Source organism: Phaseolus vulgaris, chromosome 7 (assembly GCF_000499845.2).
Source record: "Phaseolus vulgaris cultivar G19833 chromosome 7, P. vulgaris v2.0, whole genome shotgun sequence".
Classification (NCBI taxonomy): Eukaryota; Viridiplantae; Streptophyta; class Magnoliopsida; order Fabales; family Fabaceae; genus Phaseolus; species Phaseolus vulgaris.
Window position 1 is genome coordinate 11,773,876 of NC_023753.2, and position 72,089 is coordinate 11,845,964.

Sequence of the window (72,089 nt, forward strand, 5' to 3'; positions counted from 1 at the left end):
AATCCCAGTGTCAACATAGATGAGTGCATGAAAATTGTCGAAAAAGAAACCTGGATGACACCTATTAGAGAGTTTTTATAAAATGCTTAATGTGAAGCACAAAAAGAGAATACGATGAGGCAATAGACCGCTTAGTCTTTCCTCGTCGATTTCGACCTCTATCGACGAGGATACACTTGGCCATTATTGAAATGCATATTAACGGATCAAGCCGACTATGTCATGCATGAAATACATGAAGGCATATGCAGGAGTCATTCAGAAGCAAAAACGATAGCTGCTAAGGTACTAAGGGTAAGGGTATTACTGGCCAACCTTCCACGATGAGTGCATGGAGTTTGTGCGCAAATGCTTAAAGTGTCAGGAGTATGGCACTCTATCTTATCATAAATCTGAGAACCTACATTACATCCTGTCCCTATGGACTTTTACAAAATTGGGTATGGACATTATCGGACCCTTCAGCCCAGGTAAAGGATAGTGTAAATTCCTCTTAGTTGGAAATGACTATTTCACTAAATGGATAAAGACCCAACCCTAGGCAGCCATTAATGCACGAAACGTTCAAAATTTTGAATGGAAGAACATAATATGTAGTTTCGATATACCACATGTTATCATCATTGACAACGGTCGACAATTTATTGACCGTGAACTTGTTGAATTCTATGAGAAACTCAATATCAAGCACATCACCAGTTCAATGGAGCACCCTCAAACGAATGGACAGTCTGAAGCTGCGAACAAAATAATTCTCAATGAATTAAAAAGAGACTCGTTCCAACTAAAGGAAAGTGGACCGAGGAACTTCTTGAAGTCTTGTGGACTTATAGGTGCACGCCACAAACCACCATTCAATAAAATCCTTATAGTCTAACATACGATACTGAGGCAATAATCCTAGTAGAAGTCAGGGAACCTTCCCTACAATGTTAAATGTTTGACATCAACATCAATCAGGACAACTTATCAGTTGGACTTGACCTAATCAACGAATTTAGAGACAAGAGCAGGATAAGAGAAGAAGCTTGCAAGATTCAGGCGGCTAGAAGATACAATTCAAAGGTAGCACCTCGAAGCTTTCAAAAGGAAGATTTGGTCTGGCGAATGCACAACGATGCTAGGAAGACACGGCGATTGGTAATTGGAAAATTTTCAAGCAATTGGAAATGACCTCTCCGAGTTAAAGACACGGCGATTGGTAGAACCTATTATTTAGAATTTTTATCACGCAAATTTGTATTGAGAATATGGAATGTCATGCATCTCAAGTTTTATTATAGTTAATATAATAAATAGTGCACTCTTTCCTTGCTCGGTCGTTTTATCCCTAAGGAGGGTTTTCGACTGAGAAGGTTTTAACGAGACACTTTAAATTTATATTTGTTGTTATTTCAGTTGACACACACATTACATTAATCTTTTCAATGGGGCAAAACACCAACTTGAAGTTAGAAAGACCTAGTCGGATAAGGCAGTATTAGCAACCCCATACCGGACCCACACATACAGGATCAAAGAATTTGCCTTAAAAATGGCTATCGACTAAGGTAGTCTGCTTAACAATTAGCAGCCCTTACCAATTACATGCGTAAAAGCATTCCCACAATTAGAGAATTTGGCTTAAAAATGACTATCGACTAAGACAGTTGCTTAACAATAGGCAATCCTAGCCGAATGACTACATAACGAGATTAATATGGACATATGTTCGGTTCATTAAACGTTCTACCATGAAGCCTAACGCATAATTTTGTTGAAGCAAATCATTACAAGAAGTGCGTCAAAGTTTAAAGCCCGGACGACATAATAAAAATCTTAAATGATTATTTGACTACAAGTTATCTAAAGAAAACTCATGAAGATTATTTCAAGCATGCGTCACGTCAGTATTTATTTAATTTTATCTAAGCGATCGAATTCAATATCATTCGGTCGGTACTTCGAACTATGAACTTTATTATAACTTAAAACGTGATTTGGCGCATTTTATCTTCTAGTGACCCATAGCTTTAAGGGTCGTTTTCAACGAGTTGGAGGACTCGTTCAATTAAACTTTTAACTTCGCCACCGCTATGGCTAAATTTCTCTCCAACTCGCTTCCAAGGGTTTGGCTCACCACGAGCGACTGACTTAACATCTTGATAAGGCTCGAAACCAAGTCGTTTGTAGGAGTTGTTGCCATAATTCTCTCCTCCTTGGGGGTAAGTGCAACATGTACACCCATTTTGCTGTTTGGTCGCTTTCCTCCTAGACTGTTTTACCACATTGATGGAATCAGGGTTGACGTGTGACATTACCTTTGCAAATTCAGAAAAAATTAAGCATCCGATCAACATATTAAATAAAAGTACAAGTACATAAAATGAAACAGACCAAAAAGTTATGCCCATCGATAGGCTAACTCGTATACAGTTAAGATCTTATGAGTAGGAAGTCTATTGGGGAGTTGATCGAATACACAAAAAATCTTTTTATCTTGCAAAGTCCTAGATGAGCTCAACCAGTAAGCATAACGGGTAAGCGACCGAGTTTAATGAAATGGGAATTTCGATTTTCCCTTCAAGTCATAGAAATATGGCTCACCGTATAGTTTAATGAACATTTTAAAGTACCTCTCCTTGAAGTTTTTATAGGACGAGGTAAAGATAACCAACCCACAAGATGGGTCGCCCGAGAATTATAATAGAAAAGAAGCGATTGAGGGGACGACCTCAACTTAAAGGCATCATAAATCAACCTAAAGGCTTGGAGGGTCTCCCAGGAAGTGGGATGAAGTTGGGTCAAAGCAACATTAAGGATCCTAAGGAGCCCCATGGTAAACTCGTCGAACGATAGTGTTACATGCAAATAATTAAAAAGACAGGTATATGCAAAGAAAAAGTCTTGAGGATGGTTTTCTCAAGCGTGACAGACTTGGTCGGTATGATTACAACTATCGACTGCAACCACATCCGAGGGGGAGTCGGGTTTTAATATAGAAACATTAGATAGAAAGCCCAACCCCTAAAACAAGTAGGGATATCAATGGCACATGGATCAACTCACTCATATTCTGGATAACAAGGCGGTCGGCTAACAAGGTCGAGCACCTGGTTAGAGAATCCTACATCCCTTACCTCATTAGGTTCAAAATGTGCACACTCAGAAGAAAAAGAATATGAAAGAAGACTAGAAGACCCATAAGAGGAAGCCATCACTAACCTCTTGAAGCACAAACACAGAAAAGGAAGAAAGTTGAAAAGCACTCGACACTCGGACAACTCTATTTACTTAGAAGCAATGAAAGCAGAGGAAAATGTAGCACAGTTCAACCAACGCCTCTATTTATTGATTCGCAAAGGGGAAGAATGAAACGTCATCCCATTTGGCACCTTTAGATTCACCTCCATCCAAGGGTGCACAATGCTCGACATTTGAAATGGCGCGGCTTCCCAATCGTTAGATCTCTTTGGTCAAAAGTGAAAGCTCGAACAACGCGTTGAAAGAACGCACGTCGCATCTCTATCATAAACATTTAATAGATCCATGCCACTTCTCACCTCGGGATACCCAATAGTCACATCTCAGCTCTTCTGAAGTAAACGTTCCTCAAACCTAGGGGGCAAGTGTATTGGTCGGTACTGGACAAGCCATGTCACTCGACCTCAAAATGTGCGATTGACCGACCGAGTTAGAACACATTTAAAGTAGTTATAATAAATAGCAATTAAGGTAGTTGTAGAGGCTCCTTTAGAACATTCAACTAAATTCGGGTAACGTCCCAAGAAATCAAGGAACCTCCCTAAAAATAAGTTAATACTGATATTTCATAAATCTGGCTCATCACAACAAATGGCTTATGACCAAACACTATAAATAAACCCTTTACAAAGGAGTAAGATACGCTTTGAATCAATTCTTAATATACCCTCTGAATACTGACTACTTACTTCATCGTCAGATTACCTTTTGTAGGTCAATCCCAACCGAGCGTCAACAAATTAAGGAAAGAGTCTTAGAGTATTGAAGAGCAAGGAAGTGACCGAACAACCAACACCTCAACAATTGTACAACCAGTCTCAGATACTACCTATGCCTACTTTGTCTATACAAGTACATGTGATAGATACAATCTTTAGTGTAAAGATGAAGGTTTTCAAGCTTACAACTCCAGACAAAGTAAACATGATATAATATTTTAAACGATTGAGCATATATAACTGAGGACGAAGAAGGGGATGAAAATTCTAAAACTAAAAGATGTTGAGTTTGAAACTGATGATGAAAATGAATTAAATTCTAGTTTGGGAGGTTTTGAACATGCAAAACAAAATAAAATTGTAGTCAATCATTGTGGTCTTGCACATTTTATTACATTTCTAAATTATATAAGTTTTATTTAAGTTATTTTTAATTACAATAATTTACAAATATTGATTTAAATATCTTTAATAGATTTATATACTTATTTCGTTAAAATTGAATAAATAATATTTTAATAGTTTAAATGACTTGTTATGTTTTTATTTTACAATCTAAAAATAAATTGGTGGCTTAATGTATTAATAACTTTTTTAAAAATATTATAAATATCGTCTAAAAGAACAACTCACATTTCAAAATTATTACAAGGTAAATGTCGGTTAAAATACAACTTCAAAAAATACATTACATCTGTAAAAAATTGTTTAAAGACAATCGTAATAATTAACTACAAACAGTTATTGTTGCTTCATGACACGACTAAAATATGTTGTCTAAAATTATAAAATAAACAAAAGGTTATCTAAATGTTGGTGACATATTGTATTCATATAAGGTAACAGATTTAAAAATACTTGTGATTATAGAAAAAAGAAGTCGTTGTCTTTGAGTAATGACCACAACTATGATTAGAAAAATCATGATCAAATTGTTATAACTAATGTTAAAAATTGTTGACTAAAGTTAAAGACCACCATTTTTTTACTTAAAACAATATTTTTAAGTTGTTTGTAAAGTGAAAAAATTGTATAGTCCCTCGAAACGTCAAATAATTTGTCATAAGCTAAAACTTTAATTTCTATTTAAATTTGATGTTTCTCCAGTAATTCCATTGAATTATTTTAGGAAACGAAAATTTTAGTTTTTTCAATATCTTTTAATTTATTATTCTTAATACTTTTATTTTTAATATTTTAAAATATTAATAATTAAAAAACATTGTATCACAATCTATATATTATTCATCATAAATGAAAAATGTAATTATATAGAAATATTTACTTATCATGCATTTTAGTTATACAAATAAATATTTATTCCGTACCATACAGTTAAAATATTAATTACACTTGAAATAAATAAAAGAAATAATATAATGTGTATTTTTTTAGTTTTAAAGAAAGTTGGTTCAATTCTCGACAAAGGTGTGGTTATCTGGTGTTAAAAAACACTTTTGATAAAAATTAAAAAAAAAGAGGCTTCGGTGTTGTTGCACCTGTTTTAAAGGCAGCTTTGGGGTAAAATTATAAATCATTTTGTTTTACAATTTTTTTTTTCAAAATAATTTTTTTTTTAAAACATTAAGCCATTTTTTCAAAAAAAAAAATTGAATTTAAAATCTTGAAGTCAGTTTTTAAATTAAAGAGAAAGTAGGAAAATATAAATAGTACATTATTGTATCCTTAGAAATATGAACAGAAGAAGCAAGAAATAAAATAAAATTTTGGAATAATGCAGAAAATGAAGTATAAGTTGCATAGAATTGGATGGGTTGAGACAGCAATTGAGAGCTAAACCACTGACAGATAATTAATTAGATTGTTTGCATTATTTGATGAATGTAAGGTGCATATATTATTGGTAATAATTAATGATCCACCATGTCCATGTCCATGTCCATGCATGGATTATCCTTAAAATTTTCTTGGAGCTATAATTTAAAAGTTTAGGTGGGATTCTCTTAGTGTTATTATAGGAGGGTCCACCAAAACCAAAACCAGTGAAGAAGAACTCACTCATCAAAGAAAAACTAATTAAGTGGCCCACCCTCTTAGAGCCCTCAGGTTTTCATCAACTTGCTATGTGGACCATTCTTTCCCATGCCAAAGGACTCTTTCCGTACATCATGTATTTGCCCAATAATACGGAATTTTGTTCTACATGCTAACAACACAACACACCACACCACACCACAACACCAATTTCAATTCTCTTTTTTCTTTTTTATCCATAAAAAAACTATTACAGTCTCATCCTATCATTCAAACTGTTTCCCTGTTCATAGCATGTCTGGCTCTCATTTATTCCCACAACTCACACACAGCTATATCAATGATAATACTACTACTTCCACTACCAATAATAATGAAAGTATAAGGTTCTTTGTCACATGAATTATTAAGCTTGTTTTCAATAGATAGATAGAATTGTGAGTGATGTGATTGTAGTGCAAAATGTATTAGGAAGATGTAAGGACAGTAATGCAATATGTAAACTCCAAAAGGCTAAATTATGGTATGTATATTGTAGGTGAGGGTGACAATAATTGTCTGAATGACCCAATCCTAGTCATTCTAAGAAGTAGGATTGTGGATAAAGAAATCATGGGACAAACAATAGAAATGAATGAAGGATGAATATTGTGGTGAGCAAAAGGAGGATAGTGCAATGGATGTGCTTTTTCTTTATTCGTTTTCTATTTTTGTTAAAATTGTGGAATAATACTGAGGCGAACCTGGTCGAAAAGACAAACTGGAACTGGATGTTAAGTTAGGTGGGGACTGATGGATGGGGAAGAATTTGTTTTTGGTTGAGAGCATGCATCTTTTAGGTAAAAAAAAACACACACACAAACACTTAATTGGGAAAAATACACCATCATTTATTGTCACTAGCTATTATTGATGATGGTGATGATGATGATACTTATAAACACATGGTTAATATGATAATTGTAGATTTTGATGTTGCAAGAAAAGGTGATAAGGTGTTTTGGTTAAGATAAGGAAAGAAGATAAAAAGAGAAGAGTGGGTGTGTGTGGAGACTGGGGTAGCAGGAAAGCTTAGGGGGGATGAACTTGAGAGAATGAAGGTCCACCCTCCTCGTGAACCCCATCATGTTTCTTATATGAACTTCACCAACTCATGGTCCACACCCTCTCATGTGGGTCCTCCCTCACATACACAACCCACATCTCAAGCCCATATTCACCACAAAATATCCTATTCATCCATATGTATCTACTTCTATTTTCCCTTTTATCACCTTTTCTCTAATCTAAATTCTACTTTTTATTTCTATTTTTTTATCAACGATAAATTAATAAAATTAAAATAGAATTTTTAAGAGTGTCTCAACCCTTATACAATATTTTTACTCAAATACTTATATTTAAATACGTGCATACTCAAGCTCTTCATCAATAGCTATCAGTAATCTTATATAGACAATCTTAATACCATATAATTATAGGTATATCATTGCACATGACCCATACTAATTTGTGACCCGCTACATATTTCTATAATAAGCTAATGCTAATACCCTCCTCCTTCCAATATTGTCACAAAATGTTTTTATGTATCTTTGGGTGTAAGATTGATTTTTATTTGGATATAGACAAATTTGTTGTCATAAAGTGATCACTCAAGTAGCTCCAAATGGAAATCTCATTTAGGTTATTTTCCCTTCTCATATAAACTTTAGTTCATTAACATTGGGCAACTATAATTTGGCCCCATAAATTATTGGTCCATATTATTTGTTATCCCGTACGGGTACTGATTGGGAATAAGTCCTTTATTAGTATTTTCTTTATTTACTTCTAAATTAAAAATCGAATGATAGTTTTAATTAGTTTATTTAAGAAAATTGCAATTGAATGTATTTGATTTATGCTAAAATGTTTTTATTATTGTTTAAACATAAGCAAATATTAATAGTAAAAGGGCATCTAAAATGGAAAAGCTTAATAGTTACTATTACGAATAATAATCCTCCCACTTTACTTACATAGAGTATTGACCATGTTTTATATATTCAAGATATCAAAAAAGTATTTTTTTTATAAGGCAATAGGAGGATTTTTTTTACACAATATGATGTGATGATTTGTTCAAAGAAATAACATTACTTTGTAATTACACAAAACTGCTATCCAATTAGATAAACTAATTTGAAGTCGTTTTGGGTTTCTTGTATTTTTTTTTTTTTAATTTTGTGTAATCTTGATAATTGAGGTCATGACAATCTTTAAATTGTAAAGGTGGAGAGGTTGATGTAAATAAGGACTTTGAGATTACTTATAGGTTAGGTTTTGAAGTATACATAGTTGATGTATACAAGTTTTGATGGTTTTTCTTTTAGAGTTATCATATACACATTCTTCTGCTTCATTATAATAGGATTGAAATATTCCTAAAATATTTCCTATTTATTTCTATTCTTTATTTACTTATTAAAAAACTATTTTAAAAATAGAAGTGTTAATAGTCCATTGACACTTCCTTACGATTATTGTTTTACTAATAACTATAACAAATATAAAATTATGAGTCAAAGTCATTAAACAAAAAATAATATCCAACATTTTCAGTGATTTCTATCACCACTGTGTTAAAAATTACATGCATTGCAAGCATTTCTTTTTTAATTTTAATTTTTTATCCTACTCTTATGATTTCACAAAAACCTGTGAAAATCCACTTCGAAAGTTGAAGTAACTATAGAAAGAAAAATGACTGTAGATGACTCGGAAACCCACTTACCTAAGTGACTATGTATGAAGAGAGAATTATGCTAAGTCATAGGTGTAGATACGCAATCCAAATCTGTTTTTCTATTTCCTGGTATTGCGGGTTGCCAATGATTGGCGTTAGATTATTTGTTTAAATACTACCATGATGAAAGGAATGAAAAGGAATGAAAAGGAAAGAAAAACAAGAATTATTTCCTATCTTCTCTTTTATATGTTTTATGGAGGTTTTTTCCCTTGACCTCGAAACTTAGGGAGTGATCCTAGCTCTATCAATTGCTCTGACCTGCCCTCTCACCACCATGACCTAACACAATGCGTGCTCCAAAGTCACCACCGATCGCCTAGAAGAGGCCATTCTTCACCTCACCCAAAATCAAACCACCCTCACCTCTAACCAACATGAACTTTTCCTCAAAACTGATTCCATTCTCGAGCAACAGAACTCTCTCAGCACCACAACCCACACACCCACCACCCATCCCCACCCACCACCACCGCCACCGCCCTTTACGAACCGACCACTTATTAAGCTTGAGGTTCCACGTTTTGATGGTAATGAAGCCATGGGATGGATCTTCAAAATCTCACAATTCTTCGATTACCAAGGGACACCCGACGAGGACCGTATCACAGTGGCATCATTCTACATGGATGGCCCTGCTCTGAGTAGGTTTCAATGGATGTTTCGCAACGGCTTCATCACGTTGTGGCCTAGCTTGCTCCAAGCTCTCGAAACTAGATTTGCGTCGTCGTTCTATGATGACCCCAAAGGAGCCTTGTTCAAACTTACTCAACATGGTATTGTTAACGATTATTTGAATGAGTTTGAAAATTTGGCAAATCGCATTGTTGGCCTCGCTCCTTCATTCCTCCTTAGTTGCTTCATCTTCGGGCTCTCACCGGATATTCATAGAGAGGTTCAAGCATTACAACCTTTGTCTCTTCCTCAAGCCATGGCCCTGGCAAAACTCCACGAAGACAAGATTGAGGACCGCCATCGCGATTACAGGGGTAAACTCACTACATATGTGCCTTCCACAACCACCAACACTACCACAACCCCACTTCTCCCCACCCCACCCAAAATCCATTTTTGTAGGTTGAGCCCAGAGGAAAGAGTTGCCCGTAGAGAGAAGGGTCTTTGCTTTAATTGCGACAAAAAATTTGGCCCCAACCATAATTGTAAGGCTCGTTTCTTCCTATTAATCAGTCAGGATGATGATCAATATCCTGACCCCGACCCCTCACCTCCTCTCATCATTGAATACCTCCCTACATACCCTGACAACACGGACGCCCAAATCAGCTTCAACGCTCTTTTGGGTTCCTCTGCACTTGAAGCATTTCGTTTATATGGTCAAATTGGTCAATCTCGCGTTACTATCCTCATCGATGGTGGTAGCATGCAGAACTTTGTGCAAACTCGGGTAGCTAAATTCCTTGCACTACCCACAAAAGTTACGCACGGGCTAAAGGTCACGGTAGGCAATGGAACAGTACTAGACTGTTTGCACATGTGTCCTCACACTACTGTGTCTTTTCAAGGGTGCACTTTTGATGTCATGTACTCCCTATTAGTGGTGCAGATATTGTATTGGGGATTCAGTGGCTCAAACGTTTGGGTCCCATCATTACTGATTTTGACACAATGACAATGCAATTTATCAAACACGGGGAGCTCATCCAATTTTGTGCAGATGCTCCTACCAAGCCTGTGGACGCCTCTGCACAACAAGTCAAACGACTCCTTCAAATCAATCCCGCATCTGCATTTTTTCACACTTCAATCATTGAAACCAAATCCCCAAACACTGACCCTACCTCAAACCAACATATCCCAGAAATAACCTCCCTCTTAACTGCATACCACACCATTTTTCAGACACCTACTCAACTACCTCCTTCCTGCAATATTACCCACAAAATACACTTACTACCCAATTTTAACCCCGTAAATGTGCGACCATATCGCTACCCCCATTTCCAAAAGGGAGAAATAGAGAAACAGGCTGATGAAATGCTATCCTCGGGTATGATTCAACTCAGCCACAACCCATTTTCTTCCCCTGTTTTGCTGGTTAAGAAAAAGGATAAGAGTTGGTGTTTTTGCGTGGACTATTGGGCTTTAAACTTGATCATCATAAAGGATCGTTTTCCAATACCGATAATTGATGAACTTTTAGATGAATTGGCCAATGCCTCTTAATTTGAGGCAAGGTTTTCACCAGATCCTTATGGATGAACACGACATCCCTAAGACAGCTTTCTGCACCCACTAAGGCCACTATGAATATAGGGTCATGCCATTTGGACTTTGTAACGCCCCTTCCACTTTTCAGGCAACCATGAACGAGCTTCTCAAACCATTCCTTCGCATGTTTGCAATTGTGTTATTTGATCACATTCTTGTATATAGCAACTCATTCAAAGAACACATTTCCCACTTGGAGTGTGTTTTTCAGGCACTACGAGATAGGAAATTCTTTCTCAAAAATTCCAAGTACCTTTTTGGTAAACGTCAATTGCAGTATCTCGGCCACACAATGTCCTAAAAGGGTGTGGAACTTGATCCATAAAAAATACAGGCCATGTTGGATTGGCCCGTTCTCTCCACCATTAAGTCCTTGCGAGGATTTCTTGGACTCACAGGTTTTTACTGCAAATTTATTAAGGGATATGCAACTATTGCTTCACCTCTAACTGCTTTGTTGCATAGGGATTGTTTTCAGTGGAATCCGAATGCACAATTAGCATTTGAACGCCTCAAGAAAGCTATGACAGAGGCCCCGGTTCTTGCTCTTCCCGACTTCACTGTTCCCTTTGTTTTGGAAACCGATGCGTCAGGACTGGCCATGAGGGTTGTTCTCATGCAACATTCACATCCCATTACTTTCTTTAGCAAACCTTTTTGTCCTAGATTACCGCGCTTCTACATATGTTAGGAAGTTGCATGCGATCACAACGGCTGTGCGCAAGTGGCGCCAATATTTGTTGGGTCACCCATTTGTCATTCTCACAGATCATAAGAGCCTGAAGGAATTGATGTCTCAAGTAATCCAAACACATGAGCAACAAGTGTATCTCTCCAAACTACTGGGCTACGATTATTCCATCCAATATAAAGTGGGGAAAAGCAATATTGTCGCAGATGCCTTATCTCGCATCTCTGAGCACATTGAGGGTCAATTTTTTGTGCTTTCCATGCCCAATTTCACCTTATTGGAGGACCTGTGCAAGTCCTTAATTGATAGCCCCGATTTCCATAAATTAGTCACACAAATACAGCACAACCCCGCCTGTTTTACAAATTATAAAATTCAAAATGGTATCAATTTCTTTAAAGGAAAGATCTGGCTCGACCCTACTAATCACTTTAAACTGCTATTGATGGAGGAATACCACAAGAATCCTTTGGAAGACCATATGGGGGTAGCGAAGTCCTTACATAGGTTGTAAGAAAGTTTTTACTGGGCTGACATGCGCAAGGATGTTGAGCACTTCATTTCTCAGTGTAGCACTTTCCAACAAGTCAAGTATGAGACCAAGAAACCGACAGGCTTACTTCAGCCACTGCCAATCCCAACAGCCATTTGGGAAGACATTTCTTTGGATTTTGTCATTGGCCTACCACCATCCCAGGGCCATACTGCTATTATTGTTGTGGTGGATCGTTTTTCTAAGGGTGCTCACTTTGGCGCACTTCCTCCAAAATATGGGGCTTTCAAGGTGGCTTCTGTTTTTTTGGACTTGATGTGCAAACACCATGGCTTCCCTCGTAGCCTAGTCTCAAACCGTAACCCCATTTTCATCAGTCAATTTTGGCGCAAGTTGTTTAAAATATGTGGCACAAAACTACGCATGAGCACTTCATACCATCCCAAAACTAATGGTCAAACGGAGGTCCTTAATCAAGTACTTAAGCAGTATTTGTGTTCCTTTGTTTCTGATAAACCTTCCACCTGGTATAAATTTCTTTCTCTATCAGAATGGTCTTACAATACTGTTGTACATTCCTCTACTGGAGTCACACCTTTCGAGCTTATGTATGGCAAAAGTCCTCCATCCATACCTCACTATTTGCTTGGTTCATTTTCCATTGAAGTTGTAGACAATTTGTTGGCTTCTAGACAAGAATGTTGCTCAAATTAAGGAACTGTTTACTCAAGGTTCAAGTTGCCATGAAACTACAAGGTGATAGCAAAAGGAGAGATATATCCTATAATATAGGAGATTGTGTTTATGTCAAATTGCAGCCTCACCGCCATAGTTCTATTTCTAATTTGACATATCATAATTATCTAAAAGGTTTTATGGTCCTTTTCACATCACAGAACAGATTGGGGCAGTTGCTTATCATTTGAATTTACCCTCTGGTTCAAAGATACACCCTGTGTTTCATTGCTCTTTGCTGAAACTTCATAAAGGTCCACTCATTCACAATATTGATCCATTACCACCAGATACCCACGATAACCATCCATTTGTTCAACCTTTGGCTATTTTGGACCGCAAATGGGACACTTCTACTTCGCCACCTTCTCTCTTGGTATTGGTGCAATGGCTTGGTTTGGCTCCGGAAGACACAAGCAGGGAAAAATGGGATGATCTTCAACACAAGTTTCACCTTGAGGAAAAGGTGATTCTCCCAGAGGAGGGTGATGATAGGAATGCAAAGGCCCAATCATCTAGAACCATTAGGATGACCCAAAAACCCACTTACCTAAGTGACTATGTGTGAAGGGAGAATTATGCCGAGTCATATGCAATTTTGTTTTTCTGTTGAGTCATAGGTGTAGATACGCAATCCAATTCTGTTTTTCTGTTTCCTAGTATTGCGGGTTGCCAATAATTGGCGTTAGATAATTTGTTTAAATACAACCATGATGAAAGGGATGAAAAGGAAAGAAAAACAAGAATTATTTACTATCTTCTCTCTTATATGTTTTCTGGAGATTTTTTCCCTTGACCTCGAATCCAAGGGAGTGATCCTAGCTCTATCATCTTATGATTTCACAAAAACCTGTGAAAATCCACTTCGAAAGTTGAAGTAACTGTAGAAATAAAAAAGAAAAATGTATCTTCTTAAAAAAAAATTCAAATGAAAATCTTCTTTAATTTTTAAACAAAAATTATATATATATATATATATATATATATATAACACATATAAAGTATGAAGTAACGCATCTTTTATTTATTTCATAAGGTGGACACATTTTTTCCCCATGTTAGAGAGGAAAAAACTAATTATGTTTTATAATTTTAAATCAGGATGTTAACTTTGATCTAGATGATAAGTGTCATAATTTAGTAAAATTTCATGTAAAACTTTAGGTATTTGTAGATTTTAATTGTTAATTAATCTATGACTCAACCCTAATTTGAGAAGTTTAGACTTGAACGATATATTTTTTAATCATGATATTAAAGAAGCCATTTGATCCCAACTTTGTGTTAATTTCAGGAAATTAAGGAAAGATAGAGCAAAGGGCTAGAGGATGAATAAAGAGACTTTAGAAGATAGAAAACAAGGAGTTAGACATCCAAGAATCTCGCTCAGGCAAGCGAGTCTCGCCTAGGCGAGAGTGGTCTAGAGGCAAGCCTTATCTCATTTCCAAACTTGCTCAAGTTCGCCCAATCACTAAGATCTTGTGCACTCGCTCAAGGCTCATCCAAGCGATAATGCTCTAAGGACCATGCTTCCTTCTAGTGCCAAGCTCGCCCAAGCGCTCAAGCCTTGCCCAGAACTCGCCTAAGAAAAAATGCTCTAGAGATAAGGGGTTTTAAATTAGAGGTCTCTCTTAAGCGAGATATGGCTAGCTTGAGCGATAAGTCACTTACCAAAAGCTTGAAAATAGGCTAATACGAAGAATGATAGGAGAAGAGCAATCTTGAACAAACCCTAGTAGTTGTACATGAAGAAGAAAATATTTCAACTCTCTTCTTTTGATTACCATAATCTTTTGGAGTGTGTAATGGTAATCATTAGTGGCTAATTTCCTTCCTTTGGGATTTAATGTAATCCTTTCAAACTCCTATGTATTTTGATAATATTTATATATGTTTTTTTGTTCCTATTTGATATTCGTATTTTCATTTTATGCTTAAAGCTTGATTCTATTCTTGAATTAGATCTTTGGATGAATGGAAAGTATTTATGAGAATCTGACATAAATGAAAGTACTTTATATATATATGCTAGGAATAGGTTTCGATACATCAAATGCTTTATAACATATTTTCTTCATGCCAAGAAATCTACTAAATAATTTAGGAATCTGTGTTTAGGAGATGATCTTAATAATTTCATAATTGAGGAATCAATGTGAATGACTCTTTTTTGTTGCATCAATATCTAGTAGTTTAGAGTATTGTATATTTTTATGTATTCAAAATACAAATGAGTGAGAAATATTAACATCAATCCCAATCTTATTAACTGAATTCTTGTAATCATTTACTTTGTTTTTATTTAATTTACCAGTAAAAATTCTTCAAATAATGTCGATGTATCTTGAATCAAATTATTTTACATATTGTGATACTTAGTGAGTGTTACGAAGTAAAATTTTAAGAGAAAATGTTCCTTGTGGGTTCGACATTCGTCTTTTGAGACAAAATACTACATTTGACTTGGTACACTTACCGAAAGAATCAACACTAGCTTAATATTTTTTTTACGTGTTAGTCAGTAGATTGACCATGTGTCTAAAAGGGTGACCCTCGGGTATCTCTCTTATACATTGTAGTTGTTGATGGACTTGTTGAGACGGTTAGACAAGTGGTTAAAAACAATCTTCTTCAAAGTGTCTTGGTGGGGAAAGGGGATGTTAAGATTAACTTGTTAGAATACGTAAATGATACACTATTTTTATGCAAGACCACAACTGAAAATATTTTTGTGATTAAAATCATATTGAGATACTTTGAGTTAGTCTCCGGTTTAAAGATAAATTATCTTAAGAGCATAATAAGTGGGAAGTATGTTGATGTAGGGGCGATAAATATATTTGCAACTATATTGAACTATGATGTTATGTCTACCTCTTTACTTATTTGGGCATGCCTGTTGGGGAAACCACATGTTTATCTCTTTTTGGGATGGGGTTGCGGAGAAAATTAGGTGTAGATTATAAGGGTCAAAAGGGAAATACCTCTGCAGTAAGGATCTAACTACAAAAATCGGAGATTACATCTCTTCCTCTATTCTATATGTTTATCTTTAAATGTTACTTGTTGTTGTGTCCTCTATCGAGAAAATGTAAAGAAAGTTTCTTTGGGGTTGGGGAAAGACGAAAAGAAAATTAACTAGATTGCTTGGGATAGAATTTGTAATACAAAAGAAAATGGTGGTCTATGGGTTAGGGATTTAAGAATCTTTAACATTTCTCTACTCGAAAAGTTGATATGGAGGCTTGGTTCAGATAAGAAAGGGTTATGAATTTATATTTTGAATTCTAAATATAGGGATTTTGGAGAGATTTATAAAATTTATAGGAGGATACCTCTCAATCTCTTTATTAGAGAGATCTTAGGGATGTAGGAATGATGTAGGAATGGTGCTATAATCTAGAGGATAACATTGATTAGGAAATTGGGTATGGAAAAAACATAAGGTCTGGCAGAATAAATGGATTGGAAACGAGTTGTTAAAACATAAATTTGCTAGGTTATATAATTTTTCTAACTACAAAGATGAAAGGTTGTTTGAGGTTGGAAGATGGGAAAATAACAGTTGAATTTGATCACTCAAATGTAGAAGAGAACTGTTGGAACGAGAATCTGAGTTGAATGATAAGTTAATGAGTAAAATTTGAGGTATACAACTAACAATTGGAAAGCTAGATAGATGGATTTGGAGACACGATGCAAAGTCTTATAAGGTAAACTCTGCGTATAACTTACCGCATAATGAAATCAATGGGGAAGACGGTTCAATCTATGATAGTTTTTTGTTGGTTAATGCCCTATCTCGTGCTCAGTGTTTAGCTTGGAGAGTGATGCATAATAAAGTGGCTACTATTGATAATCTTTGTAAGAAGGGTCGAAGGCTTGCTAGTGCACTTTGTGTTTTTTTGTGGCTTATGTGATGAACTTGTTAATCATCTCTTTCAAATTTATCTTTTTTCTATTATTTTTTGACATCATTGTCTTAACTAGATTGGAGAGGGCACAGTAATGTATTGTGTACAAAAACTGTATTTTAGTCAATTTAGGTCATGTAGGCTAAAAACAGCTGGAAACAGAGTTTTGGGTTGAATGTGGGTAGCCATCATTGCTAAAATTTGGAATCAAAGGAATCACATTGTCTTTAGGAATGCTACATCTGATCCCATGGAGATTTTTACCTTGCTCAGCTCAAATCCTAGTCTTGGATAACTGGTAAGACAAAATCTGCAAATTTCTCTTATTTTGAATGGTGCCTAAATCCTTATGTTTGTCTAAGTTCTATAAAATAAGTCAGGATCTATGTTATAATTGATGTTGTGACACACTTTTACCTAGTTTTGATTTGTCTCCTGATCTATGTCAATTAGTTGTGATGGTGTTTTTTTGTGTTTATAGGGTCTGTAGATTCTGAAATGGAAATCAATGTTGCAGAAGGTGATTTTGTTGATTATAGCGGGCTGCAAATTTTTCAAACAAGGTTGCAGAAATCTTTCTTTGTGTTATGACATGTACACAAAATCTTTATTTATTGGTTTACAAGTTACCACTCTAATGACTTTTGGAATTTTGTTGTTCTTTGTGTAGGATAGACGATTTCATAGTTTCACCTGTAGGGATTCCAATTTTTCCCTGTTTTGTGTTTTGGAGGGGCGAATGAGTTATTGTAATTTTTGTTTTCATTTTGAGGCAGGGTCATGATGTACATATCGTGTACCATATTATATTTTGCTATAAGATTTTTTTTTTATATATGGGTTAGGTAGTCCTGGTACTCCCATTAATTTTATTTTTATTGCCAATAAAAAAATATTCAAGAGATTAATTTTGTAATATATTTAAGTTATTTAAAGTTTTACATAAGGAAAAATTTAAATGACACAAAAGTAATATTAGTAGACATTATCGGTCATTAAATTGTTCATATATATATATAAAATATCAACATGGTATATAATATGAATTTAAAAGAGAGACAAAATAATAAACATTATAAATAATATGATTTAAAAAGAAGATGAAGAAAATAGTGAATTGTATTTATCATTGTATAATTTTACGAATGTAATAAATTACCTCCATGTGAAATCTAGTGATTTTCTAGTGTAATCTTATCTCTCTCTCCCTATCAATGAATTTTTCTCCTTCTCCAATGGTTGACCCACCCACACCACATATCATGCATCCCTCCATACCAAATTCATTGAAATTGAAATGCTTAAATTTCATGTTGCATTAAGTAACACAACCTCATCTTCCTAGTTCCTTCTCTATATAAATAATATCCACCCACAAATCAAACCACACCTATTCTCCAGCTTCTTTTACTCTCTCAATTTCCTCTCCCTCTGTCTCTTCATACACTACTTCATCCTATACTACTTTAAATACTCAAATAACCAAACCCATTCTCTTCACTCACTCCACACAAACCAAATTTAGTTAGTTAACGGTTACAAACGCAAAATGGATGCAGGCAGTTCAACGGATGAAACCACCACCACCAGCGACTCTCTTTCCCTTCCTCCCAACCAATCTCCGCCGCCTCTCATCCGCGTCGGAAGTGGCGGCGTCGACCCCGACGCTGTTTCCGGCGAGGCCGAATCCCGCAAACTTCCTTCCTCCAAATACAAAGGCGTGGTACCGCAACCCAACGGTCGTTGGGGCGCTCAGATTTACGAGAAGCACCAGCGCGTCTGGCTCGGCACCTTCAACGAGGAAGACGAAGCCGCCAGAGCCTACGACATCGCCGCGCAGAGGTTCCGCGGACGCGACGCTGTCACCAACTTCAAGCCTCTTGCCGGAGCCGGCGACGACGCAGAGTCTGAGTTCCTTAACTCGCATTCCAAGTCCGAGATCGTCGACATGCTCCGCAAACACACCTACGACGACGAGCTCCAGCAGAGCACTCGCTGCGGCAGGCGCCGCCGCGCTGCCGAGGCTGCATCGAGCGGCGCGTTTGACCCGCAGGCGCGTGAGCAGCTTTTCGAGAAAACGGTCACGCCCAGCGACGTCGGGAAGCTGAATAGATTGGTTATACCGAAGCAGCACGCGGAGAAGCACTTCCCCTTGAGCACTGGATCCGGTAGCGGAGTCTCGCTGTGCACTGCGGCGGCGGCGGCGAAGGGAGTGCTTTTGAACTTCGAGGACGTTGGAGGGAAAGTGTGGCGGTTTCGTTACTCGTATTGGAATAGTAGCCAGAGCTACGTTCTTACCAAAGGATGGAGCCGGTTCGTGAAGGAGAATAATTTGAGAGCCGGTGACGCGGTTCGGTTTTTCAAGTCAACTGGACCGGACCGGCAGCTTTATATAGACTGCAAGGCCAGGAGCAGTGGCGGTATTTGTGAGCTTAATAACAATAATGCTGGCGGTTTGTTTGTCCCGGTGGGACCAGTTGTTGAGCAGGTTCAGATGGTTCGGCTTTTCGGGGTGAACCTTTTGAAACTACCCGGTTCGGATGGTGTCCGGGTTGGTTATGAGGGGAAGCGAAAAGAGATGGAACTGTTTGCATTCGAATGTAGCAAAAAGTTAAAAGTAATCGGAGCTTTGTAACATTATAGTTTTTACGTTTGTTTTTGTGAATTTTGTAATTGTTGAATTCATGGGACAATGTTTGAGGAGGTAGAGCTAGTAGATTGATGGATGGTGGCCATGTTTCAAGTTGCCACTTGTTACAAGCTGTATATTCTTAGACAAAAAAGAAAAAGGAAATATTAGGGCAAAATATATAACAGTTTTTTCGTTTTAAAATAAAGGAACCTTGAGTACAACTGCTTATTTTTGTATTGTTTTCTGTGAGAGTACTTGTCTTTTAGACACAGGGACATTAACTGTGAACAGCTATTTCCTACTCCAAAAATTATTACTCAAATTCATCTTCTTAAGAAAAACCAATTGCTTATTGTCACTTGTGCATGTAGTTTGCATGTGCGGTGTTCTCCATTTCATGATTTCAGCTTACTTTACCATCATCTCGTCATCTGATTCTTGTTTAACTTGTAGCATTGAGTATAAGATTTCGATCTTTTATGTTTAATATAAGATTTAGAAGGAAAAAATCTTTCACAATTGTTATTTCATTAATTTTTTAATCATTGGTTAAAGCATGAGATTATGGCTGAAAACCTTATTAAGTACATACAGATTGAGTATTTTCTATCCAATTAGGCAAAAAAAATTATTTCACCTTAGGTTAGGTTAATGCTTGTCGGTGAATCACTGTTTTTTTTTTCATCCATAAATATGGAAATAATTTAGAAACTCTACATTCAACTAATTAAACTAGATGTCTTAATATTAAAAAATAATGTTAAGATTTAATCAAATTATATAATTATTTTCGCAAGATTAACAGAATTTAAATTTACGCTTAAACTTTTATGATGTAGAAGATGATATGGTTGGGATGACAAATTATAACGTTTTATCTCTCATTTTTTCGAATGTTTTAATTTTGACGTTTATTTATTTTCCTTCTCTCTCATTTTCAACTTACATTTATATTATTATTTTTTTCTTTGTATAGACCTTTTCTTATGATTGTGAAATGAAATATGAAATTTTGTACTGTGGAGAAAAATTGGCAAAAATTGAGAAAGTTAATAGACATTGAGGAGGGGTCCATAGCATGACCTAGGAAAGTGTGAACAAGTTGATAATTAGACATTTGTCCAATAAAGAAAGAAACTGAGAAATGGCTACTTGGCAAGTGGGTATGGCGTACTGTGCATGCCCATAGCTTTTTCTAACATTCTTAAAATTTTAGACCTTATCAGTACCTTGTTTTTTGAATAGTCAACTTTCCATGAACCTACCATTGCTTGCATCGTTTCTGCACCACTAAACAATTCCCATCTCCTTCGCAGAAAAAGAGAGTGGAAATCTCAAACTCCCATTTTGTTTAGAACTTATTATGATACATATATTATAGGTTGAAGATTTCACTTCAAATAAGTATATTTAATAATATATATAAGTAATGTAAATCTTATTTTATATGTTTACTTAGTTACACTTAAAATTTATTTTTTAATATTATATCAAAGTTATTTAAATTCTATTTTAACTAAAATTTGTAGAACTTATAAGATCACCCAATATCGAACCATCCATAAATATATATTTTCACACACGAATTGAATGTATTAATATGAGAGAGTATGTTAAACATTTCATATCAACTAAAAATAAGAATATTTCGCATTATATAAGTAAAAATAAATCTTATTTTATAAGTTAGTTTTATAAGATTAAGTTAAACTTAAAATCTATTTATATATATATATAAGTAAATTAGTTTTATTGAAAGTGTCATTTTTAATTCAATCTACTAGTTATTTCATGTTGGGAAGAGATATTTGTAATGATTCCTATATGAAACCAATAATAATAATATAATAATATAATCACTTTCAAATTTTACTAGAATAAATTTTGAATTATTTTTATATCATTTTATCAAGGTGAGAATTATTTTTAATTATATAATGTATATTGGTTTGTATGATTAGTTGAGTTGTAATCTCCATCACGTTGAGTCTCTGTTCTTTTTACTTCTTCCATACCACAACACCACCTTCTATGTCTTTACTAATAATGATATGTACTGGGTTTTACGACTTTGCGGGTATAGAATATTCAACTCTTTTATATAATTTAATTCAATGTACATTGTTTTGGTTTTAAGTTAATTCATCATTTGCACATCAAAATAAATAACAAAATATATAAATTGATTTTATTACAAACATGAAATTTCATATATAACTGATACCATTTACAGTGCAAAATGATTAACAAATAGCATTATTTCTTTAACTATTCAATTTTAGGTTTGTGCGTATGAAAATAATTTCAGTATTTTTGAAGAATTGGCCTTTTTTTTTTCTTTTGACCGAAAATATCTTGGATTAAAAACAAGAATAACTTTAAATATAGTTCAAAATATAATTTCAAATTGCAAGTTGCAGATAAGATCACAATATAACTATGTATAAATAATTTAAGAAAAATAGTCTATTCTTTATCTGTAATATTGAGTCACATTCACGCATCAATTTGGAAAAAAAGAAAAGTAAGAGTTTTTTTTTTTTTAGTTTAAATTAAAGAGGAAAAACATTTCTTAAACAAAAAAGAAACGTTTCTTTCATTTCCCCTTCAATCATATAAAAAAATCATCATTGTTTATGTTTTTTCTTTTCTATTTTCTTTGCTCTTGCCAAAAAAAACACACCATAAATTTTAATATTAAAAGTTGTATATCATTGAAGCCTAATACAATTAATAAACGGCGAAGCCTAACAAAAAAGAGAAGAATAATTTGTAGGGCAATAAAAGGATATCACCAATTAAGGGTGTTTTGTAATTATTATAACCAATTTTTTATTAAAAAAAAATTCATGACATCTTCCTTTGCTCACTGACATAGATAGATTTAAACAGTATTTGATATTGTTATCCTAAGAATTAAATATTAAATTATTAGTAATATCCATTTTGATAAAGATTATTATTATTATTATTAAAATGCATTTTATTATTGATTTAAAATTATTAAAAATCAAAACAGAACTCATGCGAAGCACAATCAGTGAAAAAGGCAAGAAATTTTTTAATAGAAAAAATACAGAAAGAAAACAAAGAGTGGGAAAAAGGAAAGAAAAAAAAATGTTATAAAATGTTAACTCCTGTCCAAATTTTTGGATTACTTTTTATATAGTTTAAATCACGAATTCATACTAAGATTCACTTTTATTTCAACAAATATATTTTTTAAATAAATTTGAACAAGTATTAGAAAAAATAATTTAAAAGTGTGGTAACATTTCTTTAGAGATACCAAAAGAAAAGAGAGGGTAAAACATAGTGTGTAATAATACAATAGACGTAATGTTATTCTTCTCCGAAATGAAATGTTTCAATGATGTTGAGGAACACTACTCTGTCTTGATATGGTGTTATAACAGTGGAATTGAATCTTCTGGTCAGAGTTTATGAATAATTGAGGCACTATGAACGAAGTGAGGTCCCACGATGCCTCTTGTATAAATATATAGTTTTGAATGCTTGTGATGATAATCGTCTTATTGTTCCATCTAGTCTGCGTAAAGAGCCAAATGATGTGTATATATGACTTCCTCCGATTGTGCCATAAAGCTTCCAGATAATTTCTTGTTAAATGTTTCAATCTTCAACTACATGCATGCTACTTATTATGACGTATTCCACACAACTGTCAATTTAATTTAGGTTCGGATTTAACTCTCATATCCACTAAATTAATATCTTCACATCACACATTACTAATATACTGTATAAATTATATTCTATGATATAAAGAGACACCTTCAGCTTCAAACATTCAATTTATTTTGTACACACTGATAGTTGGAAGTATATTTATAAATCCATACAAATATCCACCATTTTATTTAGAAAAGGGATAGGATGGTAATTATTGTCAATTAAAATTAAAAAAAATAGGGTCTTTTTTATATATTAAATGGACTACATTTGCTGTATCAAGACTTTAATATAACTAATTTTTCTTATTGATTTATGATCAAGATTTTAATATATCTAATTTTTCTTATTGATTTATGATTAAGACTCGTTATCTCTAACTATATTAATTACAAAAACACTTATTTTAATTATAAAAAATCTATATAAAATGACCAAAATTCGTGATAAGAAATTACTGACAAAATACCAACAATCCAAAATTCGTAGGCATTCACAGTGTAGGTAATATTTTACAAATTTTTATATGTGGAAAATATAATTTCATGTTTCCTACTAATACTCATCTGCAAATAAATATTATTATTATATTTTATTATTATTATTTATTATTATTATTATTATTTATTATTATTAATATTTTGTATTTATTATTAATAATTCACGTTTCTTGAGTGAACCAAAAACTTTGTTATCATATTATAACTATTATTATTCTTATTATGATTACATTTATATTTATTATTATTATTATTATTATTATTATTAATATAATGGTTAAATATGTTTTTCATCTATGTACTTTCACATAAATTAATTTTAGTCTTTAGTCAAAATTTTAGACTACTTAGATCCTTGAACTATAGAAACTATTCGAATAGATCCTCATAATACGACAGCGTAACATTTTTGCCATGTGACAAACAGGCTTTCAACGTGGAGTCTATTATGGCTATTCTGAGATCAAATGAGAAAAATTGAATTTAATTCATTCAATTTATACAACTTTGGAACAATTAGAAAATTACAAAAACGAATCCATTGATTTTGAATAACAAAGAGTGATTAATCAAGTCCGACAGTCTAGGTTAGCATAAAAGTTCAAGAACTAAATATAATTATAAATTTTTATTTTTACATAAAATAATTTTTGTTATATAAAAAATGTTCAAAATATTTAAAAGAATACAATATAATTAACATTTTTATTTATATTTAACTCTATTTTTTACATAAAATAAAATATTTTTATATAAAAAAATGTTCAAAATATTTTTTAAAATATTATAATTAAAAAATTTGTTATATTAAAACAAATATTATAATAAATGTTATATATAAACTGCTATTTTTTAGTGCACTTCTTGTATCCAAACCTCCAAATTGGATTATTGGATTATCTTGACAACTTTTCTCTAGTTGCTAAAATCACTAAGGTGAGGGTATTTCTTGCTATGACAACCACTGAAGGATGGTTTCGCACAATTAAATGTTAATAATGTTTTCCTTCATGTAGAGCTTCATGAGGACGTTTATATGTTGTCTCCTCCTAGACTACTTTCGCCTTGTTCTTTTAAGGTTTGTAAGTTGCACAAATCTCTTTATGGTCCAAATCAATGTAGCTAACAATGATATAACACCTTATTTGTTGCTTTTATTAATCTGAATTACAAATAATCTTTTATAAATAAAGCTTTGTTAAATCAACTCATACTTTCTTTACTATCTTATTGACTTATGTGGATGATATTGTTTTAGCTGAAAATGATATGGAACAAATTGCTTATGTTAAATAAATCTTAGATACCAAATTTAAAATCAAGGACCTTGGATTTATGAGATATTTTTTAAGCCTTGAAATTTCCTGGTCTAAGTCTGAAATAAGTGAAAATATGCTCTTGAACTTTTCGATGACATTAGGTTTGATTGGTTTTAAACCTGCTAATACTCCTTTTGATCCTTCTATTAAATTACAAGCTTATCACAATAAAACTTTCCCTGATGTTGCTGGTTATGGAAGGTTAGATGGTAGACATTTGTATGACACCATCACCAGGCGAGATAATGTTTATTCATTAAAACAATTAAGTCAATTTATGTTGAATCCTCTTGGTATTCACTATAAGGTTGTTGTTTAGGTTCCTCGCTACCTAAAAGGATCACTTGCTCAACGATTATTCTTCTTTGCTTCCTCTAAACTCATATTATCGGTCTTTGTTGATTAAGATTGGACTTGTTGCCTAGATACCAGAAAATTCATCACTGGTTTTTTTTGTGTTTCTTGGTTCTTCATTGGTCTCTTGGAAATTGAAGAAACAAACTATTATTTCTCATTTTTCATTTGAAACTAAGTATATAGCTCTGGCTAGTCTCACTTGTGAAATCCAATAGTTACATTTTCTCCTTCATGATCTTCATATGTCTTTGGGTTCTAATTTGGTTTATTATGATACTAGTATCCTATCTAGTGAACTCACAATTTTGCACTGAAATTGACTAACTTGTTTTTCGTGAGAAATTCAGCAAGGATTAATTCACTTGTTTCTAATTTCTTCCTCGGACCAACTTGTTGATGCTTTTACCAAACCCCTTCATCACACTTCTCTTGACATTTTTGTTACAAGTTGGGATGTTGTGATTTTCATCACCCAACTTGAAAGAAAATTTTACTAGATTTATTTTTCTTTAGCTTTTCTAATATGTTGTTTGTAGTATGTTAATAGTTTATGTTAGCTCTTAGAGTTTGTGTTAACTTTATATAGCTTTTCATCCTCCTCTGCATAAATGTGTTCTGTAGTTTTCTTGTTCTCAAATACAATGAAAGTTCTTTATTTTTTCAGTATCATAAGTGTTAAATTATTTGAAGCATTTGTTGAAACCTAACGAGAAGATTCCAACATATCAGACACAAATCCTGTTGTATCTTTAACATATTAATGCTTTAATTTTAGAATCATTCTAATTGATATTTTAATTATTTGATTAGCTAGAATTGGTCTTATTTATGTAAATATTTATATACTTTCCATTAATAGGAGATTGCAACAAATTTGTGCGGGATTTGTTGGATAACCACCATTCGTATATATTTAGCAGCTTAATATTAAAACAGGCAGATTGGCCAATACAGTTTTAGGATGGTATCAAAGCAACATTTTGATAAACATCATGTACCGCTAAAATGGCGGATAATGGAAATATGTCTCAGATTAAGGAGAATGTGAAGAATCAAAGGGATGGTGTCAAGAAGGGTCCATCACCATATGATTTGAATGCAAGTGACAATCTTGGAAATGTGATTACGCTAGTGCAATTGTGTGGCGAAAACTACGAAGAATGGATGCAAACAGTGAAGGTCTCATTGCGTGCCCGACGAAAGTGGGGTTTCCTCGATGGAACCCATAAGATACCAGATGAGGACACGCCAGAGATGGAATATTGGTGGACAGTTCAATCCATTCTTGTTTCTTGGATATTGAACACCATTGAGTCGAACTTGCGCTCCACCATCACGTATGCAGAGAATGCGAAAGATCTTTGGGAGGACATCAATGAGCATTTTTCTGTGGTGAATGGATCACGAATTTAGCAACTAAACGCTGAACTAGTGGAGTGCAAGCAACAAGGGCCAACAATGGTTATGTACTATGGAAAGATAAACACCCTTTGGGATGAATTGGCAAACTACGAACAAATTCCAAAGTGCACGTGTGGAGGATGCAAGTGAGGCATTGGATCACGCTTAGAGAAGAGAAGGGAAGAAGAAAAAGTTCATCAATTTCTGATGGGATTGAATGGTGTGGGTTACGGGACAGTGCGATCCAATATTCTTCCAACAGAAACACTGCCTTCACTCAACAGGGTGTACGTAACCTTGGTGCAGGAAGAAAGGATGAAGATGATCACCAAAATGAAGGAAGAAAGAGAAGTCATAATGGGACTTTCAATGCAAACGGGATATAAGAAAAAGGGGCGAACTGAATCGAAACAGCTCATGTGCTCACATTGTGGTAGATTTGGATATGACGACAAGGGATGCTTACAACTAGCTGGGTACCCGAAATGGTGGGCTGACCACCTACACAATGAAGGAACCAGCAACAGAAGTGCCCAAAAACAAAGGGCACGTGGGAGAAGTGGGACAATGCGTGCAAATATTGTACATGTCGAAACTAAAACATGCAGTGAGCAAAAAGGATAATCCCGCGGTGTGGTGACTGGAATTAGCAATGAGCAATGGCAGACATTGATCGAAATTCTTAATGCCAACAAAGGCAACGAAATGGGAAAAGTGACCAGTAAGGGAAATTGTGTTTTGTGGATTATTGATAGTGAAGCTTCTAACCATATGATAGGGAGCCCAAGGAATTTAAGGGAGTAACACAATGTGAAAACTTGTACAGTGGGACTGCCGAATGGGGAGGAAGTTCTTGCAAATACATAATGAACAGTGATCCTTGAAGGCGAGCTCAAACTAAAGAATGTGCTATACATGCCAAAAATGAGATGCAATTTAATCTCGATGTCGCAAATAACTGATGATGTGAATTGTTTAGTGTTATTTACTAATAAATTTTGTGTGATGCATGACTCACTTCGAGGATGCTGATTGGAACGGGTGAGCGGAAAGATGGGCTTTACTTGTTTTGTGGCACTCGAAAAATAACAGCGTGTCAGACCAGTGTGGAACAACATGTTGATCTTTGGCACAAGGGTATGGGACATTCGTCCTACAAAGTAGTTCAAATGTTACCTGAAATAAGTAGTAGTTGTAACCTTGAACAATTGACCAAGGTGTGTGGAGTGTGTGAGAGGTCAAAACAAACGAGAGACAAGTTTCCTTTAAGTAATTATCGTGTCGTAACGGTCTTTAATTTAATACATTGTGATTTATGGGGACCTTATAGAACCCCCCTCGTCTTGTGGAGCCTCATTTTTTAACAATAGTGGATGATTGTTCTCGAGTAGTGTGGATCTATTTGTTGTCTAAAAAGAAAGAACTCTCTAAAGTCCTTCTTAATTTTTTTTAATCTCACTAAACGACAGTACAACAAACGAATCAAAGGGGTGTGAAGTGATAATTGAACGAAGTTCATATGTTTAAGCTCATATTTCTTGCAATAGAGAATCATTCACCAAACTTCTTGCATTGGCATGCCACAACAAAATGGACGGGTAGAGAGAAAACACAAGCACATTCTTAATGTAGCTCGAGCACTGCGATTTCAAGGGGGACTACCAATTAAATTTTGGGGAGAACGCATCTTAACCACTAGATACTTGATCAATTTGACACCTTGATCTGTTCTTCAAGGTAAAACTCTGTATGAAATGGTACATGGAAAGCCACCGAAGTATGACCATTTAAGGGTATTTGGCTCCCTTTGTTATGCACACAATCGACTCACCAAGGGAGACAAATTTGATAATCGAAGCCGAAAGTGTGTATTTGTTGGGTATCCATTTGGGAAAAAGGGATGGAAATTATATGATTTATAGAAAAATGTTTTCTTCATATCCCGTGATGTCAAGTTCATGGAGAGTGAATTTCCTCTTGTCTCCTTACCCAATTTGGATGCACCCACTGCTCAAGTACAAAGCCTTCCTAATGTGACTTTCTTTGAGCCTAATCCATGTGACAACCTTTCACCTGAGCCAAACTTGTGTGATACCTCTACTTTCAGTGACAAGGGGGGTCCTCCATGGCCCACGATGTGCAACCCATGCATAACGGTACAATGCCCATTGAAGACCAAGTTCCTATAGTCACTCCCATACAAGATGACGTATGCAGTCCATCCTTCACCGTTAATGAAACCGTATCTGAAGCACCACTTGGTCAATGGCATTGAATAAAACACCCCTCTATGCGTCTTCGTGAGTATGTTACCAATACCCTCCACATCATAAGCCCATCGCTCCGCTCTCCTCTTCCGTCACATCTCTCAGGTAGATCCTACCCCTTAACTAATTATGTAACTTATGACAAATTTTCTACCAAGCACCATGCCTTTCTTGCAACAATCGGGGATGAACGGGAACCCCGACACTTTTCTGAGGCTATTTGGGACGCATGCTGACAAATAGCCATGGATGTCGAAATCAAGGCCCTTCAAGACAATGGCACCTGGCATATCACCACCTTGCCCCCTGAAAAGAAGGCCCTTGGGTGCAAGTGGATTTATCGCATTAAGTACCACTCTGATGGAAGCATTGAATGCTTCAAAACCCGCTTGGTTATTCTGGGAAATCATCAAGTTGTGGGGATAGATTTCAATGAGACCTTTGCCCTAGTGGCCAAAATGGTTACCATTCGTATTGTTCTAGTTGTAGCTGCTGCCAAGGATTGGGAACTTCACCAGATGGATGTTCACAATGCTTTTTTACATGGTGACCTTAAGGAGGATGTCTACATGCAATTGTCGCCTGGTTTTTCTGTGCAAAATCAAGGAATGGTGTGTAAGCTTCGCAAATCTCTCTATGGTTTACGTCTAGCCCCACATTGTTGGTTTTCCAAACTCTCCACTGCCCTTCTCCAATACGGTTTCCAACAATCTTCCTCTGATCATTCCTTGTTCAACCTTTGTCATTTACACGTCCAACTTGTAGTCCTTGTGTATGTTGATGACCTGATCATAGCTGGTAATGGTCCTTTTGCTATTCAACGGTTCAAAGACTATCTTCGTGCCTGTTTTCACATGAAAGATTTAGGGAAGCTCAAATATTTTTTAGGGGTGGAAGTTGCTTGATCTCCTACAGGTATTTTCCTCTGTCAACGACCATCTACTCTTATTGAAGAAAATCATCGTTTAGCTCTAGCGGAAGGACCACTACTCTCTGATCCTGGTCAATATCGTCGCCTTATTGGGCGCCTCATCTACTTGTGCTTCACTCGCCCGAACCTCTCTTACCGTGTTCATGTCTTGTCTCAATTTATGCAACAACCAAGAGAAGAACATTGGCAAGTTGCCCGACGTGTTGTTCACTATCTCAAGGGGCAGCCTGGCCAGGGCATTCTCTTGCGTCGGGACAGTGTCCTTACCTTAAAGGGTTGGTGAGACTCTGATTGGGCAAGCTGCCCTCTCACTCGAGGGTCTGTCACTGGTTGGTTCATTCTCCTTGGAAATTCACCAGTGTCTTAGAAGACAAAGAAACAACACACAGTGTCTCGATCCTCTGCTGAAGCGGAGTATTGCTCCATGGCGAACACCACTTGTGAACTGAAATGGTTGAAGGCAATCCTTTCTGATATTTGAATCTCTCATCCACAGCCCATGCGCCTCTTTTGTGATAGTCAGGCTGCTTTGCATATTTCTAAGAATTATGTCTTCCACGAACGAACCAAACACATTGAGATTGACTGTCATCTCGTCCGTGATGCCATCACTCAGAATCTCATCCTTCCATCTTATGTCTCCACTCATACTCAATTGGCAGATATTTTCACTACAGCGCTCAGATCTAAGAAGTTCATTCTTCTACTCACCAAGTTGAGCATTCATAATTTGCATGCTCCAACTTGAAGGGGGGTAACAAGAAGATTCCAACATATCAAACACAAATCTTGTTGTATCTCTAACATATTAATGCTTTAATTTTAGAATCATTCTAATTAATATTTTAATTATTTGATTAGCATAGAATTGGTCTTATTTATGTAAATATTTATATACTTGCCCTTATTAGGAGATTGTAGCAGATTTGTGCGGAATTTGTTGGATAACTGTCATTTTTATATATTTAGCAACTTAATATTAAGACTCACAGATTGACCAATACAGTTTTAGCAAAACCTAAAAGTTATGTTTATAAGTAAGAGAAGGAAAAGAAGACTTTTATGATAATTTTGATTTGAACAAGTACCCTCCGTAGTCGTCTAGCATCAAACAAGATTTGGAATTTTCAAAGGTGAAATAGCATTGAGGTGTTTGTTTGGGACTTCGTCTTTGCAAAATAAATGGACGCAAGTGGATGATGACTCTAAAGAACAAGGCTTTGTGATAGATACAGGAAGTGTGATGGCTGAAGAACGTTTACTACCCTCACAAGGCTTTTTAGTTTTTAGTCTTTTCTTCATTTTTTGTCTCCAACTTTGTTTTTTGTTTCTCTTGTTTTTGTTTCCTCAACATTTGACTGAAATACCTTGTTCTCACTATTTCACTGCTAAACATTTCAATTAATTCAAGTAATTTACAAACATCAAATATTTGTTGACTTTTAACTTATTTATGAGATGCTATTCAAGTCATTAATGAACAATGTTACTCATTTCAAATAACAATGTATGTAAGCCATTAATCAGGAAAATATTAGTTACTAACTCCTTATCCTTTATATAAAAATTTAGAAACGTTTTTAACTGATTATATCACAATTTTATTTTATTTTTCCATAAAATTAAACAATTTATGTAATAATATTTTACGATATTACTCATAACTCATGATATAATTTTCCAATCCACGAGGGCAATTTATATGGTTACATTACAATATGGACCTTTTCTATTAATATTTTACGGAAATTTAAAACATTTTGAGAAAAAATCGCATAAATACATTTCTTATGATTTTTCATAAAGTTTTTAGAGAAATCTCACAAAATATATAAAAAAAGAGTAGATGAATTTTAATAGACTTCCCAATAAATAAAGATATGAAAAATAATAATTAAAACTTATTTTTTTTGTTTCTTATTATAATTAGGACAAAATATTTCTCACGTTTATATTTTTTTTTTCGTACAAAAAAATTATACAATAAAGTCATGTTTTTAAGAATTATGATGATTCTTTTTATAAATCAGAAAAGTAGGAAATTATTTTAGATTTAAACTTATTTTTAATATGTTAATTTTAGAATAAAACTGCTTTTAGTTGTGCAGATTTTAAAACTATTTTTTAAATCTTTATAATTTAAAAATATCAGTTTCTATGTCAAATTACATTTAAAAGTACTAAAAATGAATATTTTTAAAGCAAAAATAAACATGTGATAAGGTATTTAATAATATGAAGAAAATCAGAGGTTGATTACTAACAGTGTAAGTATTATTTTTTAACAGTACTTGAGAAAGAGAGATTAGAAAAGTAACTTTTAAATTATCATAGTTAAAAAATAATTTTAAATTTGTATGACCAAAGTAAATTTATTCTAAATTTTAGAAAATAGAAAACATATTCATGATTTTATTTTATTATATAAACAATAACATGCCCTAATCCCAGCCCACCGTAAAAAGAAAATCAACTTAGACAAAAACAATAATTTCTCTTTTGGGTCATGAAATGCCAGCACTGTTTCATGCATTTTGGGCTTTTGGTGCTTCAGTATATTAATCCTTCTATCTTATTCAATTTCTCTACTTTGTATTTTTCCTCCTTTTTTTGCTTTCTTTTTCATCTTTTTTTTAATTACAGATGACAATTAAATCTGTATTTGCAAATATTATCTAAATTCACCCTGATTTCTATAGATATTTTTTGTATTAATTGGAGTTAGTATAGATAACACTATATTTTTTTAAGTTAGATATGGGAACTAAAATAAACATGTATATATATCCGTCTCGTATTATATATCTTCATTTTTAAATTTACAAAGCATTTTTAATTTATTAGATAATTTAACTTTTTTATTATTATCTTTAATTATTTGTTTTTTTTTTCATATAAAGAACTCTTCTTTTACTACGCTTCTTTCATATTTTATCTCTTTTTAACCCTTTAAATAATTTGATATCTATCAAATTTACTCAAATTTTCAAGTTATTTTCTCTCTCACCAGAGCTTCAGTTACATATTAAGAAACATAAACCTAAATTTTTATTGAATTAAATTTTTCTTGAACACATATTTTATTTTTTATATTTTTATTTATTGTTTATTTTGTGTCATGTAAAAAAAAGATTTAACCATCAACTTTATGTTTTTAATTATATAAATCTTTAGTTTATTAGGTAATATAAAAAAAAAAAAAAATTTCTTTGGTTCATAATTTTGTTTCAGTTAAAGAACTACTATTTCGTTATACAATTTTTTATTATTTCTCTCACCCAATGATTTAACTCGATCGATATCTACAAAATTTACTCAAATTTTGAAGATATTTTCTCTTAATTATGTGTGATTTTTTTATAATTACTTAAAAATTATGTAATTATTATTTAGTGTTCTATTTTAAAATTTATAATTTTTAAAAAAAATTTGATATTGAAAAAAAGATACGTATGTCTTTCCAACATTAAATCTCACATGTGTTTTTGTGATTTTTATTATGAGATGGAAATGTATATAAATTTTAATTTAAAAAATAAAAGGTTATAATCAAACCCGCCTCTAACCTGGTCACCCATTTTCATTCCTGTTTATAATTTTTATAAACAAACTTCTTTACAAAAAATAATTTACTTCCAAGCCTTTTTAAAGGTAAATATTCTGCATTTTAGTTTTACATATTTAAAAAATATAGTTAATTGTTAAAATATCATAGTTATAACTAGTTTACGGAAAAGTAACTTTAAGATAAATAACTTTCTTTAAAGACAATAAAAGAATAAGTGTTTACACAGTAAATTATATAAAAAAGGAACATATGTAACTGAAAGAAAAAAAAAAAAAGATGTTGAAAAATTTAAGGATAATATAGGGAAAACCTGTTAGAAAGAATAACCTATTAAAAAGTAGGAAGAAATTTTTGTTTTGTCTTTAATATCTATACCATTTTGTTTGTATAGAATACTGAGAGACTAACAGTATATTTTAATCCAATAAACGGTTTAAGAATTGATATTGATATATAATAATTTACTGCTGCAAAAAATTATACTTTGATATTAAAAAAATATATACTTAGATCGTGTAAAAAAAAAGAAAGAAATAAAAATCACCAAAAAAAAAAAGATATACTTCGATCACAATTAAACTCCATTTATTTAAATCTTAAACTAAGATTATTGATTTTAACCTCTGTTATTGTTTCTTTAAAGAGTTGAAAACTAAATTTTGTTGGATAGCCCAATACCAAAACTTGATGATGGGCCTGATATTGTTTGGGCGTTGGATTCCCTCGGCCCTTGAAAAAAATGGGCATTTGCATAATATCCTCTTATGTGTGTTTGGATTAGAGGGTGTGGGGAGTGGAAAGTTGAGGGTGAGTGGGAGTGAAAGTGTGGAGAAAGTGTGAAGAAAGTTGAGGTTGTTTGGATTGGGGTATGTTAGAATGGATGTGTGAGGAAAGTTTATTGAAAATTGTGAGTGATGTGATAGTTGTAAGAATATTATAAATTATTTTGAATAGTAAAGTTTGTGAGATTACAATTTTACCCTTGTATATAAAAAAAGAATAAATAATGATTAATCATATTTCATATTTTAGTTAATTATAATTTAAAATTAAAGTATAATTATATTATTTAAAATTTTATTAATTAAGAATTATTTTTTATTTAAGTTAATTTATTTACATAATTTTAATATTATAAATGATTTTATAAATTATGTTATGTTATTTATATACAAATATATATAAAATTAATTTTAATAATAATTTTCATTATTATGAATAGCAAAATGAATATATTTTAAAAAGAAAATAGAAATTTAGAATATAACATGAATATTAATTAGGTGTCAAAATATATAATATAAAGTCATTACATGAAGAACATAATAATGTTAATTAGAAAAAGAAAAGACATTCCCAGTAATAACATTTGAATCCTTCTTGTGGAGACCTTCAAACGGTTTTTTAGAAGACATATCTTATTCCGTTGTATGATAATAATTTCATCTTTTTCATCGGCAACGTCTTCAATGCACCATTTGAAAAAATTACAGCCTAGAACCATGCCACTTCTAATCTGTTTTGAAGAAAACAATAAAATTGAACAATGAATAAGTTTAAAATAACATTCTTAAGTTTGTTTGAAACCTAATTGAATAAATTTTACTTTGTAGTTGGGACAACCCCAATTTTTTTTTCCAGCATTTTTTTGTGTTGTCGCTATTCTCAAAACAGCAAATTGTCCACAATCACAAATAGGATCAACGAAGGCACTTGTGCTCCCAGTAGCATGGTTAAAAGTATCACGTTTTTGCACACTACAACCAGTACAACTAGATGACGACGTGTTGTGATACGCAGACATTAATAACACTTAACCAATGCTGTCGAAGTAATAAGATGGTAAAAAAGTTGCATTAAAAACAATATGATTATGTAAATAAGTAACATGAAAAGTAGCATAAAACCTTAACAATAACAATGTCAACGTCAAAAATAACAAACACAATTCATCAATGTTCAACATGAAACTTAGAAAAAAAAATAACAATGACAATAACATAATAATAACACACTCAATGACCTTGATGATGTCGAATGTCAGCCAGAGTAACCTCCATTCTGTCCATTCGGGTATTCATGTTTTGTATGCCGGACAAAATTTGATTTAACAATTCCCTTTGAGTGGGGTTTTCCTCCTCAGGTTGACCACCTTCAACATCTTGTGGTGGCAATTCATCCTCTTCATCATCTTCTTCGTTTGCATGTTGGGGTCTACCAAGTTGCCATATGCCATTGACCTGGAATATATTTAATTTTGTCATACTTTTTTTGCCAAAGTAATGATTCCAACCTAGCATTATTGCTTGTTCATTGGATAAGTCAAAGCCATACACCTGCAAGATCCTCGTTATCAAATTTGCATATGGGAGAGGCATCTTGTTATCCCGGCATTTGATGATGTGTTGCATTATGTAATGAGGTCAATTAATGCGTACATTATTCTTGATTAACCACATCATGAAAATATCTTCATTCAACAGTTGTGCATAGTTGCTTCCTCGAGGGCACAAGATATGCACCCATGTGTAATGCAACAGTCGGTCATTCATTTTCAAACTACCGACATTTTTCAGATTTTGACCTTCAACATCTTCACGAATCATGGACGATAATGCTAGACCTCGATCAAAATTCAGTTCCTCAGGTATCGTCCCAGGGGTTAACTTAAGACCGTCATATTGTAGATGAGCAATGGTCATCCAATCTATTTCTTTAATGTGTATCATTTTTCCGCAAATCTCAATGGCAAGGTGACCAGCAGGTGTGAATTTTGCATTTGTATAAAATACACTTACCAAATCCTCATAATACGGAAGATTAATTCCAAGGAAAGGTTGTAAACCTTGCCAATTCAGAAGATTTTGGAATTCAAATCCTGGACCAGCAAAAAATGGAGTATGCATCACTTTTGGTGGTAATACTGCTCTTGCGTGAAAGTTCTTTTCAAAAACCACCATTTGACGCCTGGTACTGAAGTATCTTGAATAATCAAGAACTTCTGGAATCCTCGTTGGTGGAGGAGGAACGTCAACATCTTCTGCTGGAGATTTACGCTTACGGGTTCTGTTACGTTTGTGGGATGATGATGCCATCTATAATGCAATTACTACAATAAATAACTAAACAGAAGTTAACATAATATCATAAAGCAATAATGCAAGTTCAAAAACCAAAATATTACATTGCTAATGAAAGTAGAAGTTCACAAAGCAAAATATTACATGTCCAATAACTAACATAGACAGTCAAATATTACATGCCCAATAACTAAGAAAGACAGTCAAATATTACATGTCCAGCTACTAACAAAGACAGTCGAATATTAGATTAATAATAGTTAAAGGTAACCCCCACGCAGAGATATGAAATCAATGCCTAGTCATAAATCCAAACAATTTTGTCATTCGACGCTCATATGACATCCCAAATAGTTGCTTAACTCTTCCGGGATGGTCACATAAAAACTCATAGCATTGATCCATGAGTTGTTCATCTTGAATGTTTAGCTCCACGAGCATTGCCCAAATATCAGACTCTGAGTACTGGTATGAGGCATGGCGTCGATGGTGGTGTACATGCTCAGCATATAGGTCGTTTCTTCGTCTAATTTCGGCAGCTATATCTTGAGCTGTCGTTGCCTGTGCACGAGCAATATTAACCAACTGAGAGGCATTTTCATTTCCATCCTTCATTGATGACACACATTGTTGAAGATTAGTATTCAACATTGCAAATTGTTCATCAATGCCGTACATAGTGAGACCTTTTCTCTTTGATCCTCGGGAAGAGGATGTGCCCGTAGAGCCAGCAGACAACATAGAAGGAGTGTTTGATGGTGTGTCTGAAGGAGTGTCACTGGATTGGAATTGAGCAGCAGGTGATCGTGGGACGTAGTCATCTGCCTCCTCAAAGTTCGGTTGTTCGGGGATATAATCCATATTATTCTCTCCAAGGTTGACACTGAAATTGGTCATGTCAGGAGGTGAATTCATGTCACGGGCTGTCCTCACCCGACTTCCCGTGGCTCTATCATTACACCACAACTCCTCCATGAATACAATCTAAAATAATATTAACTACAGATTATTAATTTTTATTTGGATTCCATAAACTTTTTTATCTTTGTAATAATTTATTATCAATCTAAAATAAACTTTTTCTGACTTTTTAAATTAGTATAACATTTTTTTTAACATTTAATTCTAACACCAATAATTTATGTGAAATACAAATTAAAAAAAATAACTCAAAATGATATTTCTACTTTAAACTTTTACTGTTTTTTTTAATTAATACAACATTTTTATAATGTTTTTTTATTATAACATTAATAAATTATGTTTAATCTACACAAATGAAAACCCTATGAAAATATTTTTAAAATTTTTAATTCCATTCTGTCAAAATAAAATTTTTTAAAATCTGTTTTATAAACAATTCATTTTGAAATAAATAATTACTTTCTACATTTATAATTAAAATATTAATTAAAAATAGCACTTCTAAAATATCAATTACTTTTTAAAAAACCTACAAATTACAAATTTCTATTTCCACTTGTAAAAATATTCATTTTAAATACATTTATTTTTATCTTTTTAATAATTTATGTACAATCTAAAATAACATTAACTATAGATTATTAATTTTTATTTGAATTCTGTAAACTTATTTATCTTTGTAATAATTTATTATCAATCTAAAATAAACTTTTTCTGACTTTTTAAATTACTCTAACATTTTTTTTTAACATTTAATTCTAACACCAATAATTTATGTGAAATACAAATTAAAAAAAAATAACTCAAAATGATATTTCTACTTTAAACTTTTACTGTTATTTTTAATTAATACAACATTTTTATAATGTTTTTTATTATAACATTAATAAATTATGTTTAATCTACAAAAATGAAAACCCTATCAAAATATTTTTAAAATTTTGAATTCCATTCTGTGAAAATAATTTTTTTTTAATCAGTTTCATAAACAATTCATTTTTAAATAAATAATTACTTTCTACATTTATAATTAAAATATCAATTAAAAATAGCACTTCTAAAATATCAATTACTTTTTAAAAAACCTACAAATTACAAATTTCTATTTCCACTTGTAAAAATATTCATTTTAAATACATTTATTTTTTTCTTATAACAATTAAATCTTATAACAAAAATTACAAAAACATTTTTTTTAATCTTTTCAACTAATAACATTAATAATTTATGTCCAATTTAAAAAAATATTAACCATACAGAATACAAATATTCATTTAAAAAAATTATCTATTCTCTTATAAACAATTAAATGATAAAAAAAAATAACTTTGTATATTTATTATTATACAATATTTCAGTTTTCTTATACAATATTTATTAACTTTGTATATTTATTATTATACAATATCTATTCTCTTATAAACAATATTTATCTTAAATTTTTCAGTTTTCTTTAATCACAACAATTTTTTTATTTTATTTAATTATAACATTAATAATTTATTTTTAATATAATAAAAAACCTAAAATTTACAAATTTCTGTTTCCATTCTGTAAATAATTCATTTCATAGAAATAAATATTTTTCTTAATAAATTAATAACTATCTACGAAAATTAAAACAATAAATCAATTGAAACAATTAATTTAATTAACTAAACTCCTTAACATATTTAATTTACTATCTAGTAACTACTTAACATAATTAACTAAACTAAACTTTAAAAAAATATATTACAACAACAGCCTTAACATAATAAACTAAAATAAATTCTAAACAAATTATATTACAAAACCATAATCATAAATATAAAACAGAAATTAAATAAAAAAATTTTACATAAAAAAATTTTAAAACCTGAAGATAAGCACTCAAGAACAGCAATAGGATGGCTTATAGGAAGATCAACACACCTGAAAATAACAGAAAACAAATAAATTAACAAACATTTATATTTCAAAAATTTTAAAACATAATCGATTATGGCATCACTTACACACACAGGATAATCGATTATCAACGCATAATCGATTAATCGATTATCAACGCATAATCGATTAATCGATTATCAACGCATAATCGATTATGTTAGTAGGCAAAAAACAAGCATAATCGATTATCACATCACATAATCGATTAGGACCCCTTTTACACACTTAAGATAATCGATTATGCTACTAGGCTAAAAACAACCATAATCGATTATCACAACAAATAATCGATTAAGAGCAATTTTACACACTACAGATAATCGATTATGCCTGGAAAATTTTGCAGATTACACTATAATCGATTATTTTGCCTGTGATATTTAAACCATAATCGATTAACCAACAATCAAACATATAAACTCACCTCAGATGAACCCAGAGATGAACCAAATGAAGGCGCAGATGAACCCAGAGATGAACATAGCACTTTTAGATGAATAACCTCTACGTTAATGAAGCCCCTAACACACACTATGACTTACGAATCTCTCCAACTACACACTCTATGCTTCACTCTCTCTTTGCTTATGCTTCGCTTATCTGTGAATGGAGGAAGCAACGTTTATAAAGAAACCAGGAATCTCACGCACCTACCTCTCACCCACTTCATTGATGAGGTTTCAAACTTTCACATGGTCAATAGATTCCTGAGCCAAGTCAGGAATCTCATGCTTTCACGTGGCATGCATGCAGAGCCACTGTGCTTCTTGATTCCAGCACAAAAGTAAGGGCAACATTGGAAATTCGTGGTGATGACTTGGCACTTGCACTGCACAGTGAAACTTTCTCTTCATCTTTCAGAAGAAACACAATTCACTCAACTTTCTCTTTCGCTGCACCCTCACCCACAACAATGCATGGATCCAAATGGGGTGCTGTTGTGACTTCCGTCGTCGCCAACAGTGGCACCCTTGGATCCAAACGAAGCCTTAGCTTTTTTGAAAAGTTTCTTTGTAAACATTTTTAGAAAAAAATAAAATAAATTTTTCCCCAAACTAAAATTCGTGTATCTATAAGTTTTAAAATAAAAAATTTAAAAAGGTACATAAAAAAATTCTGCCAATTAGTTTATATACAAACTAATTTTAACTTATAAAAAGATTGTTTATTTTTTTCTCACTTATTGTTAGTATTTTTTCTTGGGAAACTGATTTATGAACCTTTTTTTTCTATATAAGAAAATTTTTTGGATATAGAAAAAATTTATAATTGGTGTGCAGCTTCCACAAATTAATATACCCTTTAATAAATTTTAATTGAATAATTTATTCTCAAATTAGCCATCAGATTCAAAGTTTTTTTTTTCCACTTAAGTCCTATTTACTAAATTTTATATAAATCCAACTATTAAAGGCTCCATTATTAAAATTGATATAATATTCATTTAATAAATAAATCTAAAATATTTGATTATTTTTTCATTTTAAATAATACAAATTATCTATGTAATATATAATTATAATTCAAATATCAAATTCTTAAAATTTTACTTTACATTAGGAAATCGACTCTATAAAATCCACTTTAAACCTAATTTAAATTTTCAAAACTGACTCATAACATATAAACTGAAATATATTTTTTATTTTAAAGTATAATTTAAATAAAATTTCATGACAAAATATTAACAAGAATAAATTTAATTTGAAAAAATTGTATTACAAAGTATAACTTTTAAAAAAATATATCTTTAAAACCAAGATTAATTTCATAAATTTAAATACAAAATAAAAAAATATAAAATTAAATTTTAAATAACACTAATGCAAAAAAAAGCCAATTTACGATACCAAATATACATCGATTTCACTGTCAAACACTATCCATCAAAATGCGGTGGGTTTTGGAAATTAAAACATATGAATAAACGGTGGTTGTGTGAGGAATCGTCGTTTATTCCAATAGTAGGAGAATAAACAGCATTTTAACCCCCACAATCGTCGTTTATTCGTTTGAATTATACAACAGTTTTAGTAAAATCGTTGTATATTCCCATATACTTAGGTATAAACAGTAGTTTTACCTAATAACCATCGTTTATACCTCTGCTTTTTATCCTAAAACAAAGTGCGTCACTTACGCTTTCATTTCCGTTTTTGTGATATTTCATTTTCTTCGCGACTTCCTCTTCCTCTTCCTCTTCAATGCACTGCACTATTGCGTTCTTTCTCTTCATTTGTAAGTTTTTCCTTCACACTCAATATTTTTTGTTTTTATTTTCATTGTACATTCTATTCGGTTCATTGATGGTTCTAATTGCATTTTGTTCAGGTGCTTTTGTTCTTTCACTACCACCACAGTTTTGTCTTCGTTCTTTCATTGTCGTTGTTGCCTTCGATACTGCAAGTTGTTTTTTTTTAATTCTTTTTTAATATTTTTTATTTGTTTTTTAGTATTTATATTAATTTGTATATTTTAGTATTTATTATAATTTGTATATTTTAGTATTTATGTTAATTTGTATTAGTATTAATTTATATTGTGTTAATTGTTAGATTGTAATTATAGTAATATTATTTACTATTTATAATTAATTTAATGATTTTTAATTAGATTATAAATAGTTTTTTTTAATTAATATTCTTTATTCAATTATATGCATGATTAAATTTGTTAATTTTATGTTGCATGTATATTTATAATTCTTTGACACATGTTGGTATTGAGTCCGGGGGTGTTCGACCCTCGACAATTGTTTCATATGAGAGACCCTTAGTTCCGTTTGAGATTTAATACATGTATTTGTCTACTACTCCTCCAATTGTAATTTTTTTGTAAATATTTTTTAAAAAGAAAAGGAGGTGGTAGTGACAATAATTGTATTGAGTCTTGAATTGTCCAGGTGGATAGTTTGAGAAGAACAATCATTTTTTATTAGTTCAGTAGTACGTAACTTGTAATTGACGTGTCATATATTTTACATAATTTTGGTTATAACATTTCGTGTTATTCTTTGGGTGTATATTTGACCGTGGAGATTTTGTGTCACCACTTGCATTTCGTGGCACCTGAAGACCAATGCGAAATGTTGCCGAAAGTTCATTAAATATAAGGAATGTTGATTAAAATTATGTACTACTAACTTATAATAAAGTGAATCTATTTGAATCGGATAGGTTTTGTGGGATGATATTCTTTTTTGGAAGAAACACTAACATCCCCATGTACTTATACATGTCAGATGTGTTAGAATTTGCTGCTCGAAACCAAGAGCTCAATATAACAGTTAAATTTTTTACGATGTAAGTATCTTTCACCTATGTTTCAATTTACTTTATGTTAAATTATTATTGATTATGCTTTAACTAATAACTTGTAGGTATTTGTTTGGAATTTCTATTAATGAAGGGAATCGAGATGTTTATGGATTCTTGTATCCCTATTTGATTAATCCAATTGGAGCAAAGAAAGCATAAACCTAGTCATATATCTCCAACACTCTAATTGAAGAGGGAAAAAAAATATATCTTTGCCCTTATATTAATGTGTAAGTTCAATTATAAGTTGTCAATTATTAGTACTTCATGTTTTAAATATTTACTAACTCACTTTATGGATGATGTAGGGGCACTAATAATTACTTGTGTTATCTGTAGTTGATAACACTGTTGTGTGGTTTTGTTCATTGCACAAAAAAGTCATCCACACATCTGAAGCATGACATGATAATACTTAAATGTTTACCAATAAAGTTTTTTCTATTAATCAGGGCATGACATGCATACAACATACTCAGAGGTCGACCTAGTGCAAATTATCAAAAGCTAACATGGTTGAACCTAAAGGTTTGTAATTTTTGTCTTCCTCTTTTCATTGTTTATCAAAGTATCAATATTACCTTTTGTTTTATATTGAATTGTAGTGTAATAAACAATCGAAAGGCTATGAGTGTGGCTACTACGTTATACAATGGATGGTTAGCATTGTAAGATTAGGCATTCAAAAAGATTGAGAGCAGGTAATAATAATTAAAGTATTTTTTATAATTCTTTAAAGTATATGTATCTTAATACTAATTTGAACCTTATTTTGTAATGCAGTTCTTTAAGGATGAACAACCACTGCCTTTGGATGCCCTAGATTATGTGAGAAATGCTTGGGCTACATATGTTCTTAATTTCTATAGTATAGGAATTAGATAGATAGGAATTTAGTGTTTGTAATACATTTTATCAATATATATATATATATATATATATATATATATATATATATATAATTTTCTTCTTTGAATGAATGTGTCTAAATTTATGTATATGGCTGGCTGAGTTTTTAAATAAATAGGTTAATTAAGAAGGGAAACGCATAAAATACAATGAACCTTAAAAAATGATCATAATAGACGACAATTATGACCATAATTGTCATGTACACTTGTTGAGCAGTGTCAGAGAAAGGTATAAACGACGGTTGTGAAATGAACTGTCGTCTACATGTGAGTTATAAACGACAGTTGGAGAATCGTTGTCTATATCCCAATAGTATAGATTACATGCTAATAGACAGCGGTTTTAAAACTCTGTCTAATTGCTAAAAAATCGTTGTCATTGATCTTTTCTACGCTAATGTAACTATTTAATTTTTAATGTTTTTCATCAATAACTATTCTTGTCATTTTTATTTTAAAAAAATATACAAATGAAAAAAAAATTAACAAATAGATAAATCTATAGGTAAAATACTATAAACGTGCTTGATTGTGAACTTTAACTACAAATAGCATGTGCAACGATGTTTATTTAAACCCTAATTAGGAGAGATTCTCACGTGGTTGCATGATGGTAGAGCGTAAGAAGTCTTGGAAATCCTCTAACAGATATCATTAGCAATGCCACAAAAAAAGTCGTTGAATTAAGGTCTATTAATCTAAAATTTTCTCCCAATATTACTCTTAAATAAAATAAAAACCTCAAGGACACTACTGCTCTCACCTTATAATCGGAGATAAAAAAAAACACTACTGCTCTCACCTTATACCTACAAACAAACTAAAAAAATCACCCAAAATTCAACCTTAGAAACCGAAATATGGTGGAATAAATAAAAGTTTTAAACTAAAATGAGGGTGAGAATGAAACCTAATTCTGATGGTCAAGAGTAAAAAGTGCTACTTCTAAGATAAATTGGACACAAGAGTGAAAAATTTCCCATTAATCACGACACATGATTAAAAAACATAGACAACAACTGGCCATGATGCTCATTGCAAGCATTCCTTAACTTGAGTTGTCTTATCCTTAACACATTGTCGCGTGTAAAAATAGCTCATCCCTCTCTAGTTTGTCATATCCATCAGAATTTGTGTTCTTACAAGAGACTAAATCAAAGGTTATTACGGAGGCAAAATGCTACTCAGTGTGGGGAAACAATAGAGTTGGGTGGTTGCACAATGAAGGAGAAAACGGATGCGGAAGCTTGCTTTCTATGTGGAATGAGGATGCGTTTAGCTATAGTAGTCATATGATGGGGAAAGGATTCATAGCTATCTTTGGAAGTCATCTTAAATCCAATGTTAGATGTGTTATGGTAAATGTATATGTTGTCTGCACTTTGAATGATAAAAAGATCCTTTGGGAGGAACTATCAAATGTTAAATTGGCATCACAAGAGAAAGTTTGGTGTTTTTGTGGTGATTTCAACGCCGTCAGAAGCCGTAGTGAAAGGAAGGGGACCAGGGTGGGTGTTGACCATTCTAGTGAGATCGTTGGCTTCAACAACTTCATTGATGCCAACCTTCTTCTGGATTTGCCTATTGTGGGTAAGAATTATACGTGGTTTAAGTCTAACGGGTCAACAAAAAGTAGAATAGAGAGAGTGTTAGTCTCTAAGGAATGGTTGGTAAGATGGCCCATGAGTAAACAATATGTGCAGCAAAGAGAAGTCTTTGGCCACTGGAATAGTGGTGAAGTCAGTGAAGAAGGACTCGGGGCCTAAACCGTTTCGTTCTATTGATGCTTGGTTCCTGGAGAGGGGTTTCCGTGAGATGGTGAAGGAAAAATGGTTATCTTACCCTGTTAAGGGGAACGCTTTTGTGACTTTCAAGGAGAAGCTGAAGAGGTTGAAGAGTGATCTTAAAATCTGGAATAGGGATGTGTTTGGTAATATCCAAACTCACAAGAGAATGATTTTGCAAGAAATAAAGGAATTGGATTGCAAAGGGTTGAATTGGTAAGTCAGTTGAAGGAAACTGACAAGAAGCTAGAGTCTCTTTTTTGTCAGAAGGCTAGAGCAAGCTGGTTCAAGAAAGGGGACTCTTGTACAAGATTCTACCACTCATCTTTGAGATGGAAAAGGCTTAGAAATGAAGTAAAGGGGCTGGAGGTAGGGGGCCAGTGGAGTAAGGAACCTAGTACTGTGCGCATTGAAGCGAAGAAGCTCTTTGATAGCAGATTTAAGGCCACGAAAGATTTCAGTGTTAGACTTGACAAGGTCGATTTTAAGTCCCTATCAAATGAGAACAACTTGAGACTGACAAAGGCCTTCTCATAGGAAGAAATAAGGGATGTTGTGTGGCTTTGTGATGGGTCAAAGAGCCCTGGACCTGACGGGTTCAACTTGAATTTTGTTAAGGAGGGTTGGGAGGTCTTTAAAGATGCGATAGTGGAAGCGATGGTCCTCTTTCATGATTCTGGGTGCATCCCAAAGGGTTGTAATGCTTCTTTTGTTGCACTTGTACCAAAAGTAAGGGATCCTACTAAGTTAGAGCAATATAGACCTATTTCCCTAGTGGGTGTGATGTACAAAGTCATCTCTAAGGTGCTGGCAGAGAGGATTAAGAAAGTGTTACCTGCTGTTATTGATGAGTGCCAATCAGCTTTCCTCAAGGACAGAGGCATTCTCGATAGTGTTCTAACGGCCAATGAGGTGTTAGAGGATCTTAGGAGGCGTCAGATGAGTGGGCTGTGTTTAAAGGTGGATTTCGAAAAAGCTTATGATTCAGTTAGATGGGACTTCCTTTATGACATGCTACACAGAATGGGATTCCATAGTAAATGGATCATGTGGATTAAAGGATGCCTGCCTAGTGCAACTGTGTCTGTGTTGGTTAATGGATGCCCTACGGAGGAATTTTATCCGTCAAGGGGGTTAAGGCAGGCTGATCCCCTTGCCCCTTTTCTCTTTATTGTGGTAGCTGAAGGGCTCGCAGGGTTAGTTAGGCAAGATGTGAAGGTCAATCTCTATTATGGCTTAAATATTGGTAGAAAAGAGGTAGAGCTTTGTATTCTTCAGTTCGTTGATGACACACTGTTCTTATGCCAGGATGCATACTCCAATGTGTTTACTCTAAAGGCTATCCTCAAGGGGTTTGAGCTAGCCTCTGCTCTGAAGATCAACTTCCATAAGTCTAAGCTAGCGGGCATAAATGTCCGTAAAAGTAATATGGATTGTTATACGAAGACCCTAAATTGTTCACAGATGGAGGTACCTTTTATCTACTTGGGTCTTGAAGTGGGGGGTAATCTGAGGAAGAAAAAGTTTTGGGAGCCTGTTATGAGAAAGCTAAAATCTAGGCTTAGTGTATGGAAAGGGAGATTTCTGTTTATGGCAAGAAAGCTATGTCTTATTAAATCTGTCTTGCCTGCTATTCCGCTTTACTATCTGTCCCTGTTTAAAGCTCCAGAGGTGGTTTGTAAGAGTATTATCAGTATCCAAAGGAGATTCTTGTGGGGATGGGGTAAGGAGAATAGGTCTGTCTCTTGGATAAGTTGGAAAGACATATGTAAATCGAAAGGGGAAGGTGGGCTGGGCATTAGAGACATTAGAAAGTTCAATTATGCGTTGCTGGCTAAGTGGAAATGGAGGTCTATTTCTGATGATAAAGGGAGATGGAAGGAAGTACTGGATTCAAAGTACGGCCTGGATCCTAGTAGTGTTCATATATCTGTAAAATATCAGTCCTGGTGGTGGAGAGATTTGCTGAAGGTGTGTAGAGAAGGAGGAGGAAATTGGTGGTTTCAAGAACAAGTTGGATGGAAAATAGGGAGTGGGGATAAAGTTAGGTTTTGGGAGGATGTGTAGGTTGGTAATTCGAACTTGAAAACCTTGTTTCCAAGATTGTATTCTCTATCGCTGAATCAAGGCCAGAAGGTGGAAAAGGTAGGTGTGTGGGATGACTTGGAGTGGAGATGGATCTTAACCTGGAGGAGAAGCATATTTGAGTGGGAATCGTTATTGGAATATGAGCTTGATAACCACATTTCCAGGGTCAGGTTTAGGAAGGATGTGGAGAATACCCAGGTGTGGAGAAGTAATGAATCTGGTTGCTTCTCGGTAAAATTAGCATATGAGTGCTTAGCTAAGCCTGAAAGGGGCCCCCAAAAAGAGGTGTTTATTAACCTTTGGAAGGCAAAGACTTTCCCTAATGTGATGTTTACGGCTTGGAGGGCGTTGCTGGGGAGACTCCCAACAAGTTTGTGCTTAAGTAGGAGAGGGATAGTGATGAACACCAACACGTGTGCTCTATGTTTGGCCGAGGAAGAGTCTTGTCAACATCTCTTTATGGAATGTAAACATACATGGAGGGTATGGAATATGTGCTTTAAATGGATTGGTATCTTGTTCGTCCAACATAACAACATCCCACTTTGTGGGCTTCTCTTTGACAAATGGTAGTTGAAAACAAAATATGGTCTGGAGAGGGGTGTGGAAAGCTATAGTACGGAGCATGTGGGAGCATAGAAATGTCGTGGTGTTCAATGAAGGTGTAGTGGATGAAGAAGAGGTGTTCCATAAGGCCCAACTTAAATCGTGGTTGTGGTTAAAACATAAGGGACATAAATTCTATTACTCGTTCTCTGACTGGATGTTGAACCCTTGGACCTGTATTAGTAGCTATAAGTAACTTTATGCAGGTTACACTAGAAGATGATGGAAGAGGGAGTCCCGGTGGTATTCATAGATTTGGAGTACAGATGAAGGCTGGATCAATGACAGGTTGCTCAATAATGAGTTATCAGCTAGGCACAACAAGGAAGAGAAGACAGGGTGCCTCGCAACTTTTTCATGTTAAGTGTACTCTGTAGTTTGCTTAGGGTGCAGTTACAGCTAGTGAACTGGTTCATTGTGGAGTGCTGGGTATAAGTCCCGAGATGGCATGGTTTTTGATGTTGGAGTCATCCTGCATGTTTGTGAGCAAGCATTGGGCAACTAGGAGCAGGTTTTGACGGTGTTTTTTGTACTAGTGTGGGGAGACAATAGTATGAGAGGCACAAGATCGTATATCACCTTTGTTATGTTAGACCCTTTCTATGTTGTGATGCTTGTAGGATGGTTTTGAAGTGGACGGTTTGTGAACATAAGGATTGGTGTGGTCGCTGGTGGGAATGGCAAAAGATGTAGGTGCTGGTGATGGCTGGAGATGTTGTGGAGGTGCTGGAGTCATATGTAGAGGCCACTAAGTTGTCCCGCTAACCTTTTGCTGCTTAACCATTGGTTTTTGGCTGTCTTGTACAACAGCTGAATATGAGTGAAGATTGGAGACACAAATACGAAGATGTCACGGTATTAAGGTGAAAGGAATGAAGAAGAGGGTGTTGGCGTGGGTTAAGTACTTGGATGCAGGGGAAGTCTAAGTCTGTTTAGTGGTTATGGAAGCCAAGGGGTAGGTGTGGTTGCTGTTAGAATGTTGGTGGAGTTTTTTGTTGGCCTTTAAAGTGATGTAGAAAAGAATTCCTGGTACGGCTGCTGGTTTTTTGGGTCCTACCAAAACTGTTTAGTATTCTTGTCACGTTGGTGCACCTTTTGCTTGCTATTCTTTGTTTTCTTTTAAGCGTTTGTGCTCTTGGGATTAGGTGCCGACTAAGTGTTGTTGTTGTTCAGTTGTTTTTTGGGTGTGTTTATGTAGGTTAAGCCACATATTGGTTGTTTTCTCTAAGCCTTACGGAGAAGTAACTATGTGGTTGATGTATATGGGTTGGGATACCCCTGAAGTACCCCACTTAATTTAATTTATTTTAATGCTGATACAAAAAACATAATCGTAGATGCAGAAACAAGGAACACAAACAACATATTTGTGGAAAGATTCTCAAAAGCAAATTTTTGTTATGGATGTATAATAGTTTATGTTAGAAAATTATGTAAATTAATTTTAAAATATGATTCATATGAAATAGATTTTGGACTTTAGGTCTAAATATGATTTAATAAAATAAAAGACTCATTGATTAATGTGAGAAATGATATATATTATATTATCTAATGAAAATTTAATCAGATGGAGATTGGAAAATAATAGAAATAGGATTCTATCTATGCAAAGAAGGTTGTCTCACTGTTGGTCATCAATAAAGCATGTGACAAGAACAAAATTGCCAAGAGATAGATTGAGAAAATGTGATTAAAGAAAATGCTCACATAGGGACTCTCATGAATCAAGGTAAGTGTCTATCTCTATTATAATTAATGTATGGAATGTGAGAATCATAGTTTGTAAGATTCTTAAGATGATGATGATCATTACTGTATGCTTTGATTTTACATGAATTTGAACATTATGATTTTACATGTGGTATTAAAGCATGGTTTAATCTCGAGTCTTTCGTTGCATCATAAATCATGAATTTTTGTTTTATTTTAAATGCAAGATGAAAAGATTATGATAATTAAAAGTAAGGACATAAATATATATTTGTATATATTTTTTATGAATGATATTATTTCTGGAATTATTTGTATGAAAGATTTGTAATCACCAAAGTGATAAAATCTTTATGTTTTATTTAATTCCAAATTACTGATGAATTTTATTTCAATTAATGATACTATTTCTGGAATTATTTGAATGATAGATTTGTAATCACCAAAGTGATAAAATCTTTATGTTTTATTTAATTCCAAATTCCTGATGAATTTTATTTCAATTAATGATACTATTTCTAGAATTATTTGTATGATATATTTGTAATCACCAAAGTGATAAAATCTTTATGTTTTATTTAATTTCAAATTACTGATGAATTTTATTTCAATTAATGATATTATTTCTGGAATTATTTGTATGATAGATTTGTTAATCACCAAAGTGATCAAATCTTTATGTTTTATTTAATTCCAAATTACTGATGAATTTTATTTCAATTACCTATAGAATGAATGTTAAATTATTTATTTATGGGTAAATTGAAATTCATTATTATAAGGCATTTGTGGACCACCCAAAGGTTGATTAGTTGTCCTTATAATTAATGCATATGATTGTTGGTAGTGAGTATGTGTTATTAGTTTTGTTTGTATATCCAAAGATAACAAGTATTTCTAGTTAATGCATATGTCTTACCAAATAATGTTAATATTATTAGCATCATTATGTTTTGTGTATTAATGTATCACCCAAAGAGTATGCATAAAATGTTTGTTTGTTATCTGAATCTGTATTGTATGTTTAGTTTATGACTCGAAATATTAATGTTAAACATGTGTTAATTGAAGTATTTGTTCTTGTGTCTTTACATTTGTATGTTAAGTATGTTATAGTCTTTAATGGACTGAATTTTCCTGATTGGAAACATGTTGCTATTATTGATGCTAGCAACATTGAAGAGAAAACTCATTATAAGGTTTGGAAAAAGTCAAACAGACTTAGCGTGATGTTTATGTGAATGAGCATAGCAAGTAATATTAAGTCCGCTCTTCCCAAAACTGATAATACAAAAGAATTTATGAAATTTGTGAGCGCTCCTAAATTACTAATAAGTCTCTTGATACATTAATGAGTACCTTAACTACAATGAAATTTGATAGTTCTCGTACTATGCATGAACATATCATTGAAATGACAAATATTGCAGCAAGACTTAACTCACTTGGAATGGTGGTGGATGAGAATTTTCTTGTACAATTCATCTTGAACCCATTACCGTCTGAGTATGGTCCTTTCCAAATGAACTATAATAACATGAAAGACAAATGAAATGTGCATGAATTGCACAATATGTTAGTTCAGGAAGGGATCAGACGTAAGAATCAAGGAAACCACTCCATTAATTATGTGAACAATCAGAGAGTTGGAAAGAAAGTTTACAAGAAACATGGAAAGGCTAAAGGACCATTAAAGATAAATGAGTCCTCTACTAAACTCCAGAAGAAAAATGACAAATGTCATTTTTGTTGGAAATCTGGACATTTCCAAAAGGATTGTTTGAAACGTAATGTTTGGTTCGAAAAGAAAGGAAAACATAGTGCTTTTTATGTATGTTTTGAATCAAACTTAACTGAAGTTTCACATAATTCTTGGTGGATTGATTCTAGATGCACAACTCATGTTCCTAATATGATACATGGATTCCTTAAAACCCGAACCATAAAACTAAATGAAAAGTTTGTCTTTATGGGGAATAGAGTGAAAGTTCCAGTGGAAGCTATCGGGACTTATCGTTTAATCCTTAACACTAGATTTTATTTAGACTTGATGGATACTTTTTATGTACTTAGTATCTCTAGCAATTTAGTTTCTTTGTCTAAACTTGATGTTGTTGGATACTCTTTTAATTTTGGGAATGGTTGTTTCAGTTTGTATAAGAGTACTTGTTTGATTGGATTTGATACTCTTTATGATGGTTTATATAAATTGAATCTTGATAATTTATATGCTGAAATTCTTATGACTTCGCATCATAATGTTCACACTAAACGTGATTTAGTGAATGAATGTTCTGCTTTCTTATGGCATAAACGTTTAGGACATATTTCCAAAGAATGTATGGAAAGATTAGTAAAGAATGAAATTTTATTGATCTAAATGTATGTGTGGATTGTATTGAAGGCAAACAAACAAAACACACAAAGAAAGGAGCCACAAGAAGCACTCAGCTTCTTGAAATTATACACACTAATATGTGTGGACATTTTGATGTAAATTCTTTCAATAAAAAAAGGTATTTTATCACCTTTATTGATTTTTTTTCACGTTATGATTATGTCTATTTATTGCATGAAAAATATAAATCAATGAATGCTTTGGAAGTTTATATAAATGAAGTGGAAAAACAATTAGACAGAAAGGTGAGAAATGTAGGTCAGATAGAGGTGGTGAATATTATGAAAAATATGATGAAAGTGGACAACACCCTATTTTATTTGCTAAGTTCCTTGAGAAACGTGGTATTTGTGCTTAATACACAATGTTAGGTACACCACAACAAAATGGTTTGTCAGAAAGGCGTAATCGAACTTTAGTTGATATGGTTAGGAGTATGTTAAGTAATTCATTGGTTATCCAACAAAGTCAAAATGGTATATGTTTTAGTGTTCTACCCATAGTACAAGAATTGTTGAAATTGGAAATGCACGGTTCATTGAAAATGGTGAAACTAGTGGGAGTGAAGCATCACAAAATGTGGAGATTAAGGAAGTTAGAGTACAAGTTCCTTTAACTAGTACCTCTACTACAAGTATTATTGTTCCTAATGTAGTTGAACCACTCAATGATGAAGAAGAACAACAAATTAATGGTCATGACCCTAGTGCAAAATGAAGAAAAGAGCACTCTTTATTTAGTGCGGCTTTGCGCTTAAACACATTCATAAAAAACGCGGTGGAATTTTTTTAAAATTAATTTGATTTACAAATGCGGCTGTTTGTATAGCCGCATTTGTAAATCAAAGCGCTTGATTTACAAATGCGGTTTTTACGTTTAGCCGCATTTTTAAATGCTTTTTACCCTAAATTTTTTTACGCGCCTCACCACTTTTGTAGTTTCTTTCTGTTCTTGCCTTTCACTTTCTTCCTCTCAATCTTCACAAATGTCTATTTTTTAATAGCTTTTGTTTCCTTGCATTGGTGGTCAAAGGTACTATTCCATTAGGTCTCCGTCGCTGGTCCGCCACCGCTTCCGTTGCTGCCGTTGTTGCTCTTGCTCCCTTACCACTCTTCACCACCAACTTTGATTCACGCACAAGGTTGGTGTATGCTGTTTTAAATTTTTAAAATTTTTTTTTGCATTTTTTTGATTTTTTTATGTATTATAATTTGTATATTTTAAATTTTATATTATTTAGTATTTATTATATTTTGAATTTGTATGTTTTTTATGTATTATAATTTGTATTTTTTAAAATTTATATTATTTAGTATTAGTACTTATTATATTTTGAATTTGTTATTTTTTATGTATTATGTAATTTATATTAAAGTTTATATTATTTAGTAGTTAGTTGTTATTTTATATGTTATATTTGGCAATAATACGTTCTGGTGTTGAGTCCGAGGGTGTTCGACCCTCGGCAAACGCGTGAGATAGAACACTGATATAAAAATCCTAACTATTCCAGAATATATAATGGATCGAAATTGGATGAATTCTATTCGTATAAGTGATGAGCATATATTTATTCACACTCAATAATTTTAATCATAGATTATTGGACTATAATAATAAATAAATCCATTGTTTTAATTAATATTCTTATAATTGGGTTTATTTGGGCCTTAACTATTATTATTGTTAATTTTGTGTTTTTAGAGTAAATTATCCGGAGGAAGCATCTACCTTTGTGAATGGGCCAAATATGCAAAAGTCCAAGTTGCTTCTTGAACCAAAACAGAAAACAAATTCTGAGGAGAAGAAAGAGAAAATAAAAGCTACTAGATTCCAGAAACAAAATTGGAAGCAAATCTTCTGCAAAATAAAAAGAATTATGGAAAGTGGAAACTGTTTACAAAATCTAAACTGCAATATTTTCCCAAGATCCTTGGAGCAGAAAAGCCCAATAAAAAAGGACACAAGTATTAAGGAGAAGAGAGGGCTTCATAGGGTTTTCTTAGTTTATTTTCTTCTTTGTAATTCTTTTGTTTTGCCTCCGCATGGAAGGTTAAACCTTTTTGGTTGATTCCTTTGTAATTTCCCATTGAGTTCTAAGGTTTTGTTCTATAAAAGTTTCGATTTTTAAGTCTCTATAGCAGTTGTTTTTATTGTCTAATCTCCTGGAAAACTAGTTTTTGTGAGAGGTTGTACTTGAACGCATGATTGAGAGTCTTCCTTGTCTTAAACTTTGGTTTCTTAGTTAGTTCGCATCGTTCTAATTAATTTCTTGGGCGCATGATTCAAGAGAGAGAAGGTAAGCATTCCCATGGAGTATACGCATGGAACAAAGTGGGTATTGATTAAACTAGTAGACGCATGCTTTACTGGTGAGTTTCAGTTGAATCAGATCGGCGCATGTTCAATCTGGTTTAGCTCTGTTGGAGGATTGAGAAAAGATTAATCTTTAGAGAACCTGTGAAGAATTCAATGGTGGAAGAACTTGGGATCAACTGGTTTTTATTTGTTATTTTAATCTTTTTTTATATTTTCTGCACAATTATCTCAAACCCCCTTTTTATCTTTATTGTTATTGTTAACTTTTATTGCTTGCAGATAGATTCTAAACCCTGATCAACTGATTTTACTATTGGATTCGTTGGGAGACGACTTTGGGACATTTGTCCACAATTATACTATCATCTCTCTAGTGTTAGACAAGTCTACACTAGAATCATATTAATTTGACAGCAAAACGACAGCTATCAATAAGTGAGGAGTACGAAAGAGGAGTAGAAGAATTTATACAATTTGCACAACGTAACACAATTAATAGTGGTCATGATGGAGCAAAGATCAGGTGTCCGTGCGTTAATTGTTTGAATGGAAGGATACTGGATGTTAATATAATGAGGGAGCACGTGCTATGTGATGGGTTTCTTCGATCTTATACAACTTGGACATGGCATGGTGAATTATTAAATTACCACGTGTTTCCGTAACTGAAGAATACGTGGGGTCCACCATGGATGAAGCAGTACACGATGATGTAGATGATGATGGATTGGAGGACATGATTTGTGATGTAGGAGTTGAGTCTTTTGCAAAAGCGCATGGATATGGAAGTATGTCAAGCGATGCAGAGACTTCATTGTATCCTGGATCAACTAACTTCACACGGTTGTCGGCAGTGTTAAGACTGATGAATTTGAAGGCAATAAATGAATGGACTGATAAAAGCTTCACGGAATTGCTACAATTGTTAGGATATGCTTTCAGAGGGAAATACTCTACCTAATCGTAATTATGAGGCCAAAAAGATTCTTTGTCCAATGGGTATGGAGTATAAAAAGATACATGCATGTCCTAATGATTGTATATTATACCGAAAAGATTTTGAATTGTTGAAAAGTTGTCCGAGGTGTGGGTTATCACATTATAAGTTGAAACAAAAAGATGATGATACTATTGAAGATAAAGAAAAGCATGGACCCCCAATGAAGGTTATGTGGTATCTTCCCATCATTCCAAGGATGAAGCGTTTGTTTGCAAACCCAAACGATGCTAAGAATCTTAGATGGCATGTAGATGAGAGGAAATGTGATGGCATGTACCGACATCCAGCTGATTCTATTCAGTGGAAGAAATTTGATGATGAGTTTCCAGAGTTTGGTAAAGAATCAAGAAATATCCGACTTGGTTTAGATACGGAATGAATCCGTATGGTAATATGAGTACAAATCACAGTTCATGGCCTGTTTTACTAGTTATTTACAACTTACCTCCTGGATTGTGCATGAAGCGAAAATACATGATGTTGTCTATGATGATATCCGGTCCGAAACGGCCAGGGAATGATATTGATGTTTATCTAAATCCTCTAATTGAAGATTTGAAGTTAATGTGGGACCAGGGTGTTGAAGTATTTGACAGATTTTCTAATGAAACTTTTAAGCTTTATGCCATGTTATTTTGCACCATCAATGACTTTCCGACATATGGTAACTTATCAGGTTATAATGTTAAGGGTCATAAAGCATGTCCAATATGCGAAGAAGACACTGCTTCTCAACAATTGAAACATGGAAGGAAGACAATATATCTTCGGCATCAAAGGTTTCTTAGAAGTCATCATCTTTACCGGAGGTTGAAAAAAGCCTTTAATGGACACCAAGAGGCTAGTGGTCCACCAACTCCATTAACCGGTGTTGAGGTTTACGAAAAGGTAAATAACATAGACCACACCTTCGATAAGTAAAAAAAAGTCATATGTGACAAACATTTGGAAGAAGAAATCAATCTTCTTTGATCTTCCGTACTGGTCGAGGTTAGAAGTCAGACATTGTATAGATGTAATGCATGTTGAGAAGAATGTGTGTGATAGCTTAATTGGTACACTTCTTAACATTAACGGGAAGACGAAGGATGGTCTAAATGCTCGTTTAGATTTGATTGAGATGAACATATGCGACGAGTTGGCTCCCATAGAAATGGGTAAGCGTACATATTTGCCCCTAGCCTGTTACACAATGTCAAAAGATGAAAAAAAAATAGTTTTTTTCAATGTCTAAAGGGTGTGAAAGTGCCACAAGGACATTCCTCAAATGTGAAGAGCCTATTGTCAATGAAAGATTTGAAGTTAATTGGGTTGAAGTCTCATGATTGTCACATCTTGATGCAACAGTTGTTGCCGGTAGCTATCCGTGGGATCTTACCAAAAAATGTTAGACATACCATTGTTGGGTCTATTAGTGTCTAAGTTCAAGAGGGGTGGGGTGAATTGAGCTTATAAAATTTTCGCTGGAACACACAATTTTCAGTATACCAGAGGCAAAAAGAACATATTGTTTTCACATGAAACAGATTGATTCTTCAGAGCAGTCTAGCACAATTTGAATTTGTTCAATGTAGAATTGTGATTAACAGAGAGTTACAACAGAGTCAGATCAGCTGAATATTATGAGGATGAAGGATACAGTTATGCTTAGAAATCAAACAAATTTACTCAACACAAGGTTCTAAGGAGAATGGTTCTTTCTCAGATTTTAATGAATAGACTGTTTGTTCACAGATCACTTAAACCATCATATACGACTGCCTTGTTTGTGATTAGAAAGCTTTAACAAATCAGGAAGAACAGTTTTTACTTAAACCCAGAATTAACAGATTCAATTTCAAAAGAACAGATTTAGTTCTTGACAAAATTAAGCAAAACCAGAAATGAGTGCAGGGATGAGAAGAAAAAAAGGCACACAAGTTTTTATACTGGTTCACTCATACAGAGCTACGTCCAGTCTCACCTTACCCCAAGGTGGAATCCACTAAAAATAGTACCAATTACTTACAAACTCAGCAGTTCTTGAACACTACAAGAACAACACCAACAATGCTGAAAAACCCTATTTCAGCACACCTTGCACTCCAAGAAACCCTATCAAGGAGTGACTAACATTTACACCTTTACAAACCAGAATAAAGGAAAGATTACACCTGAAAAGAAGATGCAAGAACTCAAAACCAGTAGTTCAATTTGCTGCAGAACTGCACCAGCACCTTCACCAAGATCAAAGGTTTCCTAGAACAAGCACACTTGAAAATCTCTTTGGAAAACCTTTCAAAAATCTTTCAATCCTTCTTCTCACATGGAAATTGTTTGATCTCTGTCAAAAACGTAATTGCTCAGCCCCTTTTCAATGTGAGAGAGACTTTTCTTTATATTGAAAACAGTTTCTAACTTCTTTTCAAAAAACAGTTGAAAAGCAGTTATGAAAACAACAGATTCATTTTTGAACTTAACAGATTTATTTTGTGAAAACCGCCAACTCAGCTAACTGAAATAACTGTCTGAGTTGTACCTTTGGTGCCCTAACTAACTTGTGAAAAACCTTTCAACTGACCAAAGAACAAACCTGTTCTTTCACAATGAAACAGATTAAATGATAGTAGATAGGCCAGCTCAGCTTTAACTGAAATAACTAACTAAGCTTTACCTGTGGTGTCTTAGCAGAATTTTAGAAAAGCCTTTTAACAGAGAAGAAATAAACCGATTCTTTCTCCATAAAACAGATTTATTTGTGTACTGATTTAAAACTTTTAAGAGCACTTTAAAAAGCTTTTCAAAAAACCATTTAACCACATCATGTGCTTGATCTAGGCTTGGTTAGGATCTAGGATAGATCATGTAGCAAAAGGCAACCTTACACAAATACAAGCCTACATACAAGATCATCTAAACCTATTACAAACATTACAACAAACTAGCTATTTTTCTACATCAAACACACACTAACACTAGGTAGAGAAGAGGCTTCATCCATCTTCAACAACCATAACCCGTTTGTGCTCATTCTTCTCTTCCAACTGTTGTAAAGTCATTAATCCATCAAAACTAGATGAACTTCAAAATGAAATTGTTATCTTGTGTGAATTGGAGATGTTTTTTCCTCCATCTTTTTTTGACATCATGGTTCATCTAGTGGTGCTTCTGGTAAGAGATGTTAGATTGTGTGGACAAGTGTACTTAAGATGGATGTATCCTGTTGAGTGGTATATGAAAATGTTGAAAGGTTATGTGTCTAGGGGCTTCAATGATTGAAAGGTACATAGCTGAAGAAAGTATTGAATTTTGTTCAGAGTACATGACAAAACCAAATCCAATAGGTCTTCCAGCTAATTAATGGCACCACAGGCGTTCTACAAGTAAATGTTTACGTGGTGTGAATATTGTAAGCAAATCTGGACAAAAGTCTCGCAAGCACATTTGTACATATTGAATAACACAAATGAAGTTATACCTTACATAGAAGCTCATAAAGCCATTGTGAAGGCAAATAACCCAAGACAAGCAGAGAAATGGGTCTTGATGAAACATAATAGAACTTTCATGTCTTGGTTTAAAGACGAGGTGTTCAAGGATTCAACAACATCAAAGACCTTGACCTGGTTGGTTGCTGGATTGAAGTTTGATGTCATCTCATGTACAGCGTACGAAGTGAATAATTGTATATTTTACACGAAGTCCATGGATGAAAAGAGTACAGTTCAAAATTCGGGTGTTACTCTTGAAACCAAGTCAATTCAGTTTTCGACTTCGAAAGATACAAATCCAATACTTGGATCAATGGCATACTATGGGTTTATAGAAGAGATATGGGAGGTTGACTACACTAAGTTTTCCATTCCAGTTTTCAAGTGCAAATGGGTTGACAATAAAAGTGGGGTTAAAATTAATGAATCAGGATTCACACTAGTGGATTTTCGAAAGATAGGGTATCGAGATGAGCCATTTATAATGGTTCAACAAGCATCTCAAGTTTTCTACGTGAAAGATCCTACGTCAGAACATTAGTATGTCGTTTTACACGAGAAAAAACAAGGGGAGGCCATAGATGATATTGAAAATGGTGACCCCCGTTCATTCACACCAATGATAATTAATAAAGATGACGATGTACTTGATGATGTACATGCAACCCGTAAAGACCACAGTGAAGGAATTTACATATGAACATTCAACCCACATGCAACCCGTAAATAAGCATTTTGAATTTTATGTATTATTTTTATATGATTATAATTCGATGCAGATTAACTAATGTTTGTTACCTAATTTTTTTAACAGAGACATGGATGACGATCAAACCCCACTCAGACCTCGATCCAGACGATGCAGCAGAGGACCTACTAGATTGAAGCATCTCGCATTGAGACGTGTTGCTGGTGAGAAGACACGTGTTGACATTGACGTCAACAGTGAAATGGCTTTTGGTCCTAAAGCAGATGAGTTTATGAGCTATCTTGGAGTTGTTTATCGTTAGAGGCTCTCCATTTTGATTAATTCATGGGATGAGGTGTCAAAGGTCGATCGGAACATGATCTGGGAGGATGTTCTGGTAAGCTTTACATTTTGATATAATGCTTTTTAATATTCATTGATTAATTTTAATTTGATGATGTTATTTTCCAGGCAAACTTTGAAATTCTTGATGTGGAACCGCTTCGATCAAAGATTATATCCAATATCGAACTTAAATTTTGTACCTTTAAGTCAAGACTGACTTCGAGATACGTTTTTGGCGACCTTAAAGACGAAAATTCATGTTTAAAGTACAAACATATTGATGAAGAGACATGACGTATTTTTAAAGAAAGCCGTCAAAGTGAGGCTTGCATGGTAAGTGAAGTAACTTAACTTTTTTTATTTATATAACATTAATAAGTTTATCTTATTTACTTCACTTTGTTTATTTCAATTATGACAGGATCTTCGGAAGAAAGCTCAAGAGATAGCTTTGAAGAATGTTACCCCGCACGTACTCTTTTGTTCGGGGTCTCGAAAACTTGAGCAAGCAATGATGGTGGAAAAGGAGCAATCTAAATAGGGGACGTCGTCTGAGAATGTGGAAACAGGGGTCACTTCTCCTCCATCACCACCTTTTCGCCATGAAAAATGGAAGAGGGCCCGAATTAAAAAGTCGGGTGCACCAAGTTCTGAGCAATCCAGGGTTATCATCGAAAAAAATGTAAGCTATTTTTAGTTATTTTCATTTATTTTAAAGCATTAATTATATTAAAAACTGATATGATTTTGTCTCTTGCAGGATTCCTTGGAATCCGACGGTAAATTTGTTGCTGAAGGTCGTCACGATATCCTGGTTGAAGCAATTGGACGACCTGAGCACTGTGGTCGTGTTCATGTAGCTGGACAAGGGGTTGGAATTAAACTATATTTTGGAGTTTCATAATGACAGTCATCCTCCTCCTCCAAAGAGAGCGAAACTCAAATGAAGACTAAGATACGTGAAGAATTAATGGAGGAGATGAGAAAGGAGACTGATCTGATGCGGCTAGAGATGAGAAAGGAGAATGATCGAATGCGACAAGAGTTTCTATCGCAACAACTTTGTGCTGAGTCGATTCAACCCCTTGTTAGTCTCACTCCCAAGAACACAAAGGGGAGTTGTGCGGCTCCTACAACATCAAGGGATGATATCATTGGACAGACGAGGGAATGCGAGCTACTAGTAGCGGGCAACAAACTTCCTCGGGTGGTGGCCCTTGGAAAAGTCTATGAAGAGGCCACCACCTTACATAACGTTCCTCTCTCCCCTGATGTGGCGAAGGTAACAGTTGAAAAAGTACGAGTACCTGATGCTCGTGTTCCACTACCTTCAGATGAGGTAACCACTGTGGCCGATGCATTTCAGACATTCGTTGCCTGGCCCAGAGACCTCATTCGATTTATGCCCCAACCTCATGTAATAATTTCATTTCATTATATTAATTTTTATTTATATTTATATATTACATATAATTTAATACAAATGTTCTTTATCTTGTAGAAACCTTTTCGGAAACCATGTCCAGAGAAGAAGCGTGAGGTTCCAGTTGACGATCCTATAGCTTCCTTAGGTCTCATTGCTAGTCAGATTGGTAATGAACCTTTTGCAGTTCTGTGGGATGATACGTTTTTTTCAAATAAACACTGAACTGCCATTGATGATGTACAACACAAATTTATTAGAATTTGTATCTGGGAAACAGGAGCTCAATATAAATATAATTCAATTTTTTATGATGTAAGTATCTTTACCTGTTATTTAATTTACTTTATGTTAAATTATTATTGATTATGCTTTAACTAATAACTTGTAGGTTTTTGCATGGAGTCTGTCTCACTAAGGGGAAGGAAAATGTGTATGGATTCTTAGATCCTGCATATACTAATCACGTTGGACCAAGGTCATATGAGACTCAAGCATACATCACTAACACCCTGTAAAAAGAGGGAAAAAAAAATTATTTGTGCCCTTATATTAATGAGTAAGTTTAATTATATGTCATCAATTATTACTATTTCATGTTTTAAATATTTACTAACTCTTTTCATGGATGATATAGGCATCATTGGCAGTTACTTGTCTTATCAATGGTTGATAAGACTGTTGTGTGGTTTTGTTCCCTACACAAGAAGATACCCACAAATTTTAAGAATATCATTGATACATAAGTACACTATAAACTTTACTTTGTATGTTACTAATTAACCATCTACTAACGAGGTTTTTTGTATTAACCAGTTCATGGCGTGGATATAACATCCTAAATGGTCGATCCAGTTCAAATAATTTGAACTAGATAAAAATAAAGGTTTGTAATTTTTTTCTTTCTCTTATCATTGTTTATCAATATACTAACTTTTACTTTTTATTGAATTATAGTGTAATAAACAACCAGGAAGCTATGAGTGTGGCTATTACATTATGCAATGGATGATTACCATTATAAGACTAGGTGATAAAACTGGTTGGAAAGAGGTAACATGATATGTTAAATCATTTTTATAATTCTTGAACATATATGTATCTAAAAACTAATTTATGTCAACAATATTTTGCAATGCAATTATTCACGGAAGAAATACCAATGAATTCAGAAGCCATGTCATATGTGAGACATTCTTGGTCCGCATATTTCATAAATTTTTATAACTCTAGGATAGCTGATCAATAGTGTAGGTTTTATATGTAATTTGATTACTTGTTTGTAATGTACATTTTGATTCTCTGAATTTATCTCTATATTTATGTATTTGTCTAGCTGGGTACATTTTGATCAATATACAGGTTAATTTATATGGTTTTGGGACAAAACAGATTGCACTAAAAAAAACCACTATTTACAAGTGCGGTTATTTACCAAAGCCGAATTTGTAAATCAAACGCATGATTTACAAATGCGGTTATTACCAAAGCCGCATTTGTAAATCACATTTACGAATGCGGCTATTACCATAGCCGCATTTGTAAACCCTAAACCCCTAAACCATCACCCCTCATTCAGAAGAATATACAAATGCGGCTATTTGAAATAGCCGCACTTATAAATAGTATTTACAAATGCGGCTATATAGCCGCATTTGTATCTCTCTGATTTACGAATGTGTGCTGATCAAATGCGGCTCTATAGCCGCATTTGTAAATGTAAAATAACCGCACTTGATTAGCATTTATGCGCTAGTGTGAGGTTAACAATGAACCTATAGTAGAACAACCACAAGAAATAGTATTAAGAAGATCTCAAAGAGAAAGAAAGTCTACTATTTTGAATGATTATGTGGTTTATCTAGGCATTGATAATGACTTAATTTCACTTTCAAAAGCCATCAATGGTGATAATTCAGATAAGTGGTTAAATGCCATGAAAGATGAGCTTAAATCAATGGCACATAATGATGTATGGGACCTTATGAAATTGCCAGAAGGATGTAAGAGAGTTGGGTGTAAATGGGTCTTTAAGACTAAACGTGATTCTCATGGAAATATCGAACGTTATAAGGCCTGACTTGTTGCCAAAGGTTTTACTAAAAATGATGGCATTGATTATAAGGAAACATTTTCACCTTCTTCTAAGAAAGATTCCTTTAGAATTATCATGACATTAGTAGCTCATTATGATCTTGAGTTGAATCAGATGAACTACCTTTTGAATGGGAATTTATAAGAGGATGTTTATATGGACCAACCAGTGGGGTTAATTAAAGAAGGAAAGGAATACATGGTGTGTAAACTTAAGCAAGTTTATAATTCTAATTCTATATGTTGATGATATCTTGCTTGCAACTAATGATCTTGTTCTATTAAGTGAGACTAAGAAGTTTTTCTTAATAACTTTGAAATGAAAGATATGGGTGAGGCATACTATGTGATAGGAATAAAAATATTCCGTGATAAATCACAAGGGTTGTCAGGCTTGTCTTAGAAAGCATATATTTAATAAAGTTTTCGAGAGATTCAAAATGGATAAATGTTCAGCATCTCCTGTTCTAATACAAAAATGAGACAAATTAAGTCTCATGCAATGTCTATAGAATGATTTGGAACAGAAACAGATGGAGAATATCCCTCATGCATCTATTGTTGGGAGTTTGATGTATGTTCAAACATGTACAAAACCGGATATTAGCTTTGCAGTTGGTATGCTTGATAGATACTAGAGTGATCCAGGATTAGATCATTGGAAAACTACAAAGAAAGTTTTAAGATACTTACAAGGGACAAAGAATCGCATGCTTATGTATAGGAATTCTAATTATCTTGAGGTGATTAGATGTATAGATTCAAATTTTGCTGATTTTATGGATACAAGAAAGTCCACATTTGGTTATGTGTATCTTTTAGCCAAATGATCGATTCCATGAAAAAGTGTGAAGCAGTAAGTCATTGTTGCATCCACCATGGAGGCTGAATTTGTGGTATGCTTTGAGGCCACAGTTCAGGCTAATTGGTTGGGGAATTTTATTTCAGGATTTGGAATTGTTAACAGTATAGCCAAGTTGTTCAGAATTTATTGTGATAATTTCGCAGTTGTCTTCTTTTCTCAAAAACACAAGTATTCGAAAGGTGTTAAACATATGGAATTAAATACTTTGTCGTTAAAGAGGAAGTTCAGAAACGTAGAGTGTCAATAGAACATATTAACATTGATCTTATGATTGTTGACCCTTTAACAAAAGGTTTACCGTCCAAACATTTATTGCTCCTATTGAGAATATGGGCACTATGTCTACTAGTGAATGATGAATGTTGTTATTAATGCTTATTTGACACTCTGGCTCATGGATATACAAAAGTTTCTGAAATCTATGTTTTCTACTTTATGTATATGCATGCAAATTATGGTGTGGAAAACAAACTATGTTATTATTGATGAAAATGACATTATGTTTGAACCCATTATGGACTTCTCATTATAAAGTCATATTAGGGATAAAGGATGATATATGAGTACATGGAAGGAAATGTGTTGATTGAATGACATGTAACCACCATGACTCTTATTATTTTTTTATCCCTGATTTTGATTGATGATAAAACCAATTTACGTAAGGTCTTTGAATGTGTTATGATTAAGTGGGAGAATGTTAGAAAGTTATGTAAATTAATTTTATAATGTGACTCATATATATGAAATAGATTTTGGACTTTGAGTATGAATATGATTTAATAAAATAAAAGACTCATTGGTTAATGTGAGAAGTGATATATATATATATATATATATATATTATATTACCTAATGAAAAACTAATCTGATGGGGATTGGGAAAGAATAGAAATAGGGTTCTATCTCTACAAAGAAGGTTGTCTCACTATTGACCATCAATAAAGGGTGTGACAATTTGAATGTTATGATTTTACAGACTTTTTATAGTATATAGGTAGGTACAAACCTCCATTTATAAATCAATTTTATAAGGTTAAGTTATATTTTCTCCCACTTTTTAATATATTATCAAAGTCATTTAGAGTCCATTTAAGCAAGTTTTTGTTAGGTTAATCGGGCTACCCATTATTGGACCATGCATAAATATATAAGCACACATAGGAGTTGGAGGGTCTCGACATCATTTAGAATCTATTGTAGTAAGATTTTGTTGAGTTTATTAGGTTATCTCCTATCGGATCACGCATAATTATATAGTTTCACGCATAAGTTTAAGAGTCTTGAGATGAGGAAGTGTTGAATATATCGAAATAAAACTTTTTTTTATAATATAATTAAATACAAACTCCACCTTATAAATCAGTTTAATAAAATTGAATTAAGGTAAAAATGCATTATTTTTACTATCAATATATCCCATGTCTTACTTTTTTTTTTTTCTCGTATATTCTTATATCACATTCTTTTCAAGAGAAATAATATTCACAAGTTTACCTTTGTATAATTTATGTTTTCCAATAATATCCCTACAACATCCATGGTTATTTTCAAATGAACCTTGTGGATTTACATCTTATTGTTTACAGTTGCCTTCTCAATTTTAACTGAAAAACAACAGTGCAAAAAAGCCTGTTTTCTTTTTTATTTCATTATATAAAAATGATATAAAAAATGTAAAATAAAATGACAAAGAAATACCTTATTTTCCAACATTGGTAAATGGAAGTTAAACAGATGAAAAGAAAAAGGCGCACTTTGAATTTGAAGATGCAAGCATCAAGCATGCACGGTGCATATACATATGCAACATTAATTATCTTACCTAGGTTTTTGCAATCTTTCTTTATGGTTCCTTTTCAATCAACTTTTGATGTAAAAAAAAAAAAAAAAAAAAGAGGGGAAGAAAAAGGAAAAGGTAAAAAGGCCTCAACGCAAAAGGCATATGAGCCTCGACCAAAGAACAATGCTGATTATAACCAGACATTGTGAAAGTAAATTGCTTTTATTATTAATAACAATAACAATTTTCCCAGTTAGAAAATATGACACTGCTTAGAAGTTAAATGCATATTTTCATCTCCTTCTATACCCAATTACAATGTTTTTTAAATATATTATTCTCTAAATCAAAATTATATCAAATATAATTATTTTTAACATATCTAAAAGGCTCACTTAGAAATTGAGGTGAAAAATATTTTAGTATCAAAAAAATAATAATAAAATATTTTCTTTTTAGTAGGTTCAAGAAAAAAAGAGTTTGGTATCAGCAAATAAAAAACGGAAGTAATTATTGTTGAACTCCTTGATGTTTTAGACTCACTTATAATTAAATATGAAAATTTGTACGTGAGAAAATGATATATAATAAGTTATGAGTTATATTTTTATAACATGATATATTTATGTCTTTCATGGAATTTGTGTTTTTGATTTATTTGGTAATTTAATATTTAAGCTTTATGAGTAGAATATAATGTGTCATAAGTAAAAGTGGTGTGAAATATAAGTAGGGTAAGGGGGGTAAAAGGTAAAAGAGGGAGGTAATCATGGTAAAAACAGAGGGTCTGAAAAATGTTTGGTAGTATGAGTTTGTAGTTGGTCTGAAAAGGCAAAAGAGAGGCCTTTGGGTGAAACCCCAAAAACAGCAGCACTTATCAGTGTGCCTCCATCGTAACTCCCACTCACTCCAACCTCTTTCTGCCCTCTTATTCCTCACCCCACACATTTTTTTCCCCTTTTTTTACTACATTTACAAGTTTACAAAAGCTTACTAGGATTAATCAAACTATTTAAATATCATTTAGACAAAAATCATAAATCAAGATATAGGAAATCAAATCGATAAAAAATATGCTAGAACATTGCAAAAACATAAAGAAAATAAAAATATATTTTTATTAATGGATTATTTCACTTCGGAATCGATCATGCTCTTTTGTTTCACACCCTCCTAATTTATTACTGTCAGAAAACAATATATATTGTCAGTGAAAAACGCACCTTCAAAGTTCAATTATTTCTTATTTTTCTATATCTTTTTACCCTATCAAACAAATATGATCATTTATTTTTCCTCTCTTTTTTTTTTCTCTCTTTATTTGTAGCACACAGAAAAGAATATAAAAGAAACATGAAATAAATAAATAAAACAGAGAAATAAATTTTTTGAAGTTGTATTTTTTAAAAGGACAAAGGATGTTTACGTTTAAAAATCATAACACTCAATTATAAACCACCAAGAATCCATTGTTTTTATTTATTTATTTTGCATTTCTGATTTATGGAGGAAAAATGGTTTGGTAGTTTTGAATACCATAGTTCTATCTAACACGAGTATGCTAAATAACTAATGTTATTAATTTATTATTATAAATTATATAGATATGGATTGAAACTACAATATTGACGGAAACTATAAACATTTTTTTGAGATCATACACATTCATAGTAAAAATATATACTTAACATTACATTATAATAATATAATAATATTTAAAATTAAAAAATTAATTAGATATAATTAAAATATTATTATATTGGTTTGTGTAATATCAGTTCTCCTTTTTATATGTTTTGATCAAATGCAAACTTTTTTTCTCTCATTTTCACACAACCAACTTTGTCTTTATTCTCATTCTCTTATATCTATTTCTCCAATATTTTTGACTTAGCATAGGGTTCTGTAAGTATTATAATGTATGCAATAATATGGTGAGTGTCTATATGCAAAGTAAAGAACAATAAAATCTGTGTCTGCTCTTGTCTGCATGTCCCTTTTCTCATCTCGTCTGCACTCAGACTCACTGATTACTCTCCAGTCTCGACTATCCCCGTTACGTTACACTCTTTCTCTCTCTCTCTCTCTCTCTCTGAATATCTCAGCAAAAGTAGCATCGATAGAAAACGTCCTTTTAAGTTGATAAGACTGCCACTTGAAACCTTTAATGCAGGAACCTTAGCTTTCATTTCACTGTTTGTCTCGCACTCCTTTTCTTCCACGTACCACAGACAACGTACAATCTTTTAATGGATCAATCCAAGTCCTAATTACAACCAAAAATAAAAGCCTACAAAACACCTACATTGCATTATTTCAAACTAAAATCAACCATTTCCCTCTCATCTTCACTGCCTCTTTCTCCACCCAAGCTGTGTGGAGCATGCCCATTACCGAAGGCACGGACATGGTCTTTGAGGGACCGCTTGTGCTTGAAATCAGAACCACAGATGCAGAACCAAAGCTTCCCACAATTCTTCTCGTGTGTTCTCCAATCCCCTCTCACTGCAAATGCCTTCCTACACTTCCTGCACTCGAATGGCTTCCCTCCGTGCTTCCTTTTGTAGTGTGTTTGGAGGGTCCTGAAATCCTTCAGTGGCCTTGACCTTGGATAGTTTATGTTGTTTCTGCAACCCTCTTCACAGCAGTAGCAGGGAATCCTCAGCATCGAAGAACCTGCTTTTGACCCTCTCAGTGACTCCGTCCCTTTCCTATACTCTGATCCATGTCCCCACATGTGCATCTATATTTGTAACAATGTGTTAAACCACTTCATGTCATATTATTAGTTATATTATAATAATGTTAGTATATATAACAATTATTCATTCTCCAAATTCATATATTTTAGAATTAGATGCAGCAAAACACAGAGTTCTGCTTTGCATTTGGTTAATTTTAAAAATACAACATATAAATACACTGGACATGGATTTGAGATATGTTAAATGAGAAAATAGTTTACGTACACTCAATTTAAAGATTTTTTAATCTTATTTAATCGTAAGTTCGTATGATAAGTATGCTTACCTTTATGCTAATTAACAAACACTATTACAACTTTTATCTAACTTGACTTCTTTTATTTTTCAAATGATTCATGATCTTAAATTCCACTTTCAACAGAAAAAGGCAAGGGTTACCTTTTCACTGCGTGTATATACTATTTGTTATCAGCAAGAGGGCCTAAAGGATAATATATATGTGTGTGTGTAAGACCTTAACGATAAGAAAGTACTATATTTTTTGAGATTATTAATCTGATTCTACATACACAAAATTACTGCACTAGCTAAGCTAAGTAGTTCAGTTTCAGCTGTTACTGACTAACCTGCATGTTGTTGAAACGGGTGAAGGTTTTGTTACAGACTGTGCAAGAGAATTGAGTGGGTCCAATAAGGATTTGTTGAGTAGTAGGGATCCAATATGGACCATGAATCGGAGTGGAAGAAGGTTTGCTAACGGTGGTGGGAAGGCCAATGTGGAGGGCAACTGTTACACCACTCAGATCATCAGAGCTAGGGTTTTTCTGATTCATAGCAGAAGAGTGTTTTGGGTTAGAGAGTTTGGATTTGTGGTGGCAAGGAGGGCCAAGAGAGAGGGAAATGGAATCTTCATTGCCAACCTGGTCAGCTTCTAAGAAGGCACTATCAGATGATATGCAGGAGAAAGAGTATGGTTTGTGCATGGTGTTATGGTTGATGGTTGGACAGTGCAGATAAGATAATATTATAAGACGAGAGAGAGAAGTGAGGGAGAGGGTTGAGTTTTTGATTGAGAAATTGTAAGTGGAGGGGACAAGAAAAGGCCATAAATAAACAATTTTGTATGTGTCTGTGTTTACCTTTTATTCTAAGCAATGATATTCACCCGATCAATACCTTTTATTTATTTAGAGAGTTAAATTTTTAAACTTTTACAATGTAGAATTATTAAATTTTTATTTGTAAATAAAAATTGTACTTAGAAATTCAACCCAACTTTCTTTTCTTATTACATTATATTGCTTAAGTTTGGATAAATAGTACCATTAAGATAGGTACCGGTTAAAATATCAATTAATAAGTAATTAATAAGTGAAGAGTTACATTAAAAATTAGGGAAGAATATATTTTTACACATTCTGATAATCATAATCAATATCAACTGTCTCTTCGTATTGTAAAGTTGACAAAATATATCATGTATAAAGTTTGTCGTTGTTTAACAATGTTACTTTTGATGATTTTCAAAATTTGACTTAACTACAAGAAAATCATGAAATAGAAATCAATTTTTAGACACTAAAATAATTAGTTGCAATACTAACTAAATTAGATATCATTTTAGAAACCAAAGAAAAATTTAGTTTCTAACTTAGTTTCTATTATTTTTAAATAGTTTATAAATTGGTATCTAATTAGCAACCAAAGTTTTAACTACCAATTATTTAGTTTCTAAATTTGGTAGCAAAAACTTTAGTTGCTAATTAGATATCAATATAGAAACTATTTAACAATAATAAAAACTAATTTAGAAACCAAAATTTTTTTAGTTTTTAAAATGGTTTATAATTTAGTTACTATTGCAACTAATTATTTTGGTCTCTAATAATTGGTTTCTATTTCATGATTTTCTTGTAGTGCTTGAAGAATCTGTTGTTGAGGGTGTGTGTAGTTAGACAGATTTTGAGTTGTTAATTTGCACTTAGTTATGATCCAAGTTCGTATGATTAGAAATCTCTTTTGAAAGTTTTGTTTTTCAAATCTGTGTTAATTTATTTAATTGATTTGTGTTTTAAATCAGTTGAAAAAGCTTTTGTTCAAGTCTGGTGACCAAAACAAGTTCTCAACAGGTTGATTTATCGCGACAACTGATTCAATAACACTTAAGGTTTTTAAAAGGTTTAAAAATGATTTGTTTTCTTTTGTCTTTTTTGTAAAGCAAAACCAATCAGTCATTTTGATAAATGAACTGGTTTTCTATGTTGAGATTTTAATAAAAATGAGAACAATAAGTTTTTTTAAAAAATCAATTAAGTAATTTTAACATAATATTGTTATGATTTTCAAACTGTTTTTAAATGCTTTTAACATTTTTAATTATCAAACTATTTTAACCATATTTTAAAGTCTATATAAATATTTTTCCTGGTCATTTTAAAAACCAAAAAAAAAATATTATTGAATTTTTTTTCAAGAAAAAATATCAAAGAGCTTTGAGAATCATATTATCATCTTGGATCATTGCTTTTGTGTGAAATAGGATTCTGGGTTATTTCATCTTTTGTTCTTCAATTTGTAAAGCCAAATGTATATTTAATTCATTTTTTTAATCTGTATTGTGTTGTAAAACAGTTTTAGATAGTGTTGTGTGTTCTTGAAGGGTTCAAGATCAACACTTTTGGTTGTGCTGTAATCTAGTTTTGATTACTTAGTGAATTTTCAGTTGTGTGTTGGGGATTGGATGTAGCTCTTAGTTAAGAGTGAACCAGTATAAATTTCTCTGTATGAATCTCTCTTCTTCACTATGATAAACTGTATTAAATTCTATATTGTGTATTATGCATAAAACAATTAGTTGTTTTGTAAAACCAACAAGTTTATATTTTTCACAAAATTGTAAATCTATCAAATAACTAGTTGAACAGATAAATCAATTGATTGATTTAATTTATTCAAGAATATGAGTTGTTCAAGATGCTTAAGGGAGAAACTATCTCAAATGTGCATAAGAGATTTACTTATATAGTAAATTATCTTATTGGTCTAGGCAAGGTCTTTGAAAGAGAAGAACTGAATATTAAGATCATAAAATGCTTGGATAGATCATGGCAGCAAAGGACTTGACTACACCAAGCACTGCATCCTTGTTTGGAAAGATAAGGGAGCATGA

The 72,089-nt window shown here is 33.1% G+C and overlaps 3 protein-coding genes across 3 annotated transcripts; 2 read left to right on the plus strand and 1 right to left on the minus strand.

Moving 5' to 3' along the window:
* Nucleotides 1-9,286: 9,286 nt before the first annotated feature.
* On the plus strand, nucleotides 9,287-10,929 carry LOC137829044 (uncharacterized). Its single transcript, XM_068635838.1, has 2 exons — nucleotides 9,287-10,229; nucleotides 10,310-10,929. The coding sequence occupies exons 1-2, from the start codon at nucleotides 9,287-9,289 to the stop codon at nucleotides 10,927-10,929; spliced, it is 1,563 nt and encodes a 520-aa protein (XP_068491939.1).
* A 7,218-nt stretch (nucleotides 10,930-18,147) lies between these two features.
* Nucleotides 18,148-19,660, plus strand: LOC137828555 (AP2/ERF and B3 domain-containing transcription factor RAV1-like). Its single transcript, XM_068635175.1, has one exon. The coding sequence runs from the start codon at nucleotides 18,357-18,359 to the stop codon at nucleotides 19,440-19,442; it is 1,086 nt and encodes a 361-aa protein (XP_068491276.1). The 5' UTR covers nucleotides 18,148-18,356; the 3' UTR covers nucleotides 19,443-19,660.
* Nucleotides 19,661-68,158: 48,498 nt separating this feature from the next.
* Nucleotides 68,159-69,997, minus strand: LOC137828407 (zinc finger protein WIP6-like). The gene is made up of 2 exons (XM_068634971.1): nucleotides 69,547-69,997; nucleotides 68,159-68,958 (listed from the first exon to the last, which is right to left on the minus strand). Exons 1-2 carry the CDS (start codon nucleotides 69,901-69,903, stop codon nucleotides 68,527-68,529), a joined length of 789 nt encoding a protein of 262 aa, XP_068491072.1. The 5' UTR covers nucleotides 69,904-69,997; the 3' UTR covers nucleotides 68,159-68,526.
* Between the last annotated feature and the right edge of the window lie 2,092 nt (nucleotides 69,998-72,089).

Excerpts from the sequence above, each read along its gene's own strand:
- LOC137829044 (XM_068635838.1), top strand. The coding sequence starts at position 9,287 with ATGGGATGGATCTTCAAAATCTCACAATTCTTCGATTACCAAGGGACA. Across the intron at positions 10,230-10,309 it reads CAATGGAACAGTACTAGACT|ATATTGTATTGGGGATTCAG; the intron begins GTTTGCACATGT and ends TTAGTGGTGCAG.
- LOC137828555 (XM_068635175.1), top strand. The coding sequence starts at position 18,357 with ATGGATGCAGGCAGTTCAACGGATGAAACCACCACCACCAGCGACTCT.
- LOC137828407 (XM_068634971.1), bottom strand. The coding sequence starts at position 69,903 with ATGCACAAACCATACTCTTTCTCCTGCATATCATCTGATAGTGCCTTC. Across the intron at positions 68,959-69,546 it reads CCCGTTTCAACAACATGCAG|ATGCACATGTGGGGACATGG; the intron begins GTTAGTCAGTAA and ends TTACAAATATAG.